General features: G+C 48.7%; 1 pseudogene and 1 gene segment (V, D, J or C); both read right to left on the reverse strand.

The window, feature by feature from the left end:
- Nucleotides 1–22,398: 22,398 nt before the first annotated feature.
- Nucleotides 22,399–52,626, reverse strand: LOC129523889 (rho GTPase-activating protein 23-like; annotated as a pseudogene).
- Nucleotides 52,627–53,671: 1,045 nt separating this feature from the next.
- LOC129523890 (immunoglobulin heavy variable 3-15-like) lies at nucleotides 53,672–54,251 on the reverse strand. The segment is given in 2 exon segments: nucleotides 53,672–54,072; nucleotides 54,176–54,251. Coding segments are annotated over 2 exon segments (447 nt in total).
- Between the last annotated feature and the right edge of the window lie 17,838 nt (nucleotides 54,252–72,089).

Raw genomic sequence — 72,089 nt, forward strand, 5'->3', positions numbered from 1 at the left:
GGGACTAGAATCAGTCCCCCACAGCAAGCACAGAAAGGAGGAGCTGCGCAGAAGAAAGAAGGCAGAGCCCCCCAGCCCCTGGGGCCTGGCTGGGGAAGGTCCGCACTTGGGGAGAGCTGGGAGCTGTTGAAGGTTTGGGGGGAGGGGAAACGGGTTGTGTTTCTTCATTTCTTTGTTTTTGCCTTTGTTGGTTCATCCTTGTTTTCTAGCTTTGGATCATTTTTGTACCAAGGCGAGCAAGCCTTTTTGAAGAATAACAAAAGAGGAAAAAAAATCCCTCCTGGAAAAAAAAAAAAAAAAAAACCCTGGAAAATAGAAAAAAAAATGGACCTCATAAATGATGCAATTACTTTTAATTGCAGGCAACTCTTTATATTTAAGTGAAGTGTCTTAACATTTTATATTGTTTTAAAAATATATTTACATATTATATATATAATATACGTAATATAAATATATATAAATATTTAAAAAAGAAAAAAAAGAAAACCACGGGACTCTCCCTGGCCGCTGTTTTGGCGGGGGAGGGGGGCTGGGGGGCGGGCACGTCGGCCTGGCTTCTGTGGTCCCAGTGAAATGGTCTGGTTTGATTTGGCAGTACAGAGACTCCCTGACTTGGGAGGGGATGGGGGAGTGGTGCCCCCTCCTCCCTCCACTCCATTACTCTCTGCTTGCTACTTTCCTTGCCCCCAGCTCCCACCCTCAGCCATGTGACAGGAATGTGTGCCCCACCGTCATTGTCCTGAGTTGAATGTCCCTTTGTGGGGGAGGTGGGGGGGCAGTGTCCATCCACGAAGGGGCAGAAGGAGGGAGCCACGTGCCCCGCCCCACCCGCTCGGGTGAAGCCCAGTGGGATTTGCATCTTTCTTTCCCTTTGGTTCCTGCACATTTATGAGCTGGGAGGCATCCATGTGGAATTGCGTGCAGCCTGTGTGTGTTCTGGCACAAGCCCATGCACTGTGTGTGCAGACGCATGGGGCCTGCACCCACAGGCATGGCCGAGCACATGTGTGGGAGAAGGCGTGTGCACATAGGTGCATGTAACCTGTTTGGGCATTGGCACGTGCCTACCTGCATGTTAGCATGAGAGGAGCTTTGTGTGTGAGAACATGTGTAATGTGTGTGCAGACATGCCGAGCGCCACAGACTTGTGTGTGGGCCACGTACATGTGGACAGAGACGCATACATGGAGGTGCATGTAATCTGTGTCTCCGAGTGTGTGTGTGCACGTATGTGTGCTGGTGCAGAGCCAGGTGTGTGGATGTGCCTCTGTGTGCGTGTGTTCCATCATCCCTGCACCACTGGCTCCAGATCCCTTCCTGAGCCCCTGTCCCCACTGGCCCTCTCACAGCCAGCAGCACATCAGTGCCCCCAGCTGCATGCGCCTCACTGCTCTGTCCATCAGTGTGTGCTTGATGAAGAGAAAACTAAGACTTCTTGGGGGACCCCTGTACCTGGTCCTCTCAGCCCCCGCCCACTGTGCTGTGTTACTCCAATGGGGGATTTCCTGCCCCTTCCACAATATGCTGTTTCCCCAGGAGCCTCAGGCCTGAGGCTCTGAGTGGGGTCCCCAGGGGGCCCCCCGGGGTGAGCCCCGGCTCCACAACCTGCCCCATCCACCCTGTAGGGCCCATGTTGGTGTAGCGGTGATGGCTTCTGTGGATATTCTGTGACCTCTGTCGGTGTAACTTGACAATTTCTAAATGGAAAAGTGTTGCTGTGTTTTCTCTGTCTCTCTTTTTTAATGTCCTCTTTTCTTCTCCCCACCTCCCTGCTCTCTTTCCTTTTCAGTTTTTCTAGCCAAGTGTTTGGGGCTTTAATAAAACTTGTTTCTTTTTCCTCTCCTGGATCTCCTTCCTATAGGCTGATGTCTCATTATTTCTCTGCTTCACTCTGGAGGATCTGGAAGGTGCTGGGATGGGTGGGGTGGCAGGTGGGGAATCCCTGGCAGCCACTGGTCTTCAGCTGGCAGAGCATGAGGGGGAGGATAGAACAGGGCCCCTGGGATTAGCCAGGTGAGGTTGTGTAACACCAGTAATCCCAGCTACTCGGGTGGCTGAGGCATGAGAATCGCTTGAACCCAGGAGGTGGAGGTTGCAGTGAGCCGAGATTGCACCACTGCGCTCCAGCCTGGGTGACAGAGCGAGACCCTGTCTCAAAAAACAAAAACAAAACAAAACAAAAAAACAGTTCTCGGCTTGGCATTCCAGGAGGTTTCCTGCCTAACCCTCACAACCATCAGTGAGGTAGCTACCAGCACTACCTACTCAGGCAAGTGACAAAGCTCAGAGATGTCGGGCATCTTACCCAGAGTCATACAATTGGTAGGTTGTAGACAAACCAGTAAGTTTGAATCCAGCTCTGCCTGACACCAAAGCCCATGGTTACCCTAAAACCAAGCAGGGCTGATGACCTCCAGCAGTCCCCTGAATTGGGTCTCAGCCTCCTGCCCTTTGAGTGAGATGACCCTTGGTGGGGGTCCACCCATCTTTTCTTTCTTTTCTTTTTTTTTCTTTTTTTTTTAGACGGGGTCTCCCTCTGTCACCCAGGCTGGAGTGCATGATTACAGCTCACTATAGCCTCAACTTCCCTGGGCTCAGGTAATCGTCCCATCTCAGCCTCCCAAGTAGCTGGGACTACAGGTGCCTGCCACCACACCTGGCTACATTTTTTGTATTTTTTGTAGAGACGAGGTTTCGCCATGTTGCCCAGGCTGGTCTTGAACTCCTGAGCTCAAGTGGTCTGCCCACCTCGGCCTTCCAAAGTGCTGGGATTACAGGCGTGAACCACCAAGCCCAGCCACACCCATCTTTTCTACATGCAGCAGCTTTCAAACCCGTAAACTGGTAACAATACAAAATGCATTTGACACCTCTATGCTTTAGGTATGTACACACATATGCACAAACAGCCACAGCAAAGCAGCACCTGCTACACAGAACACCATGGTGTATGCCACGGGTCCTGATTGGGTTTTACAGGCTTTCCTGGAATTCTGAAGGCTGTGCCACTGTTCCAGCATGTTCTAAGAGTCCCCGAGGCTGCCTTCCAGCTGTTCTGCATGACTGAGGGCTGGCATGTTACCGAATCTCTTCTCCCCCCTCAGCATCACTTCACTTCCATCCCTGAAGGTAGTGACTGTGTCCTGGAGCCACAGTCTTCCAGTCATCACAGGGGCCCCAGTTGTGCTTTCTTCTCCTAAAGACCTCTTTGGAGACGAGGGCAGCAACCTGCCTATTGTCTGCAGGGAATGCCCCTCCATGAGTCACCCACCCACCAAAGCCCAGCAACCCTTGAGACTCACAGAAAGCCAGTCCCCAGCCTGCCCATAGCCCATCCCTATGTCCTTTTTAGAATGTCAGCAGATCTTGCCTTCTCTCTGCCATCCTATTCCCCAAAAACTGGGAGAGGAGCCAAAAAAACCCCTCTCCCAGAATCACTGCACTCATGACAGTTCAAGATCAAGTAACAAACGGAACCATCCGCTGCACACCTGGAAGGAGGCCGGCACTCATTCACCTGCCAGATGCCTATCCAGGATGCACTCCCTGTAAGGCGCTGCTCGTCCACTCCTTGGGGCTGGGGCTCTGTCTGGCGGGGGAGCTTCCAGGACAGCCAGCGGACAGAACACAGACACCCGAGCTCAACCAAGGCAGGTGCTGGGAGCACACAGGAAAGAGGCCAGTGACAGGCGTGGCAGGGAGCAGCAGGGTTGGTCACATTTGAGAGGAGGCCTTGTGGGTGGGTGAGGAGTGGGCTTTGGTAGCGCTGGTGGCTGAAGGTCCCAGGCACAAGGCCCTGGGTGGGAAGTAACCAGTGGGTACTGGAAAATGAAGGAAATACAAGAAGAATGAGGAGGGGAAAGTGCAGCGTGGTGGGCAGAAGACCCCGCATGTGAGGCCTTATGGGCTGTGGTAAGGAAGGTGCCATGGAAAACAATAGGAGGGTTTAAAGCAAGAAAGTGTCATGAACTGACATGTTGTTTCAGAAGTCGTCTCAGAGTGGGCTGGGCGTGGTGGCTCACGCCTGTAATCCCAGCACTTAGGGAGGCCGAGATGGGCAGATCACAAGGTCAGGAGTTCGAGACCAGCCTGGCCAACATGGTGAAACCTGGTCTCTACTAAAAATACAAAAATTAGCTGGGCATGGTGGCAGGCATCTGTAATCTCAGCTACTGGGGAGGCTGAGGCAGGAGAATCACTTGAACCCAGGAGGCAGAGGTTGCAGTGAGCCAAGACCATGGCATTGCACTGCAGCCTGGGTGACAAGAATGAGACTCTGTCTCAAAAAAAAAAAAAAAAGAAGTTAATCAGAGTGACATGCACCTGCAGTTCCAGCTACTGGGAAGGCTGAGGTGGGAGGATTGCTTGAAGCCAGGAGTTTGAAGTTTCAGTGAGCTACGATGGCATCACTGCACTCCAGTGTGGGTGACCGAGGGACACCCTGTCTCAAATACAATACTGCCTACTGTCTGCAGGGAATGCCCCTCCATGAGTCACCCACCCACCAAAGCCCAGCAACCCTTGAGACTTACAGAAAGCCAGTTCCCAGCCCTGTCTCAAAAATGAAAAATAGGCCTGGCGCGGTGGCTCACGCCTGTAATCCCAGCACTTTGGAAGGCAGAGGTGGGTGGATCACGAGGTCAGGAGATTGAGACCATCCTGGCTAACACAGTGAAACCATGTCTCTACTGAAAATACAAAAAAATTAGCTTGGTGTGGTGGCGGGCGCCTGTAGTCCCAGCTACTTGGGAGGCTGAGGCAGGAGAACGGTGTGAACCCGGGAGGCGGAGCTTGCAGTGAGTCGAGATCGTGCCACTGCACTCCAGCCTGGGTGACAGAGACTCCGTCTCAAAAAAAAAAAAAAAGAAAAACCGGAACTTATCCCTCCCAATAGCCATGCTTTATTAATGTCTTATAATACTAATTGCTACCATTTATGAAGAGTCCATTAATCTTCTAACAACCCAGACAATAGATATTATTACCTCTGTGCTATCAGTGGGGAAGGCTGACTCTGGCCAAGATTTGAGCGCGATCTGACTGCCTTCAGAGCTCAGGTTCCTGATGGAGAGGAGGCAGGTGCTACTTGACGTGTAATGGTCGGGGAAGCCCTCGGCTTCTCTCCTTCACTGTCTGCACATCCTCTCTGGGCCCCCCTGGGCATTTTCTGACTGTTTGATCATTGAGTGGATTAGGTGGTCCCTGAGCTCAGAGTGACAGAGCACCACCCACAGGATGGGGACGTGGGGCTAGTGGCATCTGTGCCCCTTAACTGAGAACAGGCTTCCTCGAAGCTCACTGGTGCTGACTGGCTGATACCACTCATAATGGCACACCTGGCAGGGGGATCCCTCCATCCCCTCCCCTTTGTCATCGTTCCAGAAATCTTCACTCAAAATCTCAGCCTGTGCTTTAGTTCAGGGTGACAATCATGCTGCCTCTCCATGTCCATACTAGAAGGGCAGGAAAAAAATCTCTATTCCTTTCACCTAAGCCCTCATAGATTTGGAGTTTTCCCAAAGAAATGTTTCCTGCCGGGCGCAGTGGCTCACGCCTGTAATCCCAGCACTTTGGGAGGCCGAGGAGGGTGGATCACGAGGTCAGGGGTTCGAGACCAGCCTGACCAACATGGTGAAACCCCGTCTCTACTAATAATACAAAAATTAGCCGGGTGTGGTGCCGGGCGTCTGTAATCCCAGCTACTCAGGAACCTGAGGCAGGAGAATTGCTTGAACCCGGGAGGCGGAGGTTGCAGTGAGCCGAGATGGCACCACTGCACTCCAGCCTGGGTGACGGAGCAAGACTGTCTGAAAAAAAGAAATGTTTCCTATGAAATATATCAAACCCCACTGGAGGCCGGGTGCAGTGGCTCACGCCTGCAATCCCAGCACTTTGGGAGGCCAAGGCGGGTGGATCACGAGGTCAAGAGATCGAGACCATCCTGGCCGACATGGTGAAACCCTGTCTCTACTACAAATACAAAAAAATAGCTGGGTGTGGTGGTGCATGCCTGTAGTACCAGCTGCTTGGGAGGCTGAGGCAGGAGAATCGCTTGAAACTGGAAGGCGGAGGTTGCAGTGAGCTGAGATCGTGCCACTGCACTTCAGTCTGGGCAACAAAAGTGAAACTCCATCTCAAAAAAAAAAAACCCACTGGATAGGCAGAGCAAGTTTTACTGTATTTTATTTATCCTATTTTATTTGTTTGAGAGAAGGTCTTGCTCTGTCACCCACACTGGAGTGCAGTGGCGCCATAACTCACTGCAACCTCAAACTCCTGGGCACAAGCAATCCTGTGGCCTCAGCCTCTTGAGTAGCTGGGACTACAGGTGCAAGTCACAACCCCTGGCTAATTTTTCAATTTTAGCAGAGGCAGAGTTACCAAGGCTTATTTTGAACTCCTAGACTCAAGTGATCCTCCTGCCTTGGTCTCGCAGAGTGTTGGGATTACAGGTGTGAGCCAGCAAGCCTGGCCTGGAGCAAGTTTAGAGTATAGTTTGTTATTGTTTGTATGGCTGCTTTTTTTTCTTTTTTCTTTTACTTTTTTTTTTTTTTTTACAGAGTCTCACTCTGTTGCCCAGGCTGGAGTGCAGTGGCACAATCTCAGCTCACTGCAACCTCCACCTCCTGGATTCAAGCGATTTTCCCGCCTTAGCCTCCTGAGTAGCTGGCACTAGAGACATGTACCACCACGCCCAGCTAATTTTTGTATTTTTAGTAGAGACGAGGTTTCACCATGTGGGCCAGGCTGGTCTTGAACTTCTGACCTCAAGTGATCTGCCCACCTCAGCCTCCCAAAGTGCTGGGATTACAGGCATGAGCTACCACGACCAACCTGTTATGGCTTTTAAAAATTATTTATTTATTTATTTATTTATTTATTTATTTATTTATTTATTTATTTATTTTTTCAAGACAGGGTCTTGTTCTGTCACCAGGGTTAGAATGCAGTGGTACTATCTCAGCTCACTGCAGCCTCGACCTCCTGGATTCAAGCAGACCTCCCACTTCAGCCTCCAGAGTAGCTAGGACTACAGGTATGTGCAACCATGCCTGGTCAATTTTAGTTTTTTGTACAGCCAAGGTCTCAGTATATTGCCCAGGCTGGTCTCAAACTACTGGGCTCAAGTGATCCTCCCACTTCCACCTTCCAAAGTGCTGGGATTACAGACGTGAGTCACCATCCTTGGCCTGTTATGGCTTTATTGAGATTTATTTCACATACCACAAAATGCACCCTTTTAAAGTCTACAGTTCAATGATGTTTAGCATATTCACAGATATGTGTGACCATCATCACAATCTAGATTATTTCAACTCCCCGAACCCTGACCACTTGACAGTCATTCCCCATTCCTGCACCCTCCTCTCTGCCACCTACCTCCTCACCCCGACCCACAGCTCTAGGGAATTAGTAATTTACTTTCTATCTGTATGGATTTCCCATTGCAGACCCTTCCCACAAATGGAATTATACAACATGTCGTCTTTTGTGACAATCTTCTTTCTACATGTTTCCAAAATTCATCTATGTTGTAGCATGTATCAGTACTGATGCAGGGCAGGCAAGCCCCCAAATTGGGGTTTAGCAGAGGAGGATTCTTGGTTTTGTCTGGGAAATAATTCAAGGTTGATCCTGTGGTGTTAGACAGAGCTTTTATTGAAGCGACAGTGCACAGCAGCAGAGGTGCTGTTCCTTGTGGAGCGGGGCTACCCCACAGGCCGTGTGATCAGAGTAGCAGCTCAGAGGCGGGTCTGCACTCATACCCACTTTTAATTGTATGCAAATTAAGGGGTAGATTATGCAGAAATTTGTAGGAAAATTTTGGTAACTTTTGGGTCATTGGGTCGTTGCCATGGAAAGGGGTGGTAATTTCTGGCTGTTGCCATGGCAATGATAAACTGAAATGCTGCACTGGTAGGCATGTCTTATGGAGAACTGCTTCCACTCCATCTTTGTTTTAGCTAGTTCTCAATTTGGTGCAGTGTCCAAGAGCTGACTCTGGAGTCGAGTCTCACCTCCTACCTCAGTATTTCATTCTTTTTTTTTTTCTTATTTTATTTTATTTTTTTTTGAGACAAGAGTCTCTCTCTGTTGCCTAGGCTGGAGTGCAATGGCATGATCTCGGCTCACTGAAACCTCTGCCTCCCAGGCTCAAGCGAGTCTCCTATCTCACCCTCCCAAGTAGCTGGGACTATAAGTGTGTGCCAGCATGCCCAGCTAAGTTTTGTATTTTTAGTGGAGAAGGGGTTTCACCATGTTGGTCAGGCTGGTCTTGAACTTTTGACCTCAAGTGACCCACCCACTTTGGCCTTCCAAAGTGCTGGGATTGCAGGCGTGAGTCACCACGCCCAGACTGAATAATTTTTTCTTGTATGGATATATCATATTTTACTTATCCATTCATCGGTTGATGGATATTTAGGTTGTCAGTACATGAACATTTGTACAAGTTTTTTGTGTGTGTTGACATATGTTTCAGCTCTCTTGAGTATATCCTAAGGAATAGAATTGCTGGGTTTTACAATAACTCTAGGTTTAACATTTTGAGGAACTGCCAAACTGTTTTCCAAAGTGGCTGCCCCACCAGCCATGTAATAAACATTCTAATTTTTCCACATTCTTGTCAACACTTGTTATTGTCTGTCTTTTTACTGCAGCAACCCTAATGTGTATGAAGAGGTAGCTCATGGTTTTGATTTGTATTCCCATGATGACTACTGATGTTGAAAATCTTGGCCAGGAGCCGTGGCTTATGCCTGTAATCCCAGCACTTTGGGAGGCTGAGGTGGGTGGATCACGAGGTCAGGAGATCAAGACCATCCTGGCTAACGACAAAACCCCATCTCTACCAAAAATACAAAAAAATTAGCCGGGCATGGTGGCGGGTGCCTGTAGTCCCAGCTACTCAGGAGGCTGAGGCAGGAGAATGGCATGAACCCGGGAGGTGGAGCTTGCAGTGAACCGAGATCGCACCACTGCACTCTAGCCTGGGTGACAGAGCAAGACTCCATCTCAAAAAAAAAAAAAAAAAAAAAAAAAAAAAAATTCATGTATATAATAGCTATTGGCATATCTTCTTTGGATAAATGTCTTCAGATCCTTTGCTTATTTTTATTTAAAATGGGTTGTCTTTTTATTGTTGAATTTTTATTGTTCTTTATATATTCTAGATGAGTCCCTTGTCAAATGTATGATTTGCAAATGTTTTCTCCCACCAGGTGTGGTGGTGCATGCCTATAATCCCAGCTCAGGAGGATCACTTGAGCCCAGGAGGTCGAGGTTACAGTGAGCCATGATCATATCACTGCATTCCAACTGGAGTCACAGAGTGAGTTCCTTTCTCAGGAAACACACACACACACACACACACACACACACACACACACACACACACACACACACTTTTTTTCTTCCATCCAATGATTGGTTGTCTTTTCACTTTCCTAATAGTATCCTTTGACACACACAGTTTCTAATTTTTATGAAGTCCAATCTGTCAATTTTTTTCTTTTATAGCTTGTGCTTTTGGTGTTGCAGCTAGAAGATCCTCACACCTCAGCCTCCCAAGTAGCTGGCACTACAGGCATACACCACCATACCTCACTAATTAAATTTTTTTTTGTGCCTGTGCATGGTGGCTCATGCCTATAATCCTAGCACTTTGAGAGGCTGAGGTGGGTAGACCACTTGAGGTCAGGAGATTGAGACCAGCCTGGCCAATATGGTGAAACCCCATCTCTACTAAAAGTACAAAAATTAGCAAGGCGTGGTGGTGGGCACCTGTAATCCCAGCTACTCCGGAGGCTGGGGCAGGAGAATCACTCTAGCCCAGGAAGTGAAGGTTGCAAGGAACTGAGATCGTGCCACTGCACTCCAGCCTAGGCAACAGGGTGAGACTCCATCTCAAAAAAAAAAAAAAAGAGAAAAAAATTTTTTTGGTAGACAGGGGGTCCTGCTATATTTCCCAGGGTGGTCTTGAACTCGGCGTCCAAAAGTGCTGGGATTACAGGACCTGCCACCACACCCGGCTAATTTTTGTATTTTTAGTAGAGATGGGGTTTCACCATGTTGGCCAGGCTGGTCTCGAACTCCCGGGCTCAAGGGATCCGCCTACCTCAGCCTCCCAAAGTGCTGGGATTACAGGTGTAAGCCACTGGCCTGGTCTTTTCTCACATTCTTGATGATGTCTCATGACATACAGAAGTTTTAAATTTTTCTGTTTTTTCTTCCATTGTTCATGCTTTTGGTACCAAATCTAAGAATCCATTGTCACATTCAAGGCCATGAATATTTACCTTATGTTTTTTTCTAAGAGTTTTAGATTTTATTTTAGAGTCTATGATCTATTTTGAGTTAATTTTTGTAGACAGAGTGAGATAGTGGTCCAATTTCATTCCTGTGCATGTGGTTATCCAGTTGTCCCAGCACAATTTTTTTTTTTTTTTTGAGATGGAGTCTTGCTCTATCACCCAGGCTGGAGTGCAGTGGTGCAATCTCAGCTCACTAACCTCCGTCTCCCGGGTTCACACCACTCTCCTGCCTCAGCCTCCCGAGTAGCTGGGACTACAGGTGCCCACCACCACGCCTGGCTAATTTTTTGTATTTTTAGTAGAGATGGGGTTTCACCATGTTAGCCAGGATGGTCTCGATCTCCTGACCTTGTGATCCGCCCACCTCGGCCTCCCAGCATGCTGGGATTACAGGTGTGAGCCACTGCACCCAGCCTCCAACACCGTGATTTTAGAAAAGATTATCATTTGCCCCATCGAATGGTCTTGGTAACATTGTCAAATATCAAATTGACATCCAGTGTGTTTCATGGATGTAAAAAATGCATGTATCAGTTGACCATAAATGTTTGGGTTTATTTCTGGATTCTTAATTATTTTCCATAGGTCTATTTATCTAGCCTTATGCCAGTACCACACTGTTTAGATTACTGCAGCTTTGTAGTAAGTTTTGATATTGGGAAATGTAAGTACTGCTACTTTGTTTTAAATTTTGTTTTCACTATTTGAAGCCCCTTGGAGTTTCCTATTTAGTGGATTCCTTAGAATTTTCTACATACAATCTCACGTCATCTGCAAATAGAGACAGTTTTACATCTCTATTTGTGGATGGCTTTTATTTCTTTTTCTTGCCTAATTGCCTGGGCTAAAACTCCCAGCAGAATGTTGACTAGAAGTGGTAAGAGTGGACATCTTGTCTGTTTCCTGATCTTAGAGGGAAAGCTCTCAGTCTATTAATTTAATAGCATGAAATACAATATTAGCTGTAGTTTTTTTTTTTTTTTAAGACAGTGTCTCCCTCTGTCACCCTGGCTGGAGTGCAGTAGCTCAATAATGGCTCACTGCAGCCTTAATCTCCTGTGCTCAAGCAGTCCTCCTACTTCAGCCTCCCAAGTAGCTGGGACTACAGGTGTGAACCACCACGCCTGGCTAGTTTTTGTATTTTTTGTAGAGACGGGCTTTCACCATGTTGCCCAGGCTGGTCTTAAACTCCTGGGCTCAAGCAAGCCACCCACTTCAACCTCCAAAAGTGCCAGGATTATAAGCATGAGCCACCCTGCCTGGCCTAGCTACAGATTTTTCATAGGTATGTTTATCAGGTTGAGGAAGTTTCCTTCTATTCCTAGTTTATTGAATTTTATAATCATAAAAGGGTGTTGAAGTTTGTCTTGCTTTTTCCGCATCTATTGAGATGATCACGTAATTTTTATTCTTTATTCTCTCAATTTTGTGTGTTTCATCAATTGATTTTCAAATATTAAACCAACCTTGTATTCCTGGGATAAATCCCACTTGGTCATGGTGTATAATCCTTTGTATACGTTTCTTGATTTGCTTTGCTGGTATCTTTTTGTTGTTGTTGTTTTGAGACAGAATCTCACTCTCTCTTCCATACTGGAGTGCAGGGGCATGATCTCAGCTCACTGCAACCTCCGCCTCCTGGGTTCAGGCAATTCTTGTGCCTTAGCCACCAGAGTAGCTGGGATTACAGGTGTGTGCCACCACACCCAGCTAATTTTTGTATTTTTATTAATAGTAGAGATAGGGTTTTGCTATGTTGGCCAGGCTGCTCTCCAACTCCTGGCCACAAGTGATCCACCTGCCTCGGCCTCCCAAAGTGCTGTGATTACAGGTGTGAGTCATCACACACAACCGGTTTGCTGGTAGCTTGTGGAGGACTTTTGTTTCTATAGTCACAAGGGATATTAGTCTGAAGTTTTCTTGTGATATCTTTTTCTAGCTTTGGTATCAGGGTAATACTGGCCTCACGGTTCCTTCCTCTTCTTTTTTTGAAAGAGTTTGTGAGGGATTTGTATTAATTTTTCTTTAAATATTAGATAGAAATCACCAGTGAATCCATCTGGGTCTGGAATTTTCTTTATTGAAAGTTTTTAAATGACTAATTAAATCTTTTTCCATGTTGTAAGTCTGTTCAGATTATTTATGAGTTCTCCTTCTTATGTCAGTTTTGGTAATTTATGTCTTTCTAGGAATTTTTTCATCTCTTCTATTTATCTAACTTGCTGGCATGCAGTTGTTCACAGTGTTCCCTTATTATCCCTTTACTTTTGTGTGTGTTTGTGTGTGGAGATGGACTCTTGTTCTGTCTTCTAGGCAGAGGGCAGTTACACGATCCCGGCTCACTGCAACCTCTGCCTCCCAAGTTCAAGTGATTCTCCTGCCACAGCCTCCTGAGTAGGTGGGATTACAGGTGCCCGCCACCACGCCTGGCTAATTTTTGTATTTTTAGTAGAGACAGGGTTTCACATGTTGGCCAGGCTGGTCTTGAACTTTTGACATCAAATGATCCACCCACCTCGGCCTCCCACAGTGCTGGAATTACAGGCGAGAGCCACTGCACCCAGCCCCCCTTTACTTTTTATAAGTATTAATAGCTCCCTTTTCATGCCTGAGGTATTAATCTGAGTCTTCTCTTTTTTTTTTCTTGCTCAGTCTAGCTAAACAGTTGTCAATTTGTTGATCTTTTCCAAGAAAAAACTTTTGGTTTTACTGACTTTCTCTAATTTTTTCTATTTTCTATTTCATTTATTTTTACTCGTACCTATTATTTCCTTCCTTTGGCTTTCCTTTGGTTGAGTTTGCTCTTCTTTTTCTAGTTTCTTAAGGCAGAAGTTTAGGTTATTAATTAGAAATCTTTCTTCTTTTCTAATATTGACATAGTTACAAATGTCTCTCTAAGCACTGTTTTAGCTGTATCCAGTAAGTTATGTTATGTTGTGTGTTAGTTTCCATTCATCTCAAGATATTTTCTAATTTCCCTGTGATTTCATCTTTCACTCATTGATTATTTAGGAGTGTTTTTAAATTTCTACATATTTCTAGCCAGGCGTGGTGCCTCACGCCTGTAATCCCAGCACTTTAAGAGGCCAAGGCAGACAGATCACTGGAGGTCAGGAGTTCGAGACCAGCCTGGCCAACATGGTGAAACCCCGTCTCTATTAAAAATACAAAAATTAGCCGGGCGTGGTGATACACTCCTGTGGTCCCAGCTACTTGAAAGGCTGAGGCAGGAGAATCACTTGAACCCAGGAGGCGGAGGCTGCAGTGAGCCAAGATAGCACCACTGCACTCCAGCCTGGAGGACAGAGCAAGACCCGCCTTGGAAAAAAAAAAAAAATTCTATGTATTTGTTAATTTTCTCGGTTGTCATTTTCTAATTCAATTCCATTGCAGTTGGGGAACAGACTTTATATAATTTCAATCCTTTTCCATTTATTGAGGCTTATTTTAAGGCCTAGTATAAGTATATCCTGAAGAGCACATCATGCGTAGCTGAGAACAATGTGTGTTCTGCTGCTGTGTGGAGTGCTTCAATGTCTTTCAGGTCTTGGCTTACAGTGTTGTTCAAGGCTTCTACTTCCTTGTTGATCTTCTGCCTCGTTGTTTAATCTGTTATTGAAATTGGGGGCCGGGAGCAGTGGCTCATGCCTCTAATCCCAGCAGTTTGGGAGGCCAAGGTGGGTGGATCACGAGGTCAGGAGATCGAGACCATCCTGGCCAACACGGTGAAACCTCATCTCTACTAAAAATACAAAAAATTAGCCAGGCATGGTGGCAGGCGCCTGTAGTCCCAGCTACTCAGGCAGCTGAGGCAGAGAGTGGCGTGAACTTTGGAGGTGGAGCTTGCAGTGAGCGGAGATCGTGCCACTGCACTCCAGCCTGGGCAACAGAGTGAGACGCCGCCTCAAAAAAAAAAAAGAAAAAAAGGAAAAGAAAGTGGGGTATTGATGTCTCCAACTACCATATTGAATGGTCTAATTCAGTTCAGTTCCCTTCAGTTTTATTAGTTTTTGCTTCATATATTTTGGGCTCTGTTGTTAGGAGTATATATGTTTACAATCATTTTATCTTCCTCATAAACTGCCTCTTTTATCATTATAAAAGATATTGTATCTTTAGTAACAATTTTTTTTTTTTGAGACAGAGTCTTGTTCTGTTGCCTAGGCTGGAGTGCAGTGGTGCTATTGTGGCTCACTGCAACCTCCGCCTCCCAGGTTCAAGCAATTAGGAGCTCCTGTCTCAGCCTCCTGAGTAGCTGGGACTACAGTGCACGCCACCACGCCCAGCTAATTTTTGTAGTTTTAGTAGAGATGGGGTTTCACCATGTTGGTCAGGCTAGTCTTGAACTCCTGACATCAGGTGATCCACATATCTTAGCCTCTCAAAGTGCTGGGATTACAGGTGTGAGCCACCTCGCCCAGGCTTCAGTAAGAATTTTTGTCTTAAAGTCTAGTTTGTCTCACGCTTGTGTAGCCACCCTAGCTCTCTTTTAATAACTCCTCACATGGTTTCTTTTTGCATCCTTCTACTTTCAACTCTTGTGTCTTTGACTCTAAAGTAAATCTCTCACAGTTAGATCATTTTATTTTATTTTATCCATTCTGGGCTGGGCCTGGTGGCTCACACCTGTAATCCCAGCCCTTTGGGAGGCCCAGGTGGGAGCATCACTTGAGCCCAGGAGGTTGAGACCAACCTGGTTAAGATAGCATGACCTCGTCTCTACAAAAATTTTGTTTTTAAAATTAGCCAAGCATGGTGACGTGGCCCCATAGTCCCAGCTATTTGGGAGGCTGAGGTGGGAGGATTGCTTGAGCCCAGGATGTCGAGGCTGTAGTGATATAGGATCACACCACTGCACTCCAGCCTGGGCAATTGAGCAAGACCCAGTCTTATAAAAAGAAAAAAATAATAATCCATTCTGCCAATTTCTGCCTTTTGATTGTGGTGTTAAATTCATTTACATTCAATGTATCACTAATAAGCTAGGATTTATGTCTGCCATTTTGCTAATTGTTTTCATATGTCTTGCCTTTTTTGTTCCTCTATTCCTTGATTCTGCCTTCTTTCTTTCCTTCCTTCTTCCTTCCTTCCTTCCTTCCTCCCTCCCTCCCTCCCTCTCTCCCTCTCTCTTTGTTTTTTTTTTTTTTTTGGAGACACAGTTTTACTCTGTTGCCCAGGCTGGAGTGCAGTGGCGCCATCTTGGCTCACTGCAACCTCCGCCTCCCCAGTTCAAGCGATTCTCCTGCCTCAGCCACCCAAGTAGCTGGGATTACAGGCATGCACCACCACCCCCAGCTAATTTTGTATATTCAGTAGAGATGGGGTTTCGCCATATTGGCCAGACTGGTCTCAAATTCCTGGCCTCAAGTGATCTCCCCACCCTGGCCTCCCAAAGTGCTGGGATTACAGGTGTGAGCCACCATGCTTGGCCTCCTCTGATTCTTGAAGGGGCCTGAAGTAGATAGGGAATCCCTGCATTCCAATATCTGTTGTCAATGCAAAAATTGTCACGGCCAGTTCTCTGTCAGGGTCAGGGTCGTGGGGAGGTTTCTTATGGGGCAAGAGTTGGGGTCAAGGAATTTAAGGAACTTGAATAGGGCAGGGCCGGGAAAATCAGAGCCTGGTCAGGAGCTAGACTTCTCCCTGTACCAGTGAGGGTGCTCAGGGATTATTGCAGGCCGTAAAGAAAGCTAAGCAGTAGGCGAGGGACCACCAGAGAAGACAAAAGTGGTCCCCTTCCTCAAGAACTTGTAATTAAGATGATAAGGAGAGTGGGGTGCCGTGGCTCATGCCTCTAATCTCAGCACTTTGGGAGGCTAAGGCAGCAGGATCCACTGAAGCCAGGAATTCAAGAACAGCCTGTGCAAAGAAGCAAGACCCCATTTCTACAAAAAAATACAAAAACATTAGGCAGGAGTGGTGGTGTGTGCCTGTAGTCCAGCTAACTCAGGAGGTTGAAGCAGGAGGATCACTTGAGCACAGCAGTTAGAGGCTGCAGTGAGCTGTGTTCAGGCCACTGCACTCCAGCCTGGGTGACAGAGCGAGACCTGTCTCAAAAAAAAAAAAAAAAGATGATAAGGGAGCCTTCTGAGTAATGAACAGCTCCACTCCACCCGCCGTGGAGCTGAGAGACTGCCATGTGTGCCTGCCCACACTCCTACCCGGGACAGCCTAAACCATCCACACAGGGAAGCATGATCAGAATGTGGCTGTAACTTGGGGCACCGATGCCACCTGGGTGTCCTGGACACAGCCTGGAGAAAGTCTAGAGATGGGCTGTCACATCTAGAACAATGGACTCTGATGAGCTTGGGAGCACTCTGTCCAAATCAAATCCTCCCTAGAAACCCAGCAATGTGAGACAGAACCAAGAGTGGCTCAGATGGAGGCCATGGGAGCTTGGATCCCTGCACGCTTGGTCCTCTCATACACCTGTTGGTGGTCACAACCCCATGGTGGCTCCAGGGAACACAGTTTGACCATCACGGACCTGGGTTTTAGAGTCAGGCAAGAGAGACAGAGGCTGGCAGTCGTGAGTGTCCGGCACTTGCAGGATTTGTGCCCACCCTCAGAGCTCACAGCCTGGTGGGAGGCCAGGCCCTGGTGCCCAAGGCAGCCCCTTCCCTACAGCCGGGACAGGAGGCCACAGGCTCTCAGATGCCTGGTGCCTCCTGCTTCCCTGACTCTGGTTCCTGGTCTCCCCAGTAGATGAGACTGAGACCACTGCGGCACACACAACTCAACGTCCCTGTCCCTGCAACAGTTATTCCTATCGCTGTACTTAATAGACTGACAGCCTCGTCCGTGCCTCCGTTTCTTAGAGGCTTGGCCAGCTGGTTTCAGCTCAGGCTTAGGACAGAGCCAGTCCCTGTGCCAGAAAATCAAGAAACACTCAGAGCCTGAGAACAGAGGATCAGAACTCAGATACCAGAGCACCACCAAGGAAGGAGGCCACCTAATCAGCTCTCCTGCCTGAGGTCCAAGAATATGCCCAAACTTCTAGTTGCTTAAGTTCTCTGAGCCTTGGTTCCCCCATCTGTAAAATGGGGATGGTACAAAATTCAAGGGTCTTCCGTAAAAATGAAATGAAACCGATGTTTGTGAAAAGTTATCTGCATACTGGCTGGCACCTAGTAGGTGCTCAGTAAATGTGCATTCCCTCCTCTGTCATCTCATGCTAGTGATTGTGATGAACTCACTGGGTCACAGTGAAGTCTCTGAGTCAGTTTACAGTAAAGACGTACTCTCTGAAAAGCACGTTCTATTGTTCAAGGCCCTATGATTGAGAAGGCCTCCTGCAGGAGTTCCCAGGCTAATGCAGGAGTCAGGCAGGCCCAGACTGGGAAGCGGTAACTGCTAGCATCTCAGGAGGAAGGAATTTCAAGCCAGGAGGCTTCAAGGAGGCAGTGGCCTGTGAGCTCTGGGGACGTCAGTGTTGAGTCCACTGGAGACCCGGTGGGGTCACAGGAAGCAAATGAGGACATCTTCTGGCCAGAAGGGATTCAGAAGAGCCTCTCCAGAGAGTGTGGAGAAGCCAGGCCCAAAGGGGCGGGGCACGGCTGCTGGGCAGAGTGCTGGCTCTCGAGAAGGGGCCGCAGCCTTCGGAGGCCTCGGCCTGCCCATGATGCTCCTTGGCCCCTTCAGGAAATCTGCCTTGCTTCATGGGACCTATTTCAGACTTCGTTCACTCTGCTCAGACTTTCCCTGCCACCTTCACGCCCAGCAGAGGTCCTCACCTTCCACTTCGCTGAGGAAAGAGCCATCAGCTTGGAGCGACCCCAATGACCTGCTGCCAACACTGCCTGCTAGTGTGCCCCTGCCACCTCCCTCTCTTCCTACTACACCTGGGGATGCATCTGCTAGGAGCACAGGCTACTGCTGCTTCATGGGCTCTGGGCCCAGCTCTTCCTCTCTCTCTGTCTCTCACCTGGATCATTCCCATTGGCAAGTAAATATGTGCTTTTGTCTTTTTTTGTTTGTTTGTTTGTTTTTGAGATAGGGTCTTGCTCTGTTGCCCAGCCTAGAGTGCAGTGGCATGATCATGGCTCATCACTGCAGCCTCAACCTCCCAGGCTCAAATGATCTTCCTGCCTCAGCCTCCCAAGTAGCTGGGACTACAGGCATGCCCCACCATGCCTGGTTAATTTTTGCATTTTTTGTAGAGTTGAAGTCTCACTATGTTGTCCTGGCTGGTCTCGGACTCCTGGGCTCAAGGGATCCTCCTGCCTTGGCCTCCAAATGTGTTGGGATTACAGGCATGAGCCACCATGCCTGGCTGCTTTCATCTTTTAATGAAAGTTTCCCTCAAGCCACATATTTTCCCATTTTTGTTCTGTAAATATCTCTTCACAATCGGACTTCTCACAAGAGTGGTCTATGTATACTCTCTTCCCTCCCTCACTTTATTAGCTCATTCCATCTGGTTTCTACCTCCACTGTGCCTCCAAACCTGCCAGACAGATAGTCTGTTTCTTCATTAGCTTAATGTCTGTCTCTCATTAGAAGATAAGCTTTGTGAGGGCAGGAACCTATCTGTTTGGCTCATTATTTATATTTTCAGTACCCAGCACAGTACTGATATAAAGTAGACATTCAACAAGTATTTGTGGTATTATCAAATGAATTAGCCCTATCTTTTTCAAAAGCATTTTTAGGTTTTGGTATAAGGGTAATGCTGGCCTCATAAATGAGTTGGAAAGTGTTTCTCCCTCTTCTGTTTTCCTTTCTTTTTTTTGAGATGGAGTCTCGCTCTGTCACCCAGGCTGGAGTGCAGTGGCACAACCTCGGCTCACTGCAACCTCCTCTTCCCAGGTTCAAGCAATTATCCTGCCTCAGCCTCCTGAGTAGCTGGGATTACAGGCGCATGCCACCACACCCAGCTAAGTTTTTTGTATTTTTATTAGAGATGGGGTTTCACCATATTGGCCAGGCTGGTCTTTAACTCTTGATCTCAAGATCCAACCTCAGCCTCCCAAAGTGCTAGGATTACAGGCGTGAGCCATGGTGCCCAGCCACCCTCTTTTATCTTCCAAAAGAGATAGTGGAGAATTGGTATTACTTCTTAAATAACTATTTAAATAGCATTTAAATAATTCAAATATTTAAATAAACTATTTAAATATATCAATATTTAAAATTATACTATTTTCTATTTAGAATATTTTTAAATTAAGTAAATTGTTTAAAAATTTAAAAAATTCCTTAAATATTTGGTAGAATTTAACAGTGAAACCATCTGGTCCTGAAGTTTTCATTGTTGGGGGGTTTTAAATTACATATTCAATTTCCTTAGGCGGTATAGGACTATTCAGGTTATCTATTTTTTCTTAAGCAAGTTTTGGCAGTCTGAATCTTTCAAAGAATTGGTCTATTTCATCTAAGTTATTGAATGTATGGGCAACTTTATGCCCATACATTCAATAACTTATGGGTCTATAGCCAGGCGTAGTGACTCATGCCTGTAATCCCAGCACTTTGGGAGGCCAAGGAGGGCGGATCACAAGGTCAGGAGATCAAGACCATCCTGGCTAACCTGGTGAAACCCCGTCTCCACTAAAAATACAAAAAATTAGCTGGACGTGATGGTGGGTGTCTGTAGTCCCAGCTACTCAGGAGGCTGAGGCAGGAGAATGGTGTGAAACCAGGAGGCAGAGCTTGCAGTGAGCTGAGATGGTGCCACTGCACTCCCGCCTGGGTGACAGAGCAAGACTCCGTCTCAAAAAAAATAAATAAATAAAAAATAAAAAATAACTTAGGGGTCTGTAGTGATGTCCCTCTTTCATCCCTGATACTGATAATCTGTGCCATCTTTCTTTTTATTCTGTTAATCTGGCTAGAGGTTTAGCAATTTCATTGATTTTTTTTCAAAGAACCAGCTTTTGGTTTCATTGCTTTTTTCCAACTGTTTTCAATTTCATGGATTTCTGCTCATCTCTTTATTTCCTTCCGCTTGCTTTAGGCTCTCCAAAGACCTTAAAGGATATCTGTTTTATTTATTATAGCACCCCACAGATTTACTGATATTCCCATTTTATAGATGAGGAAGCTAAGGATCAGAAAGTGGTTAAGTAACTTGCCCAATGTCCGAAACTACTAAATGGCGGAGCCAGAACTCAAACCCAGGACTGTCTGACTCCAGAGTCTGTGCTTCTAACTACTGAGTGACATTGCCTCCTAGCCACATAACTCCCAGGCCAGGTCCTTCTACTACAGCAGATGACTCACCAAACACTGCCAAGGTAAGCAACTTCTCAGCTTACCTTGGACACTTGGTACCTCCTGCCTTCCCTCCCAGGGACCATCAACTTTCCCTATGGTCCAATTGCCATTCCCTCAATTCCCTTAAACAAAAACCAAAGTGGGCTGGCTTGTACAGGGATCAAGCGTTCAGAATTGCCTTCATACGTACCTTGGACTTGGCTGAACTACAGGTGGTAGAACCTGTTGGTGAAAGACAGAAAAAAAATGAAAGTTGCATCAGGGAAAAAGAAAGCTGAGTCTTATGCACACAATTCCCTCTCCTCAAAGGCTTCAGAAACCAGGGAATTCTGAAACATGAGATCTCCCCAGGCCCTAGGAGTATGATGGACCTCTGATGTCCATCTACAGGAGAGGGATGGAGCAGAAAATGATGTTAATTGCCACTTCCTCTAGAGGCAGGAAGTGACATCAGGCTGCCAGCCACTGGCCCCTCATTTACCGATGGCTAAGGGCAAGGGGGCATTGTCTTTGAGCCTGGTTCCTCTCCCCTTCCCCGCCCGTCCCTGTTACTCTGAAGCACTGGAGAGAAAATGCCAAATATCAGGTGCAGTCCATGGAAACCACCACAGTGAAACACAGCAAATCACAGATGCTCTGGAGAAATGGAGACCACACAGTGCACAGAGAGGTGGGTGCCCTACATCCACCCCCGAGCACACAACAAAGAAAAGGGACCACATGAACAATGGATAAAAGGGCAGAAATGAAGTGGGTGGGATGCAGGAGGTGGAGTGGGCTGGTGATTAGAGCCTTGACAGGTTCCACCTCCGGACCTGGGGTCACCCTGCCTCATGGGCAGGGTCCCCAGTTATCACCCAGTTATGAAGGAGACTAAAAGCATGATTTCTATGGGAATCGGGTCCCACTCCCTTAATATCACTGGGGTGGAAAAGGAACCAGAAACACGTCCTGGTGGGTCCTCTCCAAGGCTAGAAAGGCAGCAGGTTGGTCCAAGGGCCTTCTGGGGTCCCACAGGGTAGTGGGCAGGTGCAGTTAATCCACACTCTCTGGCAGGCAAGTTAGACGCCCCCCTCTCCGGACCCCTCCCCGTGCACAAGGTGAGAAAAGCAAGATGGGCGACCACACATGACACAAAGGGCGTGGGGGGCGGCGGGTGATTAGAAGAGACAGGGGGTCCCTCTCTGCCATCCCACCCCCATGTCTTCTGGCCCCTCCTGAGCCTGCCTCTGGTGACTAGGGAGCTCCTGTGTGGCTCTGTCAGAGACGAACAGAAATGCTAAAACTAAAGGGAGGGACAACCATGGCGGGGGGAGGAGTCAGTGGCTGCAGCCACAAAAGGAGTGGCCCTCATCTGTCTCTGAGCATGTAAATCATCTGTCCTCTGCCATGAGAGGGCCACAGGCCCTGCAAACAGGACTTAGGGCCCCAGTTTCTTAAGCAGGAAGAGGCGGCTCATTGGGGTGAGTGAGGCAGGAGTTAGATAAAGAGAAGCTTCTGGGCGTGGCATCCCTGGTCTCCAGAGAGTGTCGGTCCCCAGCCCGGATGACTAGCAGTGGTGAGACTCGGCAAAGAGAGGCCGCAGGGTCTGTGGCACTGCAGGAGGGCAGCAATTTGATGCCCAGGTGTCCAGGCAACGGGGCGGGCCCTGGGCCCAGTGAGTGCCTCCTTCCTCCTGAGAAGGGGCTTTAGGATGGGAGGGGCATGGACTGCTGGGGTAAGTGGATAACAAGCAGGGGTAACTGGCATGTCAGTGTGGGGTCCTCACAGTCCGGGACATTCTGCCTGCCTCTGTGCCCACCCAGCCTTCTTATCATCACCCGCCACTGTTAGTGACCGAGGCCGCGACACTGCACTGTACCCTTTAAATCTCCAACAGGTCTGCTGGAGGAGGGGAGGGGGAGGAGAAGAGAAGGGGGTGGGAGGAGAGCACGGGGAGAGGAGGAGGGAGAGGCGGGGTGCAAGGAGGAAAGGAAGAAAAATTAAAAAGAGGAACATGCCCAGAAGGACACAGCCAGCCCATGAGAAATTAAAGGCTGAGGAAAGAAACCAGTGAGAGAGAGGGAACAAAGCTCCGACCCTGCCCGGGGCAGGGCAGCTGCGCAGACAGGAGGTGGGCACGGGGCAAGCTGGACTTCCCCAGGGAGGGAGAAGGCCCCCAACAGCCCCATCTCCATGGTGGCTGGCAGGGGAGGGCCCCGCTGGGGTGGCACAGGGAAGCTGGGCATCTGGCCAGGCATCTGGGACCCTCAGGAATGCAGTGTCCACCCTCCCGCCTCCCCACTCCCAGGGCCCTGCGCTCACCTGACCCCAGGTCGCCAGGGGGCACTGTCCTGCCAATGTTGGGCACTGCCTGAGGCTCCTTGTCACCCACAGGGGCCTGCAAACAGGAGGCGGGGTCAGCTGGCATGCCCTCGGATGCTGGTCTGCCGACCCCCCAGAGGGGTGTGCCCTGATGACAGAGCCCGTGTCTCCTCCATCAGACCGGGCTCACTGGGGCAGGGACCGTCTCCCTCATCAGCCGGACGCTCTTGAGGATGATTCTTACATGTCCCCTGTTAGACAGTTTTGCACCTTCCTCAACATCTCGGAACTGCGAAGACCAGAGCGGCCCCTTCAGCTAGGGGCAGGAGCTGTGTCTCCTGCACCAGACTGGAACTTCTCCAACCTAAGTCCTTCTCAGTAGCCCAGAGGGCAGGAGCTGCCTTTACTCCTGAATTGGGTTCCCTCTGAGCAAGGCCTATATCTCCCCCATTTAGACTGGGGATTCCTGAAGGCAAGCTTTGTGCTTCTCTATCAGACTAGGGGCTCCTGAGGAGAGGGTCTGTGTTTCCTCCATCAGACTTGAGGCAAGCTTCAAGGACAGACACCTTCCCCAGCTTAAGTCCCGCTGCCTGCCCCACCCCCAAGGACTGGGGGTCACCCCAGACCAGTCCCCATGCCAACCCAGCCCGCGGCATCACTTACTCTCTCTGCCTTGTCCTCTTCGTCACTGAAGAACCAGTCTGACTGCAGAGAAGACAAAAGGAAGCAATGAAACCAGCATGGGAAAGAAGAGTCTCTTCCACCTGCTCATTCCAGAGGACCCACTCAGGCGGCAAGGGGGGCCTCTCTCTCAACAAACCCCAGGCTGGCGGGGCTGCAAAAGAGGGCTCAGAGGGAGCTTGACGGACCCTAAAACCTGACTCCACAGACTATGAAAAACCCTGGGGGAGAGAAAAGGTGGGACCCCAGTGTGGGAGGACACACGGCAGTGAATGGGAGCGGCCACCTCAGACGGGAGATAGGCTTAGGGAGAGCTTCACTTTTACTTGCTTTTCTCTAAACACTGTCCTGGGCACACCCCTATGGTATACTCCCCACAGCGAGCCGGGAGGCAGGGATGCACCAGTGCCGTTAGTGTTGGCCAGGTCCATGGCTGTGACAGCTGAGCGTGCCCCACGCCACCTGCCACCCATGGGTGCCACACTGACAACAGGGGTGTCACGTACTCAGCCCAGAAAAGGAAAATGACAGGAGAAAGGTGTTGGAGGTTTCCTGAGGGGCAGGAGGTGAGAGCTTTCTCATAAAGGCCAAACGAGAGAAAATAAAGACCCCGACAGTTTAATATATTTTGTAAAATTTGAGAATCTTTAAGATAAAATTCTAAGTTTTCTGAAAAAAAAAAATCCAGATTGCTTATAAATGAACACGTATCACAGGTACTTGGAACTTTCAGCAGCAAGACACAAGAAGACAGGACAAGAAAGTAAGTTTTGATGTGTTGAAGGAACCTAGAATTTTATACTCTGCTAAAATCTCATTTTAAAAAATGAGAATGTAAAATAGAACTATTTTTTTTTTTCCAACAGAATCTCACTCTGTCACCCAGGCTGGAGTGCAGTGGTGCAATCTTGGCTCACTGCAACCTCTGCCTCCTGTGATCAAGTGATTCTCTGGCTTCAACCCCCCCGAGTAGCTGGGATTACAGGTGCATGCCATCACGCCTGGATAATTTTTGTATTTTTAGTAGAGATGGGGTTTCGTCATGTTGGCCAGACTGGTCTCAACTCCTGACTTCAAGTGATCTGCCCACCTCCACCTCCCAAAGTGCTGGGATTACAGGCATACCACAGATTGTTTTAATCACCCCTTAAGTGAACCTCCTGCTCTCTGGAACCACCACACCTGGCCTTGAAATAAAGCTATCCTGAGACAGCAGAAAATTTACTACACAAAGACTCTCTTAACTGAATACTTGAGCAAGTAAAGAGATGAACTTCGGCAAGCTCCAAGAAATAACTAAGGCACTTTTGGCTTTTATTGTATTTATTTATTTGTTTTTGAGATAGGGTCTCTCGCTGTTATCCAGGTTGAAATGCTGTGGCATGATCTTAGCTCACTGTACCCTTGCACTCCTGGGCTCAAGAGATTCTCCCACCTCAGCCTCCTGAATAGCTGGGACTACAGGCATGTGCCACCTCGCTCAGCTAATTAAAAAAAAAAAAATTGTAGATTTTGCGATTACAAGCATGAGCCACTGCACCCCACCACTTTTGGCTTTTAGATGTGGTGGAAGGAAGACACAGAAACTGATAAGCATTAGAAATTGACAGTGACAGGCCGGGTGCAGTGACTCACACCTGTAATCCTAGCACTTTGGGAAGCTGAGGTGGGTGGATCACCTGAGGTCAGGAGTTTGAGACCAACCTGGCCAACATGGTGAAGCCCTATCTCTACTAAAAATATAAAAATTAGCTGGGCATGGTTGTGTGCACCTGTAATCCCAGTTACTCAGGAGGGTGAGGTGGGGGAATCACTTGAACCTGGGAGGCAGAGGTTGCAGTGAGCTGAGGTCGCACCACTGTACACCAGCCTGGACAAGAGTGAAACTCCATCTCAAAAAAAAAAAAAAAAAAGAATAAAAATTAAGGCAATTACCCTTTTCCCCCCTCAACACCTATGAAAGAACAGGAACAGGCAATTTATAATCTCATTATATAGACTTAAAACACACAAGGAATATTGTATATATTTAAGGATAGCCATGCATTTACAGTAAGTGGAAGGTGTCCTGGAAGGACACATATTAGCCTATTAAGAGTGGGCACCTAGGGGAATGAAGAGGGGAAACAAGGGGACTTGCCTGAGCATGCGCCATGAGCCTCAGTTATTATTGCTCATGATCTGACGTGTGATTAACTCAAACAGCACAGGAAGGCCAGAAGGGAAACAAAAAAGAGATAGAAGAGAAGAGAGCAAAGGAAGATAAGAAAAATGCAAGCTCTGGCCAGGCACAGTGGCTCACACCTGTAGCCCCAGCACTTTGGGAGGCTGAGGCAGGTGCATCAGCTGAGGTCAGGAGTTCAATACCAGCCTGGCCAACAGGGTGAAACCCCAGCTCTACTAAAAATACAAAAATTAGCCTAGCATGGTGGTGTGCGCCCATAATCCCAGCTACTTGGGGGTGCTGAGGTGAGAGGATCACTTGAGCCCAGGAGCCGGAGGCTGCAGTGAGTGGAGACCGCATCGTTGCACTCCAGCCTGGACGACAGAGTGAGACTCTGTCTCAAAAATAAAAAGAAAAGAAAAAGAATAATGGAAGCTCTGGAGTCAGTCATCTTGGTTCAAGTTCACCTTAGCCAAGTTACTTTCCCTCTGTAGGTCTATTTACTTATCTCTAAAATGGGCATGATGTGAATACCTCCTTCTAGGCCTGAGGAGGATTGAGATGAAATACTGTATGGAAAACATTGAGTGCAGCACATTGTTAATGTATAATAGATGTCAGCTACCGTTATTCAAAAGTGCGGCTTCCAGAGGCAGGCTGACCAGGGGGAGCCTGAGGATCGGCCCAAAGAAGCCAGCCATTAACTCAGGTTGGAAGGTGCCCAGAAGTACTCTGCAAGCCACAGCATCTACAGGAAGCGCCCGGGTGGCCACGGCTCTCAAGACGAATCCACACTAGTTCCTGCCACCCTGTTTCTGCACGTGCTGTTCTTTCCGCCTGGGATGCCCTTTCTCCCTGCTCTGCCTGGCTAAGTTCTCATCATGGTCCTCTAAGGCAGTTCAAGAACTCCATGACTACGACCCCAGCCCTGCACCCAGGGCCGGGGTGGGTCCTTCTGTGGGGCTTCCTTGGACATAGCCCAGAGCACAAAGAGACGCAGCTCTTACTTTGATAAACATTATTTCATCAAAGTAATAAAATAATAATGAGAAGCATCATTTTATGGATTTTGTGTGTGTGTGTGTGTGTGTGTGTGTGTGTGGCAGGGTCTCACTCTGTCACCCAGGCTGGAGTGCAGTGTCACAGTCTCGGCTCACTGCAGCCTCCCACCTCAGCCCCCAAGTAGTTGAGACCACAGACATGCACCACCACACCCGCTGGCAATATTCCTTCTGAGCAGGCTCCCATTCACCTCCGTGTTCCCAGCACGGGGATCTGTCTCTGGCGTGGAATAATGACCACGACAAAGAGGATGACAGTCAGTTCTCACACAACACTTAGGACCTGCCAGGCACCGCTGCGAGTGCTTTAGCAGACATTCACAACGATGTGCGGTAAACAGTATTGTCATGTCTACTTTACAGATGTGGAAACTGAGGCACAACAGGTAAGGAACTTGTCCAAGGCCACACAGCACATAGGAGCAGCCTGGACCCAGAGCCACTTCCATCAATCCCCCCACCCCAGGGGGCATTTGGCAATGTCTGGAGACTTTTTTGATTGTGACAACTAGAGTGATATTCCCAGCATCCAGCAGGTAGAAGCCAGTGATGTTGCTAAATGTCCTATAACACACAGACCAGCCTCCCACAATAAAGACTTATCTGGACCCCAGCGGTCACTAGTGCTGAGGCTGAGAAACATTAGGTATCACTGCCTTTGTTGAGTGAGTCCCTAAGCAAATGCCCTGGGTGATCTTTGTTTGGGTTCCATTTGACTTCGTAAACATAGGTAGGGGCTCCTGGCAACCTGCCCGCTGCAAGATCAGACATCGAGGTTTGCTCTCCTCTCTGCTCTGCCATTATCTTGCTGCGTGGCCCTGGGCAAGTCACTGTTCCTCTTTACCCCTCAGTTGCCACCCTCTTTCCAAGCTGAAGACTGGTCTGGGTGCCCCAAGTGACAGCAGCACTGCCCTGGCTATGGAGCCTCCGGGCTAGACAGAGCCGGCACGCTTGGGTAGGCAGGCTTTCAGGGCTTGCAGAGTGGGTGGCTCATTCCCTCGACAATCATCCAGGGCTGGTTATGTTCAATTGCCAAGGAGACAGAGAAGGGAAGGACACTAGCTCAGTTAGCTTTCGGGAATGAATCTCTGAGTAGAAAAGCCCAGCCTGGCCGGGCGTGATGGCTCACACCTGCAATCCCAGCACTTCGGAAGGCCGAGATGGGAGGATTGCTTGAGTCCAGGAGTTCAAGACTAGCCCTGGCAACATAGTAAGACCTCATCTCTACAAAAGAATACAAAAATTAGCCAGGTGGTGTGGTGGTGGCATCTCTAGTCCCAGCTACTCAGGAGGCTGAGATGGCAGGATCGCCTGAGCCTGGAAGTGGGCTGTATCTGCCCACTGCACTCCAGTGTGGGTGACAGACTGAGACTCTATCAAAAAAACAAACAAACAAAAAAAAAAAGCGAAAAGAAAGAGAGAGAAAGAGAAAGAAAAGCCCAGCCTGATGTAACCTCAATTAGCAATTTACTCATTCATTTATACTCCACAAACACTGAGTATCCACTGTGTGCCAGGTGCTAGTGTCAGTGCTAAATCAGACAAACTCCACCTTCTCCACCCTGCCCAGAGCAGGGACTCCCCATTGGGGCTTTGGCCTCCTTCCTCCCTGAAGGCTGCAGTTCCTGACACCTCAGCTGACCTCAGACCTTGGGCTTCCAGGGGCTTCTCCAGGAGCACAGAGCCAGACACCCACTCTTCCCTGCTGCTGCCCCCAAAACACACACTCATGGGAGGTTCCGGGGCTCCCTGGTGCCCTGGAGAGCTAAGCTTTCCCAAGGCCTCATCAGGATCCCCGACGCTGCAGGGCAGCCCTGGCCTCCCAGACAGCTCTGGAGTGGTGTTCCTAGTGTCCGGATGCAGCAGGCTGTGATGCTCCCTCCTGTGGCTCGGAGCCCTGAGCATGCAGTGAAGGAGGGAGATGGGCAACCAAGGCTGTTAACATGGCTCAGCTGCCCACCACCTCGCCTCCTTACCCTGGCCCTCTCCCTCCGTCCCAAGCCAGCTCAAGGAGGGACCTAGGAGTCTGGCCTTTGGATTGATAGCAGGAGGAAAGCACAGGCTTTGGTCAGTCAGGTCTGGCTTGAAATCGTGGGCTGCCACGTATTAGCTGTGTGACCATGAGCAAATTGCTTTGCATCTCTGAGCCTGTTTCCTCCTCTGTAAAATGGGGGTGATAGGGCCCAGCTTTCCTTCCGTGAAGTGTCTAAAGGGGGCTTGGGACTGAGGCTTCCCTTCCTCTGACCAACTGCCAGTCTTATTTCCCCTGGCAGGAGGGGCTCTGTTCTCATCCTTTGTGGGCTGTAACAAGAATTGGAAATGGAAAATCTATGATTCATAATGACATCCGTGTGTGCCCCAGAAGGCGGCAGTGCTGCCTTAGGGTTGGGCTCTGGAAGACCAAGGCCTCCTGCGCCCTCTGCTGGCCACTCTGGGTTCTCCTCCGCCCATGCACAGTAACAAGAACCTACAGGACAAGGGCTGTTGGCATCCAGGAAGCCATGAGAAGGGAGGTGGCCAGCCCAGTACATGCCAAGCACTGGTGCAGGATCCTGCCTCAGGCCAAGGCCCTGTGCCCTGCCCCATCCACCCCTTGTTACCATGGACATCACCACTACCTCCCCATAACCTCAGTGGGGCCAGCAGGGAAAGTCACTAGAGCCGGGGCCTTCTGATGTCAGGCCAGACCTTGGCCACCGTCTGCTCGTGTCTGCCAGGACACCTCTCCAGGGGCCACCTTCTGAAGCTTCCCCTTCCGCCCTCCACCAGTAGCACCTTCCCCACCCTTCCTCCTCTTCTGCCTTTCCCAGGCATCTTGGACGCTCGGGGGCCTCTCGACTCTCCTGCTGGGGACACAACATCCCAGGGCAGCAAGGATTCCAGGATCCATTCCTGCCTTGCCTTGAAATGCAGCCCATGGCTTTGGAGGAGTATATACCACCCTAGCAGCATGCTCTAAAGCTGCCGAGCCCTTCCTGGGGCACACCCCGCCAGGCTGAGCAAGAGCGAGGGGCTCAGAGGAACATGGCCTGGGCCACAGGGGCTGCCGGGCACCCCCCCAGAACAGGGGCTTACGTGCTGGATCAGTGTCTCCACGATCTTGTAGCTGTCAGGCATGTGGGTCACCATGTCTGTCATGTTGTCCTCAGATGTCCTCACCATTGTCGGCCCAAAGACCAGGGCCAGGTTCCGGGGTTCTATCTGGGCAGCAGGGAGAGCAGGTCACTGTCAACATCCTGAACTCAGTTCTCCCTCACTCTGGCCCCTAAGGCCTCTGTCCCCAACTACATCCTCACCAGTCCCCAGCTTAAAGGGTGGACACCCCCTTGTATGGGCATGGAGATGCTTGATGAGTAGAGCACAGGCCAGATTTCAACCCCTTTCATCCCCAGGCCCAGCAGCCATGAGCAGTGCCCAACCTGCACACCTATACAGGGCAGCCCTGAGTGGTCAGTGCCAGCAGTGGGAGACCCCGCAGTAGGAAATATGTTAGAGGTCCCAGGGGTTATTTTAGGCCTGGGAAAATATCTGATCACTTGCAGGTGCCTGTAATCCCAGCTACTCGGGAGGCTGAGGCAGGAGAATCGCTTGAACCCGGGAGGCGAAGGTTGCAGTGAGCTGAGATTGTGCCAAGGCACTGCAGCCTGAGCAGCAAGTGAGACTTCATCTCAAAAGAACAAACAAACAAAAAACACAAAAAATCCTATCACTCCCCTCATTTTCCCCACTGCAGAACCAGAAGGCATAAGGGGTTTGATGAGGAAAATGCAATGCGAGGGACTTGAGCTAAGTCGGAGGATGGCAATGCATCGGATATGGGGGGCCGGGGTTACCTGCCTCTGGAAAGCCCTCAGAAACTCAGGAGATGGCTCTCTGGGGGAAAGCACTGACCAGCATGTAGGAGTGGGATGGGGACGGAGCAGTCATAGAAGGAGGGCGTGCCTAGAGGGGCCTGAGTTACTGGACCTTCAGGAGCTCAGTGCGTGCTGAGGGCACCCACACAGTAAGTCCGTGCTTGCCTCCCCCAGACTCCATGCGGGACTCCCACCCACCTTGTTTTTCTCAGAGTGGTCAGCGATGGTCTTTAGATGGTCCACAAGGAATCTGAGCGTTTCATAGTAGTGTCCTGGGAGATCCCGGATCTGAGCAGGAGAGAGGAGGGGCATGGGGACAGGCTGTAAGGGCCTGCCCCTGTCCCCCGTCACCACCATGCCCCAAAGATCTCCCACTACCATGCCTCAGGGAGTCTGGAACCTATCCTCTGATCCCCCGTTCTCTTGTATGGATGGGGAAACTGAGGCCCTGAGTGGAGCAGGGCTTCTCCAAGGCCACAGGGGTCATGGGCAGCACCGGACTCCCTGCCTCCTGGGACAGAGGTGCTCAGGCAGCTGCCCCACCTCGTGCCTGGCAGCACCTCTCGCTCCTTACCAGCTTCCGCAGCGTCCTCATCCACTCCCACATGTCCTCAATGCGGTTGGCCTCGATGAAGTCGTTGTATTTGTCTAGAACACAGCAGAGACTCTTTAGAGAGGTGGGCGCAGCACCTTCCCCTGTTCTCCGGGCCGAGGGCCCTGCTGGGAGGGCTGTGTTTTGAACTCCTCCAGTTCGGGGGCTCCAGCGTGGGCGACAGCCTCTTGTGTATGTGAACACACCCACCACAGCTGCACTCACCACAGCTGCACTCACCACAGCTGCACTCACCACAGCTGCACTCACCACAGCTACACTCGGGTGTGCACCTGACCTGGGGTAGCCCAGCTGTGTTCATTTGGGAGGCAATATGGTCTGAGCTGCATGCTGATCCCAGAAAAGGGGTCCCTGCCCCCATCTCCAGGACAGGGACACCAAGGTTCAGCAGGTCAGAAGAGAAGGGCACCTGGAGAGGAGGAGGGGCTTCAGACAGCCTCGACCAAGGATTCCCCCAACTCCCTTCAGAACAAGTCCCTGGGGACCTTTAAAAAATGGAACATGATAAGCCTATTCTGAAATTCATCTGGATGAGCTAATGCACAAAGACAGCCAGGAATAGTTTTTAAAGAAAGAGTAACCTGGGAGGATCTGCCCTACCAGGGACTGAAACATCCTGAATGGATGGCACAGCTGAAGCCGGCTGGCACGGCAGAAAAGGCAGAGCAATGTTAAGGCTAGAAAGGGGGGAAGGGGGCCATGTGGATATTTATTATACGATAAAGGCAGCACTTCCAATCGGGGGGAGGGATGGGGGCCTCAACAGATGTCCCCGGGACAAATGGCTACCATCAGGGGCGGGGGGGATCATTTCTAGCTCACAATACACAAATGCAATTACACGGCAGAGCCAATTGTGAAAATTATAAAAGCACTGGGGAAAAAATAAGAAAATATTTTTATAATCCTAAGGCCATCCTAAACATGAGATGCAGAATCTATGAAGAAAAGATGAACAGCTTTGGTCACATTTTAAACAATTGTTTTCAGCCAGGCACGGTGGCTCACATCTGTCATCCCAGCACTTTGGAAGGCTGAGGTGCATCAGCTGATCACTTGAGGTCAGGAGTTCAAGACCAGCCTGGCCAATGTGGCAAAACCTCATCTTTACTAAAAATATAAAAATTAACTGGGCATGGTGGGAGGTGCCTGTAATCCCAGCTACTTGGGAGGCTGAGACAGGAGAATGGCTTGAACCCGGGAGGCGGAGGTTGCAGTGAGCCGAGATCATACCACTGCACTCCAGCCTGGGTGACAGAGTGAGACACTTTCTCAAAAAAATAAATAAAATTAAATAAAAATAAAATTAAAAATTGTTAGGCAGGGCGCGGTGGCTCACACGTGTAATCCCAGCACTTTGGGAGGCCAAGGAGGGTGGATCACCTGAGGTCAGGAGTTCGAGACCAGCCTGGCCAACATGGTGAAACCCCGTCTCTACCAAAAATACAAAAATTAGCTGGGCATGATGGTGGGCACCTGTAATCCCAGCTGTTCGGGAGACTGAGGCGGAAGAATCGCTTGAACCCAGGAGGCAGAAGTTCCAGCGAGCCGAGATCACACCATTGCACTCCAGCCTGGGTGACAAGAGTGAAACTCTTTCTCAAAAAACAAAACAAAACAACAACAACAACAAATTTGTTTTCAGTTTCTGTACTGCAAAGTGAAAAGGCAAATGGCAGGCCAAAGCAAATATTTGTGAAAACTAACAAAGTGTTAATATGTGTAAAACACAAAGAGCTTTTCTCCCACAAATCAACATAAGAAAAAAATAAACAACCCAACAGAAAAATGGGCACATGGTCTGATCAAGCAATTACAGAGAAAATAGAAACTGCCAATATGCTAATGAAAAAAGATTTAATCTCCCTAGTAATGAGGGCAATGAAAATAAAAACAATAATGAGATACCATTTCCCTTATCTGATTAGAAAAGTTTAAAATATTAATACTATTTAATGCTGTCTGGGTGAGGTGGCTCAAGCCTAAAATCCCAGCACTTTGAAAAGGTGAGGTGCGATGATCACTTTAGACCATGAGTTGAAGACCAGCCTGAGCGATGTAGTGAGACCCTGCCTCTACCAAAAAAAAAAAATATATTTTTTAATTAGCTGGGTATGGTGGCACAAACCTGTAGTCCCAGCTACTCAGGAGGCTGAGATGGGAGGATCACTTGAGCCCAGGAGTTTGAGGCTGCAGTGAGCCATGATTGCACCACTGCATTCCAGTCTGGGCAACAGAGCAAGATCCTGTGTCAAATAATAGTATTTTTATTTTTATTTTATTGTATTATTTATTCATTTATTTTGAGATGGAGTCTGGCTCTGTCACCCAGGCTGAAGTGCCGTGGTGCGATCTCGGCTCACTGCAACCTCTGCCTCCTGGGATCAAGCAATTCTCCTGTCTCAGCTTCCCTAGCAGCTGGGACTACAGGCACCCGCCACCACACCCAACTAATTTTTGTATTTTTAGTAGAGACGGGGTTTCACCACAGTCAGGCTGGTCTTGAACTCCTGACCTCAGGTGATCCACCTGCCTCAGCCTTCCAAAGTGCTGGGATCACAGGCATAAGCCACCATGCCTGGCCTTCAAATAACAATAATAGTTATAATATCCAATGCTGTTGGGGATGTGGAGAGACAGACTCCTACATCGTTAGTGGGAGTCTAAACCAGGGTCTCTTTCTCAGAGTGCAATTGACACTGGTCTCAGAAAGGTTCGCCGGGACTTTGACCCAGCAATTCTACATCTAAGAATCTCCTTAGAGGGCACAGATCCAGGTGTGCAAGGACTTATTCAAGGAAAGCCATTGCAACAGGTTGTGTGATAGCAAACATTTGAAGACAAGCTAAATATCCATCAATAGAGGAGTACTTAAAGAAATTATAGTCTATTCAAACCATGAAATTCTATGTGGCTGATTTAAAAGAAGAATGAGGTAGAGCTCTCTGCACTGACATGAATGAATCTCAGAATTACAACTCTGCTTTTGTTAAAAACAATTCAACCAGCGGTGTGCTGGAGCCCGCTCACACCAGCTCCTGAGAGCGACTGTGTGCCTCTCTTCCCAGTTCCATGTTGGTGACATCATGTTGGTGGCTTTAAATACACCATGGTAGGAGTATTTACACCATGGAAGCTGGAAAACGCTAGGCATTAGGGCTTTTTTCCCCCAGAGACAGATGTTAAACATCTGCCAGCACACCCCTGAACCCATCCAACTCCAAACCCCATGCAGGCACGTGTTTATCTCTGCCATGCATATAAGAGGGCCAGGAGAGAAACACAAAAGATTGTGAATCAGCAGTTCAGCAAACGGCCAAAGCCCGTCGGAGCCCGACGCCTGGGGTGGAATCCTGGCTCTGCCATTTACAACCTGTGTGACCTTGGGCAAGGCATTAAACCTCTCTGAGCCTTGGTTTCCTCATCCGTAGAGGGAAGACAATAGCATCTTCCTCATGGAGTTGCTGTAGGGAGTTGCGCTTGGCACACACTAATGCTCAGAAAGTGTTAGCCACAACCTCCCGTGAAAGGGAGCAGGAGAGTCACAGGGTCCTGTGCTGTTTTCTTTATTCACATCTGTACAATCTATGTTTTTTTAATAAGCTTTTGTGTTAAAAAAAAAAAAAAAAGCCAGCTTGGTGGCTCGTGCCTGTAATCCCAGCATTTTGTGGGGCTGGGGCAGGCAGGAGGATTGCTTGAGCTCAGGAGTGCAACACCAGTCTGAGCAACATAGTGAGAAACTCCCCCCATCTCTGAAAAAAACTTTTAAATTAGCTGGGTGTGGTGGTGTTCACCTGCTGTCTCAGCTACTCAGGAGGCTGAGGTGGGAGGATCGCTTGAGCCCAGTAGCTTGAGGCTGCAATGAGCCGTGATTGCACCACTGCACTTCAGCCTGGGTGACAGAGCGAGACTGTCTCCAGAAAAAAAAAAAAAAAAAGAGTAAAACCAACAAACCAAATGCAAAAGTAGTGGTCAGGGTGCGGCACAGACTGGTATCCCCTCCCCACTCCCACTTCCACCTACTACTCACCATCAGTGAAAAGAGGCTCGGGCAGCTTTCGGAAGAAGGACTTGAGCAGGCTGCTGATCACATTGAGGTCTTGCCAGCGCTGGGGGAGGAGTCAGATGTCAGGCCACAGGCAGGCCTAGCCCAATGCCCATGCCTCTACGATCATTCACCCCAGAGCCCAATCAAGCCCACCAGGCCCTCCCTGGGACCCACTTAGACTAAGCTCTCTACTCATCAGGATGGTGGCAGCAGACCTGAGTCCCCAGAGAGATCCTGTGTCCACACTCACACTTGGCCCCAGTACCTCCCTGCTCCTGCCAGCACGTGGGCTCCAACACCTCCCCATTCACAGAAAGTCCCAGGCACTGTGGGGACACAGTGAGTGGCAGCTGCTGCCTCCACTGGGCACAGTTTAAGCATCCGTGACACAGCAGTCATTCGTGCTGGCTCCTTCCTGTCTCAGGTCCTCTGCATCTGCTGGTTCCCTCAACCAGAACTTTCCTCCCCGCCTCCACACAACTGGCTCCTCATCCCCGCCTAAAAGTCACTCTTCAAAGAGGACTTCTCTGACCCTCATAGCTAAAGCAGCCACCTTCACCACTGCCCTGTCACCTGCACCCCAGCCCTGACTTTGTTTCCTTCATGGCGCTCAACGCAATTTGTCATTATTTTCTGCTTTTGTTTCTATGTTCATGACTGTCTCCCTGCAGGACTGTAAGCTCCAGGAGGAGCCAGGATCCCATCTGTCTCATTTCCCACTGTGCTCCTATCACCTAGGACAGTTAACCTGATACTTACATGGCCCTATATCAGTAGTTCTAACAGAAGGAGGCCATTTTGTCCCCCAAACTCCCACTCCACCCCCAGAGGACATTTGACAATGTCTGGAGTCATTTTGATTTTCCCAACTGGGAGATGCCACTTGCATCTAGTGGATCGAGGCCAGGGATGATGCCAAATTTCCTCCAATGCACAGGGCAACCCCACACAACAAATAATTGTTCTTCCCAAAATGTCCATTGAGGTTGAGAAACCCTACTCTAAAATAAATGGTTGTTGAGTACAAGAACTAACGGCCGGGTCGTTGTCCCTTCTGTCCTCCAGGGGGCACCATCACCTCACACTGCAACCAAGTCGGGCACAGCCGCCTCGCTGGGAATGGCTCAGAATAACTCAGGCCCAGAAAGCGACCTAATACCCCCAACAAAGAGACAGAGCACAGCAGTACACACACTCATTACAATGGATCCACAGCTTAATGCCAGACAATCCCATAAACAATACACTCCCCACAGGCTCACCAGGGGTTAGATTCATCCCCCACTACACTTACTCCCAGCACGACCCACAACAAATGACACAATGATATCCAAGACAAAACAACACACCCAGTATACCTTGTATGCCCCTGGCTGGCCCTGCCTTGGACCAGCTGCTTGCCAGCACGGCCCCCTCATCTCACACACACCCAGTGTGGCTCCTGCCCACCCGACTCCGTTACCTCCTGGCCCTCAGGTGTGAGCTCCTCTCATCTCCCAGTTGCCGAACCCAATGCCCTGGCCAGTGCTTTCTGGCTCCTCCAGAGTGAAGTGTCTGCCCTCACCCCAGCCTCACAAGCGGCCCTCTCCTTCTGTCCCACTCAGAGCATGGCCCCTGCTGTTCTGTGACCCACCCTTGGTCATCCCATGCCCCAGCTGTAGCAGGACCCATGCCATTCTCTAGTCCATGCTCAATCTAGTTCCTGTTTATGCCCTCGCCCCATGCAAGGGACTTTCCACACCCCAAATCCAATGGATCCACTCCCTGAGATGGTCCCTCCCTTCCACCTCTCCTCATGCTGCCCTACTCCCTGGTTTCTGCCAGGGGAAGATACCACCAGCCCCAGCTCAAACATGCAGCTCTTCCTCGCCCCTCCTTCCTCCCTCTCATGCAGCCAACTCTTAGGGTTGCTCCCATCCTCCCCCTTCCCCCGGGACCACCAAGTCCTCCCGACACTTAGCGCTTCCATAGATCAGTGACTTCTCCCCAGACCCCTGCCCTCCGCATTCGTATCCAATGGACATGAGCAGAAGCATTACTCTTTCTTTAACTTTGTTCTCACGATGCCTTCCCAGATTAAGAACCATCAAAAGCTCCGTACTGTCCATCAGATCAAGGTCAAAGTCTTCAGTGAACCCATCAAATGCCCTCTCTGTCCCCCTGGGGCCTCACCCTCCCCACCTCCAAGCCTAGGAGGTAGATCCACTCTCTGTGCTAACCCTCAAGCCCTCCCTGGCCCTTGCTGGGGTTTTGGAAAAATGCCATTATCTCACACCCCAAAAGGCTTCCTGTCCACCTGCCCCTCCTATTCATTCCTCCAATACTCAAATCCTCCAGCCACCACCTGCTCCAGCCTGAGCACCCTGTCCTTCCTCATCACAGTGTGGTCCCTGATGAGAGATCATCTTTTTCTCTTGTCCACAATTTCACACACACTTGTCTCAGCTCCTCACTCTCCAAGGACAGGAAGACTTGTGTATTCCATGAGCCTTCACTTGTGTGACTCATGGGACATCACTGCCCATATTCATGGTTTTCCAAAATATCTTTTTTATCAGAGCCCCTTTGGGCAAATAAAATTGTACGTGAAAACCCAGTACAACAGACAGGGCAAAGCAGGGTTGCTCTAGCAAGGACAGGGGGTCCTGACCTGCCCCTGGCCTCCCATGCCCCTCTGGGGAACCCTAGGACTCTGTGGAACACCCTTTGAGAATCGCCGGCCCTGCTGGAAACACTTAAGTGTGATTGCAGATCCTTTCACAGGCTGGTCTCATCTCGCCTGATCAGCCACTTCTCTTTCCATGTTGCAGCCACCCAAATTGCTGGCCATTCTAGAAAACATCATATATTCCCCTTTTTCTAAGCTGGCAGTTTGTAAAACATGGTCTGTAGGCAATATCTAGCCACAGCCTGCTTCTGGATGGCCCTTGAGCCAAGTATGGTTTTTACATTGTTAAAGGATTAGGAAGAGAAGGAGGAGGAAGAGAAGGGGGGAATGCAACAGAGCAAACTACAGCAGAAAATATTTACTTTCTGCCTTCTACAGAGAAAGCTGGTAGACTCCTGGCACACTTTCCACATCTACACCATTGTGCAGGCCATTCTGCTGCCTGGAATGCCCTCACCTGGCTTTCACCGGCCTTTGGTGAAATCTACTCATCCTAAACACTCGGACAAAACTGCCGTCTGTGAGCCTCTGCCTCAGAGCTCCCCAGGCCATGACTGCATTTACTTGGTCAGCTTCAGCCTGGGGTGATGCCCATCCCCAGGCTGGCCAGTGGGGGCAGGTCCCATCTTGCCCATCTTGGTGTTCTGGACCAATGCCGGGCATGTCATAGGGCACAATGCATGCAACACAATAGACCACAGAACTCTCCAAGCGGAGCACCTCCCACACACCATCTCAGCCCCCCTTCCACAGACCCCCCAGCTTCACCCACCTCATCCTGCAGGTTGATGTCACCAGGCCCGCGGTTGAGCTGCTCCTGTAGGCTGGACACCACTGCATTGTTGCCGGGCACTCGGTAAAAGCCTGTGGACTCCAGCCCTCATGCCTCCACAATGCGACAGCATGCAGCCACGATTAAGGGGGCATGCTGGGGACACAGGGGAGGGGTGTTAGGGGGGACAGGGGCCAGAGGAGCTGGGGAGGCCAAGAAGGGGACAATGCAAGGCCCAGAGCTGCTGCCAGGAACCCTTGGGGGGAACAAAAGGCCCTTGCTGCCTCCAGTCTGGGAGCTAAAAATGACACCAAGGCCTCTCCATGGTCTGAGAAGGAGCCGGGCTCAGCCTCAGCCCTGCTGCTCCCTCCCTGGGAGGCCCGGGGCAGGTGGGGGCCTTCCTCTCTCTGGGCTGTTTTCCCAGCTGTGCTTGTACAATGAGGTGAAGAGCTGGTTCCATGTCCCTTGCTGCTCTGACCCTCTGTGCCTCGGTCTCCCCCTGCCGGGCCTGCTCTGGCGTGTGGCAGAGATCCACCTGGTTCTCCGTAGCTGGCTGGCACTCCTCCAGCCTGACCCCAAACGCCCTTGGGGTGGCCTTCTTATTTTTCTTGATAATGTTGATGCCCCAGGGGGTTTTGGTGGCTGCAGCACTGTCATCTGAAGTGGGGGAGACAGAGCCAGAGTGAGCTGGAGTATCCAGTAGGGTCACACATATTCACTGCCACATTCACACATATGGAGTTATGGGGATTCCATCAGAGAAGAAACCAGATGCCCAGGGCTGATGGGACATTGTATGGCAAGAGAAAAGGCCTGAAGTGGAGGATGCTTACCCCAAAGGAGAGGCCCAGAGCAATGCAAGGACTTCCATGTGGCTCGTGGGCCAAAACTACAAGGCAGAAGCCATAGAACTTTGTTTCTTTAGAGACAGGGTCTCTGTCACTCAGGCTGTAGTGCAGTGGTATGATCATAGCTCAATGCAGCCTCAAATTCCTAGGCTCAAGCAATCTTCCCTGCCCAGCCTCCAGAGTGGCTGGGAATATAAGCTCATACCACCACACCTGGCTGATTAAAAAAAAAATTTTTTGCCAGGCGCAGTGGCTTATGCTTGTAATCCCAGCACTTTGGGAAGCTGAGGCCGGCAGGACCACATGAGGCCAGGAGTTCAAGACCAGCTGGCCAACATGGCAAAACCCTATCTCTACTAAACATACAAAAATTAGCCAGGTGTGGGCCGGGCGCGGTGGCTTATGCCTGTAATCCCAGCACTACAGGAGGCCGAGGCAGGCGGATCACAAGGTCAGGAGATCGAGACCATCCTGGCTAACATGGTGAAACCCTGTCTTTGCTAAAAATACAAAAAAAATTAGCCAGGCGTGGTGGCGGGTGCCTGTAGTCCCAGCTACTCAGGAGGCTGAGGCAGGAGAACGGCGTGAACCCCAGAGGCGGAGCTTTCAGTGAGCCGAGATCACGCCACTGCACTCCAGCCTGGGCAACAGAGCAAGACTCCGTCTCAAAAAAAAAAAAAAAATTAGCCGGGCGGGGTGGTGCATGCCTGTAATCCCAGTTACTAGGGGGACTGAGGCACAAGAATCGCTTGAACCCAAGAGGTGGAGGTTGCAATGAGCTGAGATCATGCCACTGCACCCTAGCCTGAGTGACAGAACACGACTCTGTCTCTAAATAAATAAATAATATATAAAAAAATATTTTGTAGGGATAGGACCTTGCTATGTTACCCAGGCTGGTCTCAAACTCCTGGCCTCAAGCAATCCTCCAGCCTCAGCCTCCCAAAATGATGCTGGGATTATAGGTGTCAGCCGTCATGCCTGCTGGCCCAAGGGAACAACTTTCTTTTTTTTTTTCTTTTTTTTTTTGAGACAGGGTCTCGCTCTGTCACCCAGGCTGGAGTGCAGTGGTGTGATCTCGGCTCACTGCAACCTCCACCTCCCAGGCTCAAGTGATTCTCGTGTCTCAGCCTCCCAAGTAGTTGGGATTACAGGCGCACACCACCACGCCCGGGTACTTTTATTGTATTTTTTTTTTTGAGACGGAGTCTCGCTCTGTCACCCAGGCTAGAGTGCAGTGGCGTGATCTTGGCTCAATGCAAACTCCGCCTCCCAGGTTCATGCCATTCTCCTGCCTCAGCCTCCTGAGTAGCTGGGACTACAGGTGCCTGCCACCACGCCCAGCTAATTTTTTGTGTTTTTTAGCAGAGACGGGGTTTCACCGTGTTAGCCAGGATGGGCTCGACCTCCTGACCTCGTGATCCACCTGCCTCTGCCTCCCAAAGTGCTGGGAGTACAGGCGTGAGCCACCGCGCCTGGCCTTTTGTATTTTTAGTAGAGTTGGGGTTTCCCCATGTTGGTCAGGCTGGTCTTGAACTCCTGACCTCAGGTGATCTGCCTGCCTTGGCCTCCCAAAGTGCTGGGATTACAGGTGTGAGCCACCTTGCCCAGCCAGGTAAGAACTTTCTAATAGCCAAAGTGAGGGAAATGGGAAAGGTTGCTCTTGGAAAGGGTGGGCCTCTCATCCCTGCAGAGACACCAGCAAAGATTAGAGCAGGGATGTCAGGGAGGGGAATCAGGCTCCAGGCCCTTCCACCCCGAGACCCTGAGAGCCCCGAGAACCTCACAGGCATGCACACGCAGACAGACATACCGGTAACCCTGGCACACAGTCAGACACACACGAGCAGACACAGCCCAACACACACACACATGCTCTCCCCTCCCAATGCCCTCTGCCCCAACACACCACCCTGTCTCAGTGGCCACCTTCCTACCCTTGCTCCCTGCGGGCAGGTCCTGAGTCCTGAGGCCACGTGCCACACTCTGCTTGAGGAACTCAGACTTGAGGCCCCCAGGCTGCGAGAGCCTTTGGGGGAGGAATCAGCTTTGGGCCCAGAGCTATGGCTGTGTAGGAAAAAGGGGGAGAGGAGAGGTCTTCACTTGGGGTGGCCAGGCAGGCCACCCACCCTGGCCTCCTGCCCCTCGGGACCTCCCCTCCACCCTGAGGCAATGCCTCCATGCCTAACCAGCCTGGAGACCCTGGATACCCTGGATACCCCTTCCCCCAGCAGAGGGCAGCCTTGGAGGTGGGCCAGGAAGACATCCTTTGCCTTCAGCCCCCTACCACCCCCACAGAGGAGACTGCTCCACGAGGGCTGGGCCTCACCTCACTTTGCAATAATCATTAAGCTTCTTGCTGATCAGAGCTTGGTTGGCACAGCCAGGGTCCTGAAGCAGGAGAGGAGAGAGTGAATCATGTGAGTGCCCACAGCCAGCCCACCCCAGGGCTCATCCCTAGTCCTCCTTCCCCTCTTGTCCACCTGCGAGGTAGACAGCCCAGACCCTGGAGTTAGAAAGACCAGGCCTGGACTCCCCAGCACCCTCTCACCAGCTGAGGCCTTGGGGAAGCCTCTTAGCCTCTCTGAGCCTCAGTCTCCTCGGTAATAAACATGGGGGCCTAACAGGGAAGGCTCAGGGCTGGGTGCAGAATCATGCAGCACTCGCCACCGTCCTGGCAGACGCTGAGCAGGCATGGAGGAGGTGCCCCAGGAGGGACTGCTAATGCCATAGTGATGGTGACTTGGGACCCCCCTGACTAAGCCTTGTTGGGGACAGCCAAGCCAGGCCCCCAGAGGAGGAGGCCCAAATTCCAGGTGCCTTCCTCCCTGCAGTGGGGAAAGCTGTTCCCGGGAGAGCAGAGCCTGGTCAGCAAGAGGATGTGTCCTCAGCAAGAGGCCATGCACTAGCACCCCCTCCCATGGCCAGAGCAGGCCCAGGCCCACTGCACTCTTGGCAGAGACCCCAGGCCCGGGACGCCCACATGACTTTTTGTGGGTGTCTCAAGGCACTTCTGTGCAGGTTCCTGGCCAAAGAAGTAAACAGGGAGGAATCCCTACCTAGGTCCCTGGAGTGTAGCTACGGCTGACCACAATGGGTGCCATTAAAAAAAATTTTTTCAGCTGGGCGCAGTGGCTCACACCTGTAATCCCAGCACTTTGGGAGGCTGAGGTGGGAGGATCACGAGGTCAGGAGATCAAGACCATCCTGGCTAACACAGTGAAACCCCGTCTCTACTAAAAAACAATTAGCCGGGCATGGTGGCATGTGCCTATAGTCCCAGCTACTCGGGAGGCTAAGGCGGGAGAATCACTTGAACCTGGGAGGCGGAGGTTACAGTGAGCTGAGATCATGCCACTGCACTCCAGCCTGGGCAACAGAGCGAGACTCTCTCTCAAAAAAAAGAAAATTCTCCCAAAATCCCTGCCGAGGCCCTTGGCTCCACCCCTGCCCACCTGTGGCCAAAGGCCAAGCCTCTCGGCCTCCTCACAAGGTCAATGTGTTCATCCCCCTGCAGACAGGCCCACCCAGTGCAGTTCTGTTGTGGGGACACTCATGCCCTAACACACTCCATAGGAGGACCCTGTCTTCCTCGCCTCCTGAGAAAAGCTGAGACTGGCCTGGAGCTGACCACTCCACACCAGAGCCTGCTCAAGGCGATCCTAACACAGTCACAATAATCCCTGTCATCATTAGGGTCAGGATGGTGACTGCCGGTCCCCGCATCCGAGGACGCCAGGTCCTCCGTGAGCCCTGCCCTTGCACCCTCCTCACCCCGAAACCTAGGGGGACACAATCACGAGGTGCACTCCTGTCAGTCCCCCTTTCTAGCAGAGGGAAGTGAGGCTCAGAGCGGACATCCCAGGTCCACAGCCGGTGAGAGGCCACCCCACCAGCCCTCTGTGGCCGCTGGGCTGGCTGGGCCCTCACCTCACCCTCGGCCCTGCTGTTCTCCCAGATCGCTCTGATCCAGCCCAGCATGTCATCCCAGTCCTCAGCCTGAAAGAGATATTCACAGAAGTCAGCCGTGATCAGCCGGAACACGTGCCTCCTCTTGGTCTCGCTGTAGATGTCCACGAGTCAGGAGCCGATGCAGACGGGCGCCGCCTCGTGTTCACCTGCACCGGCCGCTGCAGCCCCCGCCGCCGCCGGCCTGGGCTCCCGCTGCTCCTTGCTCAGCGAGAGCGAGTGCGCCCGCAGCGCGGCGTACACCCGCTTCCACTGGCGCAGGCCGCTGCCCGCTTTCTGCAGGGAGACACGGGGTTGGGGGAGACAGGAGTGGTGAGAGGCCAGTTCTTCCCACTGCTCTCAGAGTAGCAGACAGAGGACAGCCCAGGGATGGACCCCACGCTGCCTACCAGAAGCCCCCTGCTCCACCCGGCTAGACCTGGGCAGCCTCCTGCCCACAGCCCACCAATGCTTTCTCAGCCCCTGGCCTGCCTAGACACCCCTACCCATCACCCTAAAGCCCCCCAGCAGACCCCAACCCTCTCCCCTTCTAAACACCAGCATCAACACTCACCGAGCGGTGGCAATGCTCACACACCCAGCATGGCCCTCCGTACATGAAATCCTCGGGAAGCCATTTGCAGCCCACGCCCCTCCCCAGGCTGCCCCTCATCCCAGCAAACCTGCTCAGAAGCCGTCCGCACTCTTAGAGGGTTGTTCTCCCCACTTTCCTGCCGCCCACCCAAGACTCCGCTTGCCCAGAAGCTCCTCTTAGGGACATCCAGAACCGCCATGTGGCCAAAGCTAGTGGCTGCTTCTCCCCAACTTGCCTTAACCCCTCGGTGGCATCTGACACAGCCGGCCCCTCCTTCCCTCTCCAGACCCTGTCTCGGCACCTGAGACCCCATGTTCCCGGCTTTCTTCCTAATGCCACTGGCTCCTTCCTAGTCTTCTCTACTTCCCCTCCCCCACCCTCTACACCTGTAGTTAAACAGCCAGGAGACTCGTCCCCACGGGACATTTGTGTGGAGGGAGCTGGAGGGTGTGCTATGGCATCTGAGGGATGCGGCTAAACATTGCACAATGCACAGGACAGCCTCCCCCAACAAGGAATTATCTGGCCCAAAATGTCAGCAGAGGTGAAGGTAACAGACCCCGCCCTAAAGGAGGCGGAGCTCCAGAACTTTGTCCTGACTCTCCCCTTCTCTCCTCTCCCTGCACACCTCCCTCAAGGATGTCACCTGTGCCGTGCCTTTAAACCAGGTCCATCTGCTGATGGCCATTCCCCAGCCCAGCGTCTCCCCCAGCCACAGTCCGGCACCCCCACCCTGCTCAGTGTCTTCATTTGCAGGTCCCATGCGCACTTTGCACAATACTTGCCAGGCCATGTGATTTCTTACCATCAAACCTCTTCTCCACTCTCTACCCCCATCTTTTCCAGCCCAGTCAATCCATCCAGTTGCCCAGAAACCTGGGAGCTGCCCTTGACTCCTCCCTTTTCCTCGCCCTTGACATCCATCCATCAGGAAGTCACAACTGTCCTGCCTCCAAAACATCCCCTGTCTCTGTCTTTCCTGCCAGAGGAAAGACATCTTTCCACGTCATCAACGCCTCTTGCTTGGAGGATGCACAGACCTTCCCAGTCTCTACTCTCGCTCCTGCAACCATTCTCCAGCAGCAGCTGCAGAGATCATGTTAGAATGAAAAGGAGATCACATCTCTCCCCTGCTCAGCATCCTCTCAAGAGATCCCATTGCCCTCAGAATCAAATCTAAGGTCTCCTGTGGTCTGTCCGTGCCTTTCTCCAAATTCATCTTCACACCTTTCTCATTATGTCAAGCCAGGGGGCCCTTGCAGGTGAGCGAGCCAAGGCTTTCCTTTCTCAGGGCCTCTCCGCTTGCTGTTCCTTCTGCCTAAGCCCCCCTCTGTCACTTCTATATGTGGCTGCTTCCTTCTTCCCCTTCAGATCTGAGCTCCAGCATCACCAACGTCACCTCCTCAGTGAGGCCTTCTCTGGCCATATTTTTCCCTCAATGCAGCTCCCGCTTCTGATCAGCTTGATCCCTTCCAAGAACTTACTGCAGCCTCAGGCTGTCCTGGGGACAGGGAGCTTGTCCGTCCTCTCATTTCCATATCCCAGGGCCTACAGCAGCATGCAAGCGCTCATCAATATTTGCTGAATAAATGAATTAATGATCCTTGGAGCACCCTGAGGGCAGGAGCTCCATCTCCCATCAGACCAAGAGCTCCTCTCTGCTGGCTGGTGGCTCCACATGCAGCACAGGCCTCAGCTTTCTGAACAAACCAGACAAAGAGACCCCATGGCTGGCAGATGGGCACAGCCCACATCTGGCCTCCCATCATGTGGATCCTGAGCTGTGAGCCCTGCTCATCACAGAACTGCTGAAGGGGGACAGGGACATTCAGAGTAGGAGACAGCAGAGCCCTCCAGGGAGAATTTTAATGTCACAGTGAGGTGGTGACAAGGGCACCTCTCTGAGGCTAAACCAGTGGCACGACCTAGGACAAGTCAACCGCACTTCCAGGCCTCAGTGTCTCCGGCTGTTAAATGAGTGAGGGAGTTGGTCACCAAGGCTGCATGCAACTCCCATGCTGGGGCTGAGGCTGTGGGGACAAGCCACTGTCCCTTTCCCTCCTCTGCCTAACAGTCCGTGTCTCTGAAAGAGGCTGGGGCTGAGAGGGAGCACAGAGAGGGTGCCCACGGCCTGGGTGGACCAAGGGCCTGAGGCTGACTTGAAGACTCTCCTCTAATGTCCAGGCCACGGCACCAAGGGAACAAGTGACATCGGGTTTTGGCCAGCAAGGGAGTGGAGGCCTGGTCCTCCAGAACTGGCCAGTGAGCAGGAAGGGGACAGCTCCTGTCCCTGAACTGGGCTCAGGGCCCCCAGGAGCTGAGGGTCAGGCTCCCCAGCAGGGGGAGCCAGCCACCCTCACAAGGACCCTTCATGTGGCTCACACGTTAGACTGGAAGGGCTGGCCCACATGTGGCTCTCCTCGCACAGTGCATGTAGCTGGTCCCTCCTTGCCTCATGGCTCCCACCCCACGGGTCGCTGCCAACTTGCTGGCTCTTTTTGGACTCTGTCGGCCTCCCCGGCCCCCCCACTTCTCTCAAGGCTCAGCCAGGTCTCTTGCCTTCTTCCTTCAAGCACCTGCGCAGAGGCACAGGTAACTCGTCGGTGCTGACAGACAAAGGCCGTCCCCAGGTGGGCCTCCCTCTAGTACCACGCCCTCAGAGCCTCTGTCCCCAGGACATCTCCACTGGGGTCTGTCCCAGGGCCCTCAGACTCACATAGCCCCAGTGGAGCCACTTGGCTTCCTCTCCCCAAACCTGCTCCTCCAGTGTGCCATGGCCCAGGGAGGGTCCCACCACCCACCACCCTCCCTCAGCCCAAGCCAGGAATCCAGGAACCTTATCGCCTCCTCCTCCTTCCATACCTCCCAGCAGCCAGCAAGCCCTGGCTGTCCTTCCCATGGAATCTCTCTCTAAAGTGTCCGCTCCATCTGGCCCCACACCACCGCCTTGGGTCTGGGCCCCCAGGCTCACTCACCTGGACAAGGGCAATGGGATTGGCTCCTCCTGTCACAGACATAACCCCAGTCTCCTGCCAGCCCCAGCCCACATTTAAAACCCTGGACAGAACCGGGCACGGTGGCTCACGCCTACAATCCAAGCGCTTTGGGAGGCCAAGGCAGGCAGATCACTTGAGGTCAGGAGTTCGAGACCAGCCTGGCCAACATAGTGAAACCCAGTCTCTACTAAAACTACAAAAATTAGCTGGGTGGGTGCCTGTAGTCCTAGCTACCCAGGAGGCTAAGGCTCGAGAATTGCTTGAACCTGGGGGGCGGAGGTTGCAGTGAGCTGAGATCGTACCACTGAACTCCAGCCTGGGCAACAGAGTGAAACTCTGTCTCAAAAATAGATAAAATAAAATAAAATAAAATAAAATAAAATAAAATAAAATAAAATAAAATAAAATAAAATAAAATAAAATAAAATAAAATAAAATAAAATAAAATATAAAATAAAATAAAATAAAATAAAATAAAATAAAATAAAATAAACCCTGGACAGGCTCTTCCTGGGTGTCAAGGCCCCAGAGTCTGGGCAGGTGCCCAATTCCCCAGCTTATCTTCCACCTCTCGCCCTGGCTCCCAGCACACCTCTCCCCACCTCTCCCCGGGACCCTCTAAGGAGACATCTTCCCTGTCAGGCCCCTCCACTGTCTCCGTTTTGTGGCTTCTCATCCTTTCATGTCTCAGCCTCTGGATACCTCCCTACCCACGCCCACCCACCCCTGCACCCCGGTGTCACAGCAGTCTATGCACTTGGAACCATGATGCCACATGCATTCTCTCTGCTCGACAGGAGCCCCAGGAGGGCAGGGCTGCCCTGGCTCCCTCACCACTAACTCCCCAGAACCTCTACAGAGGCTCCCGAGCAGGGAGGCCTTAGTCATTCTCCACAGAGGAGCGCCAGTCCCGCCTCGACTTCACCCTCACTTAGTCCACAGCAGCCCTTGGGGTAGGATAACATTGTTCCCATCATACAGATCAGAAAGTGGCGCTCGGGGAAGGTAAGTGGGGTGCACAAAGCCATGTGCTTGATATGTGGCCAGATAGGAACTCAAAGTCTGTCTGCTTCAAAGCTTATGTTCTTTCCAGGGACCCCCAAGACCCCAGAAGGCAGGGTAGAAAATTCAAATAGCAGTAAGCGGGCTGGGCACGGTGGCTCATGCCTGTAATCCCAGAGCTTTGGGAGGCCAAGGCAGACAGATCATTTGAGGTCAGGAGTTCGAGACCAGCCTGACCAACATGGTGAAACTCTGTCTGTACTAAAAAAATACAAAAAAAAAAAAAAAAAATAGTTGGGTTTGGTGGTGAGTGCCTGTAGTCCCAGCTACCTAGGAGGCTAAGGCTGGAGAATTGCTTGAACCCAGGAGGTAGAGGTGGTAGTGAGCCGAGATTGCGCCACTGCCCTCCAGCCTGGGCAACAGAGTGAGACTCCATCTCAAAAAAAGAAAACGAATAGCAGTAAGCAGAAGTACAGCAGTTTCAAGTGCCGGGCACTGGGTAAACCCTTTACTTAGATCATCTCATTTAATCCTTAGCAACAGGCTTATGAGCTAGGGATTACTGTTAGCTCCATTTACAGATGAGGACACTGAGTCACGGCCAGTGACTCAGGCTCTCAGAGCAATGGGTGATGCAGTCAAGAGTCAAACCCGGGTTCATACTAATCACCGGGAGGGAAGGCAGTGGTCTCTCCTCCCAATTCTCCAGCCCACAGCACAGCCTGGGCCAGGATTTGCACCCCATGGATCCAGGGGCTCTGCTCTTCTCCTCTCAGGGTCCTGCTGGTTCCCTCCCAGGCCCTCCCCAACTACTCCCCGAAGCCCCCTTTGCCTCTCACCTGGATCTCCACGGTGGCTCTAACTGGTCTTCTTGCCTCCAGCGTGGCCCCTCCCTAACTCACTCCCAGGGAGCCAAATGGATATTTTAAAGCTGTAACTCCGTTGGCAAGAGCCCCCGAGAGCTTTTGGTTGCCCTTAGGATGAACACTAAGCCCTTTGCTGGCTTGCCTGCATCTTCTTGGGCCTTAACTCTCCTACGGAAATCACCCCGGCCTTGCTCCTTGTTTTCCATGAGCCCCAGCGGCCATCTTCAGGATGGCCTATCAAGCCAGGGCCACTGTGGGATGGTTTTGCCAGAATTCCAAGCACGACTCGATCAGATCCATCCCACAGCAAAATCCACCTCTCTTGTTAAGTTCTTTTACATAAGTTCTTTAAATCCCCCTGCCAGGAAGTTCTTCCTAGCATCTAACCTCCATCCTTCATGCAACAACCTACACTGGTTCTCTCTGGCTCCAGAGGCTGTCAGGGTAGGCCTAGGAGAGGCTGGAGGGTTCTGCTGGAGCCAGCTTCTGCCTCATTCCTCCACCCATCTTACCTTCCCCTTCTTGGTGAGAATCTGCTTATAATACAACCAGCCTTCTCTCCTGATATCGCTGAAGGTCGCATCTGAGAGGTCAGAGGTTGAGTGTCGCTTAGAAGGAGTGTCAGCATCTTCAGAGGTGCCCCAGCTATCCAAGGACTGCAGGGAGACAACAGAGGACAATTTAGGGTGGCACCCACAATGCCAGCATCTCAGGAACCCCATGGACCACTTGTGGCCACACAGTCCTGATATATGTCTGTGCTACACCCCAATGTGACGTGCGACCTAATGGGCATTGCTTGTCCTCTCTGGACCACTTGTGTTGAGGTCATGAGACATACATAAAGGAGAAGCCAGAAAGGAGGAAAGGCTATGACCTGTCAGCAGACCACACGCCTCACCACGCTAGAGGAGCCAATTCGGAGCCTCCCATAACTTTATAGACTTAGAAGAATTAAGGAAATGGAGGAAGTGATCGTGTCAATGAGGAGTTAAATAAACAGGGGAAGTGGGAACATCAACAAAGGCTGAGTGAGTGGAGCAGGTAGTCATGTCCACGAGGCATTAAACAGAGGAAGTGACAGTGTCAACAGGACTCCAGCCAGAGGGCGCAAGTCAAGGGAGAGTTAAGTAAGCAGAAGAACTGATAAGAAATAAGCTAGGTGCCACTATCACCGGGGTGTTCAACCAACCAATGAGACAGAGCGCTTGACATCAAGATGGCTTTTCCAGTCCATCTATAATCAAAAACAGCCAGGGAAAGGTGGGACGGGCACGGTGGCTCATGCCTGTAATCCCAGCACTTTGGGAGGCTGAGACAGGCAGATCACTTGAGGTCAGGAGTTCAAGATCAGCCTGCCAACATGGTGAAACCCCATCTCTACTAAAAACAAAATTAGCCAGGTGTGGTGGCGCATGCCTATAATCCTGGCTACTCGGGAGGATGAGGCATGAGAATCGGTTGAACCCAGGAGGCGGAGGTTGCAGTGAGCTGAGATCGTGCCACTGCACTCCAGCCTGGGCAATAGAGTGAGACTTCATCTCAAAAAAAGAAAAAAAAAGAAAGAAAAATCATGCATGAAAAATATATATATATGATTTTAAAAACAACAATATGTCCAGGTGTGATGGCTTATGCCTGTAATCCCAGCATTTTGGGAGGCCAAAGCAAGAAGATCACTTGAGGCCAGGTGCGGTGGCTCATGCCTGTAATCCCAGCACTTTGGGAGGCCAAGGTGGGTGGATCACCTGAGGTCAGGAGTTCAAGACCAGTCTGGCCAACATGGTGAAACCCAGTCTCTATTAAAAATACAAAAATTACCCAGGCGTGGTGGCACACGCCTGTAATCCCAGCTGCTCGGGAGGCTGAGGCAGGAGAATAGCTTGAAACCAGAAGGTGGAGGTTGCAGTGAGCCAAGATCATGCCACTGCACTCCAGACTGGGCAATAGAGTGAGACTCTGTCTCAAAACAAACAAACAGCCAGGGCTATCACAGGCCTGATCCTGCCTCCCCAGGTCCTGAGGCTGGGAACTCCACCTGTCCACCAATCTCAACCCTGTGTCCCGGCCACACCTTTCCAGTGTCCACCCCGACCCCATCCCATGAAGACAAGACGCGATGCAAATACTGACTGAAGGTAGTGAAGGAAACAAATGAAGCCCCAAGTATAAGCTCGGGGAGCTTCTATTCTAGCTGGGGAGCCAGGCAGGGAGGAAGGGAAACACCAATTGTGCATGAGGCGTGCTGAGGAGGAAAACAGAGTAGCGAAGGGAGGCGTGAAATGTCAGGAGCGGAGGCTGGAATTTCAGGTAAGACCTAAAAAGCCGCGAAGACAGTGGAGAAGTGAGTCGTGTGACTATGGGGGATGGGTCTGGAAAGAGGCAGTCCAGACGGGGGCCCCTGGGTGGGGCTGCATGGTGTCATTCAGGGATGTCGGGGCCCACAGCAGAGGGCGGGTCCCATGGTGGACACAAGGGTGAGGGGTGCAGGGAGGAGGGGGAAGGCAGGATCTGGAGCAGGAACCCCCATGCCGAGGCTGTGGCCCCACCTCCCTGACACACTCTCTCCCCACACCCTCGCTCCTGCGCACGCACACACACTTGCAGCTCACCCCGTCGGTGAAGAAGCTCCGGAGCAACCGCAGGCTGGGTATGTGGTTTGGCAGGCGCCTGGAAAGCGAGGGTCGAGGGTGAGGGATGTGGGCAGCAAAGCTGGGACGTCACTATCTCGTCAGCCACCAAACCCCAAGCCCAGAAGCCTTCCAGCGGGGGAAGCACACTGTCCCATGCATAGAGGACCCCCAGGGCCAAGAGCCCTGCCCCAGAGCAGCTGGCCAGGGTGGCTGTGGCTACCCCACCCCATGTCCAGACAGGGCCTCACCGCAGAACCCGGCCCTTGTCGCGGAAGGTGTTGAGTCCATCATCGCAGGATTTGGAGCGCTCCTTGGTGATGGCCAGCAGGTAGGAAGAGCGGCGGCCAACCTTGATGCTGCCTGCAAAGCCGCCCGCATCGGGCCTCAGGGTCAGCGGGGCAGCAGGTCAGGGGCTTCCCAGAGCCCTCCCCTTTGGGCAGGGGCAGGAGGTGACTCTCCCAAGGTGCCCCAGGAGAAGTGGAAACCAGAGGAAGAGGCCAGACATCAAGCAGCAGGCCCAACAGAGACCCCTGGGACTGGGCAGCGAGGGAGAGGGTGGGACTAGGGGTGTGGGGAGTGCTCACTGCAGTCCTGCGAGTAATGGCGTCCGAGGGTGAAGGTGAAGGTCGGGGAAGATGGGCTGGTGCCCAAGACAGGGACTGAGTTCATGGCACTGGAGACCACAGCAGAGGCAGGGACGTGCTTGGCTTGGAGGTCAGTGCTGAGGCTGGTGGGCTCATTTATGCATGTGGAAGGAGAAAGGTGTGAAGGCGGCAGACAGCAGAGCTGCCTGCCTCCACCCTAGCCTTGCCAGCCCCCGTGCCACTCACCTCCAGGCTCAGACACATCCCAAAGTGTCCTGCTGGCAACATGCCCACTGTCAAGCGTGACTGGCCCACTGTCCAGACTGTGGCCATGGAATCCTTACCCTCAGGAGTGGGGCTGAACCACCCTCCTTAGACCGGGCTCCTGAGGACAGAGCCAATATTCCCCCATTAGACTGGGAGCCTCCTGAGGGCAGGGACGGTGTCTCCCCCATCAGACTGAGGGCACTCAGAGAGAATGAATTATGTCTCCCCTCTCAGACCAAGAGCCTCCTGAGGGCAGGGGCAGTGTCTTCCCCATCAGACTGAGAGCTTCCTAAGGGCAAAAGCTCCCCCATCAGCTGGGGCTCCTCAAGGGCAGAGATGACATCTCCCCCTCAAACAGAGTGTGCTCTGGAAGAAGAGACTGCCTCTCCCGGCCACAGCCTAGAGCCTTCCATCAGGGGTCAGCGGTGTGGACGGGGCCCTTGAGACAATCCAGTGAGATCTGGAAGTGAAGAAAAAGGTTATAATCTGGGATAAATATAAAAAATTACAATAAAAATTTTATTGCAAATTTACAAATTATGGTTGTTTATATGTACAAGGTAAAGGACAATGTTATGATTTGTGAATACAATATGAAATAACTAAGATAATTAAGAAATAACTGATATAATTATCATTCATTGCTTCAAATTTTTATCTTTTATTGTGACAACATTTAACATTTACTCTTAGCTCTTTAAAATGACCGATGTACTATTTTAAATGAACCAATAGAAACCAATTTATGTAAACAATTGAAAATCCGGGAAATCAATTAAGAATTACTGTAATAATTTAATAATTAAAATTTAATAATGTAGTTAATTAAGTTTGATTTTTTTCAAACTTTTTTATCATTTCATTGTAATGTTTAATACGAATGCCTACATATACATGCATGGTCTGTGTATTTATACATCTTTCTCTGGGTATAAATTTAAGTCCCTATAGCTATGTAGTTGCTGATGTCAACAAATGTTAATAAAACTCTGGAAGAATCAGTGCAAACAATTAGGAATGTTTATTTCTTGAAAGTATATACTTAAAAATATAATAATTAGAATGTTAATAATTACTAAACTTTAAATATTAATGATAAAATTCATAATAAATATAAGTAACAAAATATCACAGCCTAGAAGACTCCAGAGTCCTGCGAAGATACACGTGAGTTTTCCAGCTGAGGAGAAAGGAAACCTCTCCCAGCACCTGCTCCTGGGACCTGTCCCGTCCTCAGTGGGTCCCGAGGGCCCCCTGGTTGCCCCACGCGCCCCTGCAGGGAGGTTTGTGTCTGGGCTTACACTGACCTCCCCTCACTGTGTCTGTGGTACAGTGATACACGGCCGTGTCCTCGGTTTTCAGGCTGTTCATTTGCAGATACAGCGTGTTTTTTGAATCATCTCTTGAGATGGTGAATCTGCCTTTCACAGGTGCAGTGTAGTCTGTTGTCCCACCATTAGCTTTGCTTTTAATACAGCCAACCCACTCCAGCCCCTTCCCCAGAGCCTGGCGGACCCAGCTCATCCAGATGTTACTGAAAGTGAATCCAGAGGCTGCACAGGAGAGTCTAAGGGACCCCCCAGGCTGTACCAAGCCTCCCCCAGACTCCACCAGCTGCACCTCACACTGGACACCTGCAAACACAGAGACACTAAGGTCAGAAACTGCCACACATATCCACTGTTTCTCTCACTCATGTCCACTCACACTCAATCTCTCTAGCTCTCCATAAATTACCTTTTAAAATAGCAGCAAGGAAAACCCAGCTCAGCACAAACTCCATGGTGATTCCTGTGTGTTCAGTCCTGATCACTGAATGAAAACACTTGGGAATCCCAAGGCTGGGGCTCGTCTCCCAGAGCTGCAGGGTCAGGACTGGGCTGGTTTTCATCAGGAGAGGGAGGGCCCTATTTTCATGTCACCTACTATATAGCAAGCTCTGGGGTGGGATGCCTGAGCAGAGGGCAGTGCCCAGATAAGGTAATGATGCCCTGCAAGAATCTGATGACAATGATGGTGTTTGGAAAACTTGCTGTCTTATTAGGAAATCGTGCTGTGATAAACACTTTGCACTAATCACTCTCTTACATTTTTACATATTTGTGTAAATCATATTTTTAGGGGTCAATGGTTTCTCGATTTACAGATGGTGAAGTAAACCCATACGTGGAGGGGCTTTGTATGTATCTAAGAGCTCATACTTGAGGTTAGTGAGCCCCAGTATCTGGGCCTGTGCTCCTCATCCACTGGCACTATATTACTTCCTAACCCAACTCCAGGACAGAGCTGGGCATGCCTAGTGTGGTTTGTGAAATCCACTTTCTGTATTGAGAACATGTGTAATTTTGCTGCATTCTAGCATTCACCTAATAATATGGTGAGAACTAGGGTTCACGAAGATAAATTATTAGGTGTTTCTGAAATTTAATATTTTTTCTATCTTTATATCACTTATTTCTTGTGCAAGTTTTCATTAGTTTGCTGGTAATAAATTTTATAAATTTCAGTTTACTGATAATAAACTTCACATATTTAAAGTGTACAATTGATAAACCTGATGTAACCATCCTAGTTATCAAGGTGAACCAGAAAATTCTCAAAATTTCCCTCTCATTCTTCCATATTCCTCCTCCTTTCCTCTTCCCTTCTTCTACCATTTCCCCATATGGTAAATTCTGATCTTCTTTATATTGCTGTAGATTCAATTTAATTTATCAGAATTTATTAAAATGGAATAACATAGTACATATTCTTATTTGTTTGCTTTATTTTCCTGAACATCAATACTTAGATATTTTACCTTGTTGTTATATTGCTTAAGTTCAGTTTTTATTTTCCAGAATTTATATAAATGAAATTATATGGTAAATCTTCTCATTTGTATGGTTTATTTTACTCAGCAAAAATACTTAGATATTTTACCTTCTTGTTGCATGTATCAGACAATTATTTATTACAAATGTTCTGTAGTATTCCATTGAACAAATTTACCATAATTTGATTTTCTGTTAAGCAGCTTAACAATGTTCAAATTATTGTATTACTCTGGTAGTACTAAAAATCTGCTACTCAACTTGAAAATGTACATAAATGAGGAATATATTTTCTTTATTTCTTACAACTACATCAACAATAACAGATAAACAGTCAAGATGAAATTTTACAAATTTCTGAATGCTTAGGATAACTGAAGTTAAAAAAAATCTTAAATTTAACAAGAAGCAAGTTCTTGTAGAGAGTAACAAAGCCAGCATATGGGATTACCTAAGGCAGAGTCTGGCATACAAAATATAGGCTGTTAAAGATAAAAATACAAATATATATGGGATTGCTTGAAATTGAATATGGTTAGCTTGTTGTAGTTTGAAATTCTAAGGGACCACATACTGAAGAGCTTTTCTATCCTCTTGAATCCCTTTCCCCAAAAAAGTGGCAGTCACAAAATCTTCCTTTCCCAAAGTGTCTGTCTGGGAGAGAAAAAGAGCCCCCATTTTTGAAAGGCATTCAGACTCGACTCCCTTATATCCACTACAGATCTAAAAATTACTTTGCAGGGGAACCACCAAAACCAGTACACTAGGGGCACAGGTGCAACCCCTCAGGAATTGAGATGGGAACAGAGGTCACTGCCACGAAGTTCTGTTGAGACATAACTCTCTTTCTTATGGAATCAGAGCTTTAGTCTGCAGGGCAGGCAGCAGATCTGGGAGGTGATGACACTGATGGGGAAGACTGGAGCTGTGGGAGGAAACACCTGGGGGAAACAGGGGGGCTGTATCCCAGTGGAAGGGACAAGAACACACAGATGAGCATCTCATCTGGAGGAGGGTCAGGAACACTCAGAAGGTCACACCCAGACTTATGGGCACAATGCCTTTCTAGGAATATGGACCGAGATGAGGTCAGAGACTCTTCATTCAGTGTAAGGGCTTCCACTAATTTATCAATTGTCAGTTACATATAACAGAGGAATGCACCTGTGGGAGCTGAAAGAGATTCTCTGGAGGATGGAACAAGGAGAAGAGACACAGTCACGCAGCAAAGAAAAACAAGATATCACTGGAGCATCTGTAGTCTCTGGTGGACATAGAAGAACAGACTTCAATTAGTTGTTGAAATCTTTATATCAGTCTCTACTAATTTATATGCTGTAATAGTCGGCCTCATCAATGGAGTCTTATTATCCCCATCAGGGATGAGTGTCCATGTGGGCACGTGGTGCAGTTCTAGTCATGGGGGCAGGGGAGGTGGTCTGTTCAGGTGTTCCAGGTCCTTCAGAGAATTGCAGAACTGTCTCTGCCCCTTTTCCAGCCAATATATAAAATATGTATGTGACCATGGGAATATTGTCACCATGTAACTGCATGATGGGAGTCACCTGGGGGTGAAGCTGACTTTCTGGATGCATCAGTGTGGAAAATTGAGAAAAGAAACTTCCTGGGCACATGAGCTGTCAAATTATTCAATCCTGGAGCCACTCACTTCCAGAGGCTTCCTGTTTCATCAGGTTGTGATTTTCCTCATTGTGTAATCAGCCTAGGTTGTCTTTCTTCACTCTCTGCTAAAATAGTCACACATAATATCTAGAAGCATTAAGATTAATAAGTAATTAATTTGAAAATTAGAACAAGTCCCAAGTGAAGTCGAAGTTACTGTGTGGTTGACAGGAAACCTGGCTGGATACTAAGAGTGTGTTCACATCTGTTTTATGTAGATTAGCAACATATTTTGTATATCCCTTAAGTAATACTTTCATTGAGACTCCTGATTTAACACTATTTCTTGATGAATAACACCTAAATCATAAAGGTGGAGGTTATTACCTAATAATTCATATTACTGGTACAAACTTTCACCTAGGATATATTCCTATACCTGATGTAAAATCAGCCCAGAATGGAGGAGTTACTTCTCTTATTAGAGCTTGTCAATTAACTAAAAACCAGGATTAAATACAGATGTTCTACATTAGTGTGTAATTTTAAAATGTGTTGCAAGCAGAGGAGGTTCTTACGTCTCCTGGAAGCCCCATCAAAATGGACAAAAAAAAGACACTTTTAAATAAATTCCTGCATTCTAGAGACCTGACATATGAATTCGAAACCAAATGCCAACAAAGGAGAAAACAAACAAATGAAACAACTAGTATGGAAGCTAGAATAATGTGATGCACCATTACACCAAATATTCAGTCTTAACGTGGTTTTTAATATTATGTAAACATGGAAGGTATTGCCATTGTTCATATGATACAGAATCAACGGCACTCACAATCATCTGAATATGTTGAAAAATGGCATCTTCAAATAAAAGTTATGAAAACTTCAATAAAATATTGAACTCTCTTCACCAAGTGTTATACCATTAGCACTGTGGCATGATGGTTTCCTCCCTCAGCACACATCAGTTATTACCCTATGACTTGGTAGCTGGAAGATTCACACTTTCAAGATTTTACCCGCATCACATACCTTTGTCCTATTGCATGCATGTGTTACAAAATATGGAAAATGATTTTTGTGTTATTCGCACTCCAACGACTAAAAATTTAAAGTTGCCTTTTTACCACATCTTTTAACAGTATTTTGTGATATCCGACCGTGAAGTTATGTCTATTGTGTGTCTTTTATCACACAATGTAAATCTAGTTAGGAATCGCAGGAGCTTCCTCCTTTGACACCAGTGGGTGTTTCGCACTGTACAATCCCCTTCCTGTGAGTGGGAAGCCTCACTCTGACCCACCACGAAACCATCACAAAAACCCTGAGCCAGTCTGCTTTCTGGCTCTATCGAGCCATTTTGGGTGTTCCTGAGAGACCAGCACTAATCTCAACAGACGCCTCAAGAGGTAATTAACTTTTCCATATTCACATCGAGGGAGTATGCAGCACCCACAGATGTGACATCCACCTGACATTTTAGTTGAGATACCTTCGCCTTTTTGAGGTGTCAACTAGAACTGATGCTGTGAGCTTGTTGTCATGGCTGCTAAACACACGACCCACCTGTTCCCTGAACCAACTCCAGGACAGAGCTGGACATGCGTGGTGTGGTTTGATAAACCCCCATTTTTAATAAAATCATGACATTGTTTTGCTGTATTCTAGTGTTTCCCTAAAAATATAGGTAGACCCAGCGTGTATTCATGTGTATATTCAGGAGTCTCTGATTTCTCATATATATTTAATGGAATATGTAATCCTTTCTTTAAATTATACTTTACGTTCTGGGGTACCTGTGCAGAATGTGCAGTTTTGTTACATAGGTATACACACGCCATGGTTGTTTGCTGCACCCATCAGCCTGCCATCTACCTTAGGTATTTCTCCTAATGCTATTCCTCCCCTAGCCTTTTACCTCCCGACAGGCCTCAGTGTGTGATATTCCCCTCCCCGTGTCCATGTGGTCTCATGGTTCAACTACCACTTACAAGTGAGAACAGCAGTGTCTGGTTTTCTGTTCTTCTGTTAGTTTGCTGAGAATGATGGTTTTCAGCTTCATCCATGTCCCTGCAAAGGACATGAACTCATCCTTTTTTATGGCTGCGTAGTATTTCATGGTGTATATGTGCCACATTTTCTTTATCCAGTCTATTATTGATGGACATTTGGGTTGGTTTCATGTCTTTGCTATTGGGAATAGTGCCACAATAAACACACGGGTGCATGTGTCTTTGTAGTAGAATGACTTATAATCCTTGGGGTACATACCAAGTAATGGGATTGCTGGGTCAAATGGTATTTCTACTTCTAGATCCTTGAGGAATCGCCACACTGTCTTCCACAATGGATGAACTTATTTACGCTCCCACCAACAGTGTAAAAATATTACTATTTCTCCACATCCTCTCCAGCATCTGTTGTTTCCTGCCTATTTAATGGTCACCATTCTAACTGGTGTGAGATGGTATCTCATTGTGGTTTTGATTTGCATTTCTCTAATGACCAGTGATGAGGAGGATTTTTTCATGTTTTTTTTGGCTGCATAAATGTCTTCTTTCGAGAAATGTCTGTTCGTATCCTTCACCTACTTTTTGATGGTTTTTTTTTTCTTGTAAATTTGTTGTAGATTCTGGATATTAGCCCTTTGTCAGATGGATAGATTGCAAAAATTTTCTCCCATTCTGTAGGTTGCCTGTTCACTCTGATAGTTTCCTTTGCTGTGCAGAAGCACTTTACTTTAATTATATCTCATTTGTCAGTGTTAGCTTTTGTTGCCATTGCTTTTGGTGTTTTAGACTTGAAGTCTTTGCCCATGCCTGTGTCCTGAATGGTATTGCCTAGATTTTCTTCTAGGATTTTTATGGTTTCAGGTCTTGATAAGTCTTTCATCCATCTTGAGTTAATTTTTGTATAAGCTGTAAGGAAGGGGGTCCAGTTTCAGTTTTCTGTATATGGCTTATCAGTTTTCCCAGCATCACTTATTAAATAGTTCCGGAATTCTTTCCCCATTGTTTGTTTGTGTCAAGATTGTCAAAGATCAGATGGTTTTAGACGTGTGGTGTTATTTGGGAGGCCTCTGCTCTGTTCCATTGGTCTATATATCTGTTTTGGTACCAGTACCATGGTGTTTCAGTTACTGTAGCATTGTAGTATAGTTTGAAGTCAGGTAGCATGATGCCTCCAGCTTTTTTTTTTTTTTTTTTTTTTTGCTTAGGATTGTCATGGCTATGCAGGATTTTTTTGGTTCCATATGAACTTTAAAATAGTTTTTTCCAATTCTGTGAAGAGAGTCATTGGTAGTTTGATGGGGATAGCATTCAATCTATAAATTGCTCTTGGCAGTATGGCCATTTTCATGATATTTATTCTTCCTATTCATGAGCATGGAATGTTTTTCCGTTTGTTTGGGACTTCTCTTATTTCTTTGAGCAGTGGTTTGTAGTTCTCCCTGAAGAGATCCTTCACATTCCTTGTAAGTTGTATTCCTAGGCATTTTATTTTCTTTGTAGCAATTTTGAGTGGGAGTTCACTCATGATTTGGCTCTCTGTGTTTCTGTTATTGGGCTATAGAAATGCTTGTGATTTTTGCACATTGATTTTGTATCCTGAGACTTTGCTGAAGTTGCTTATCAGCTTAAGGAGATTTTGGGCTGAGACGATGGGGTTTTCTAAATATACGATCCTGTCATCTGCACACAGAGACAATCTGACTTCCTCTTTTCCTATTTTTATACAATTTATTTCTTTCTCTTGCCTGATTACCCTGGCCAGATCTCTCAATACTATGTTGAATTGGAGTGGTGAGAGAGGAATCGTTGTCTTGTGCTGGTTTTCAAAGTAAATGCTTCCAGTTTTTACCCATTCTATACGATATTGGCTGTGGGTTTGCCATAAATAGCTTTTATTATTTTGAGATACATTCCATGGATACCTAGAGTATTGAGTTTTTAGCATGAAGGGGTGTTGAATTTTGTTGAAGTCCTTTTCTGCATCTATTGAGATAATCATGTGGTTTCTGTCATTGGTTCTGTTTATGTGATGGATTACATTTATTGATGTGCATGTGTTGAACCAGCCTTGCATCCCAGGGATGAAGCCGACTTGATCATGGTGGATAAGCTTTTTGATGTGCTGCTGGATTCGTTTTGCCAGTATTTTATTGAGAATTGGTGCATTGATGTTCATCAGGGATATCGGCCTGAACTTTTTTTTTTTGTTATGTCTCTGCCAGGTTTTGGTATCGGGATGACGCTGGCTTCATAAAAAGAGTTAGGGAGGAGTCCCTCTTTTTCTTTTTTCTTTTTTTTTTTTTTTGGAGACAGAGTCTCGCTCTGTCCCCCAGGCTGGAGTGCAGTGGCGCCATCTCGGCTCACTGCAAGCTCCGCCTCCCGGGTTCACGCTATTCTCCTGCTTCAGCCTCCTGAGTAGCTGGGACTACAGGCACCCGCCACCACACCCGGCTAAGTTTTTTTTGTATTTTTTAGTAGAGATGGGGTTTCACCATGTTAGCCAGGATGGTCTCGATCTCCTGACCTCGTGATCCACCCGCCTCGGCCTCCCAAAGTGCTGGGATTACAGGCTTGAGCCACCGCGCCTGGCCACCTCTTTTTCTATTGTTTGAAATAGTTTCAGAAGGAATGGTAACAGTTCCTCTTTGTACCTCTGATAGAATTTGGCTGTGAATCCATCTGGTCCTGGACTTTTTTTGGTTGGTACGCTATTAATTACTGCCTCAATTTCAGAATTTGTTATTGTTCTATTCAGGGATTCGACTTCTTCCTGATTTAGACTTGGGACGGTGTATGTGTCCAGGCATTTATCCATTTCTTCTAGATTTTCTACTGTATTCGCATAGAGGTTTTTATAGTATTCTGTGATGGTAGTTTGTATTTCGGTGGGATCAGTAGTGATATCCCCTATATTACTTTTTATTGCATCTATTTGATTCTTCTCTCTTTTCTTCTTTATTAATATGGCTAACTGTGTATCTATTTTGTTGATGTGCTGTATTCAGGAGACCCATCTCATATGCAAAGACACACATAGGCTCAAAATAAAGGGATGGAGGAATATTTACCAAGCAAATGGAAAGCAAAAAAAAAAACAAAAAACAAAAAACAACAAAAAACAAAAGCAGGAGTTGCAATCCTAATCTCTGATAAAACATTTTAAGCCAAAAAAGATCAAAAGAGACAAAGAAAGGCACTGCACAATGGTAAAGGGATCAATGCAACAAGAAGAGCTAAATACCCTAAATATATATGCACCAAATACAGGAGCACCCAGATTCATAAAGGAAGTCCTTAGAGACCTACAAAGAGACTTAGACTCCCACACAACAAGAGTGGGAGACTTTAACTCCCCACTGTCAATATTAGACAGATCAACAAGACAAAATTAACAAGGATATTCAGGACTTGAAGTCAGCTCTGGACCAAGCAGACCTAATAGATATCTACAGAACTCTCCACCCCAAGTCAACAGAATATACATTCTTCTCAGCAACTCATCGCACATATTCTAAAACTGACCACATAATTGGAAGTAATACACTCCTTGCCAAATGCAAAAGAACAGAAATCATAACAAACAGTCTCTCAGACCACAGTGCAATAATCAAATTAGAACTCAGGATGAAGAAATTCACTCAAAACTGCACAACTACATGGAAACTGAAAAACCTGTAACTGAATGTCTACTGGGTAAATAAATGAAGGCAGAAATAAAGATGATCTTTGAAACCAATGAGAACAAAGACACAACATATGAGAATCTCCGGGACACATTTAAAGCAGTGTGTAGAGGGAAATTTATAGCACTAGATGCCTACAAGAGAAAGCAGGAAAGATCTAAAACTGACACCCTAACATCAAAATTAAAAGAACTAGAGAAGCAAGAGCAAATTCAAAAGCTAGCAGAAGAGAAGAAATAACTAAGATCAGAACAGAACTGAAGGAGATAAGGACATGAAAATCAATTCCAAAAAATCAATGATCCAGGAGCTGGTTTTATGAATCTTTAATTCTATGTTGAGATATTTAAAATTTCTTTAGTTTGATGATTGAAGTCCTTATGCCATCGTTCTGACATTTTCTTTTTTATTTCTCATATATTTTATCCATCTCTAAATTCTTTTCTACCAAATTATATATGTTTAAATTTGTAGTATTTTAATAAGTTGAAATTAGAAAGTAACAATCTTCCCTTAATGTGTACAATTTAACAAATAATGACATAACCATAACTTTTCTCAATACAGAAAAAATTATCCTCAAAATTTCCTCTTGTTGTCCTGTAATTTCCACTTCCTACACCTTCCCTTCTCATAGCCAACTACTGGTTTTCATTATGTAACTTTAGATTAGTTTTCATTTTATAGAATTTATAAAAGTGGAACTGTATGTATGTACTTGTATTTTTTGGTTTATGTTACTCGTCATAAGTACTTGTGAATTTAGCCTTGTTGCGCATTTCCAGCAGTACTTGCTTGAACAGTGGGTATTATTCAAGTGAACGAATTTAGAACCAAGTGTTTACTGCTTAACCTGCTGATCAATATTTGGATTGCTTTCAGTATCTGGGTATTATAAAGAAAGGTGCTACTCAGCTTAGAGAACTACACAGTTGAGAAAGACAATGTTCTTATTCCTACATCAACGTGAACAGCAGTTAAACTGAAAAAGCTGCAATTCAATAAATTTTCTTCAACACATCAGGTAATTAAAGTTGTAGAACTCTTTGTGTGTGTCAGTTTGTGTGTGAGAGAGAAGGGAGGAAGGGACACAGAACAAGTGAGAGATCCTACATAATTGACCATAATTTATGAGGTGCTCAAATATATACAAGGACTTAGTCCTAAAGGACAAGGTCCACATTAGATGGAGAGGACAACTTGGTGCACCTACATATGGCTATATATTTATATAAATATCATTGTCTAATAATACAATAGTATACATTAGAATAAATATGGTGGAGAGTAAAATATGTCAGTGATGAAAAACCCCACCTCCAGCACCTTTTTTCCCCTCTTGCACCTGCCTTGATATGTCCTGAGCGCCCCTTGGTGACCTGAGCACCCCCTGGTGTCCTGAGCTTCCCTGCAGGGAAGTTTGTGTCTGGCCTCACAATGACTTCCCCCTCTGTGTCTTTTGTATAAAAATCCATGGTGGTGTACTCATTGCACAGGTAGCTCAGCTGTAGGAAAAACTGCTTTCTGAATGTGGATCTGGAGGTGGTGACTGGACTCTTGAGAAGCGGGTTGTACTGTGTGCTTCCTCATGACCTACACACCTGACCCACTTCAGCTCCTTCCCTGGGCGCTGGCAGATCCAGCTCCAGGAGGAAGTACTGGTTATGATCGGAAATCCAGAGGCAGCACAGGTGAAGGAGAGGGTCTCTGAGAGCTTTACTAGAACATGAGTGCACTGAAAAACACAATTTTTGTCATACACAGCATCTGAATGACATTTTGATGAGAACGATCACAGGCCAGAAGCATCAATAACAAGATTGACATCAGTGTAAGGTTGGACAGGCAGTTGCTGTGCAGATATTTTCACAGAAGTAATTCTTTTATTGTTGTGGTTGCCTTGTGCAAGATTGTGGCCTTTCCGAGTGTTACAAAGCTAGCTCTTGTTGTTAGGGATATAAATAATTATTTTGTTGTTGTGGTTGCCTTTGTGCACAGTTGTGGTTATTCTGAGTGTTATAAAGCTAGCTCTTGTTCTTAGGGATATAAGTAATTCTTTTACTGTTGTGGTTGCCTTTGTTCAATTTGTGGTTTTTTGGTGTGTTATAAAGCTAGGTCTTGTTCTCAGGGGTATGTGCATGAGAAGCTTCCATAAATGGCCTTCCCCAGCTCCATTTGTCAGGGTTTGAACACAAGGGACTCCAGTTGGATTCCGACAACTTTTACAGGCTCTTCTAACACTACAGGTGAAGAAGGTGACTCTGTGACAGTTTACACAGCACAGGATCAATTCCACATCCTCACCCCATTTTGACCAAAGAAGCTTATGCCCTCATTCCTAATGGCCACATGCATTCTCAGATGTGTCTCCAGAAAGCAGAGTGGAGTGTCCTGAACAATGAGAGAGAAGAAAGTCTCAGCAGCCTCTCCCAAGGGCTGCAGGAGTCACAGCCTGAGCCCCACCTAAGCTCCAGGGAAAGGGCTTGAGCCCCAGGATTTAGACCACAGGGACAACATCCTTTTTTCCAGAAAGCAGGAAAAGCAAATGGAAAAGCGAGAACCACTAAAAATGAAAGTCAGGAAGCACCAGATCAGTGCTGATACTCATTTGAATACTTTATTTTCAGGAGAAATGTCATACATAAAACCTGTGAGGTCCTACATGACACTGAACCTACTCCAGCCTCTCTCTTGGCTGTAATCAAAATCCCTAAAAGCCATTCTAGTCAGGGAATCCCACTGAGGTTCCTGTCCTGAGTCTGACTGGAGAAGACTCACCAGGCACCCCTGAGCTTTCTCACGACTCTGATGCTGGTGCCCATGGTTGAGGAGTTCTCATTCCTGTAGGTGGCAATGTACATATTGTGCATGTGAGAATGAGTCCTCATATTACAATGATTAAAAAAATATATGTAGAGATGACATTGGTGGGCACAGAAATCTAAAATTAAAGAGTTCCCTAGAGAAACTGTCAGAAGCAGAGGAAGTCCCAAATCCTGACAGGAAACAAACCCCAGCCTCCATGTGAACCTGCTCTGGGGTTGACTCTGACGAGTGGGTCCTGATCGCCCCCTGCAGCTGATTTCCTCCAACGTTCCTGCAGGAGGTTTGTGTCTGGGCTCACACTTGTGTCCCCTCACAGGATTTCTCACACAGTAATACACGGCCATGTCCTCGGCTCTCTGTCTGTTCTTTTGCAGATACAGGGATTTCCTGGAATTGTCTCTGGAGATGGTAAATTGGCCCTTCACGGAGTCCACATAGTGCATCCTACCGCCATTCCAACTAATACCCGAGACCCACTCCAGCCCCTTTCCTGGAGCCTAGAGGACCCAGTTCATGTCACTGTTACTGAAGGTGAATCCAGAGGCTGCACAGGAGAGTCTCAGGGACCCCCCCAAGGCTGGACCAAGCCTCCCCCAGACTCCACCAGCTGCACCTCACACTGCACACCTGCAAACACAGAGACATCCTGGTCAGAAACTGCCACACATAGCCACTGTTCTGTCACTCATGTCCCCTCACACTCAATATCCTTAGTTCTCCATGAATTACCTTTTAAAATAGCAGCAAGAAAAACCCAGCTTAGCCCAAATTCCATGGTAATTTGTTTATTGCTGCTGACCCAATAGAAACACCTGAGAATCCCAGGGCTGGGGCTTCTCTCCCAGGGCTGCAGGTTCAAGGCTGGGCTGCTTTTCATCAGAAAAGGGAGGGTCCTATTTGCATGTCCTCTATTACATAGCAAGCTCTGAAGTGGGACACCCGAGGAGAGGACTGAGCCCAGAGTAATGAGAGTGAAAGAGCAAACCTGAACAACTACAGATAAAAGAAAAAAAAAATCCTCAGCATATCAGAGTTGATATCATGGAGCAAACATGAACTGAAAATTTGAGGACAAGGGTTGATAGGGAGACCCAGGATGCATATATGAGTGTACCTGGGGCAGGTGTCACTCCATGGCATTTAAGCTAACCTGGAAACATTTAGAGTTCCTTGAGGATGTGCGTATTAACAGTGTTGGAGTGTGAAGCTTCTAGAGCCACATATTGTTGCAGGCTTTCCTTACAAAGTTTGAAATATCCCACATGACCTCACACTCACACAGTGTGACCTTGCACATCCCCAAGTTCACCTCACATGTGCTCTGAGTCACCTCACACATCCCCAATGTCACTTTACACATCCCGCAGGTCACCTCACACATTTCCCAGGTAACCTCACACAAGTCCCAATTCACCTCACACATCCTCCCGCAGGTCACCTCGTCAATCTACTAGGTCACCACACACATGCACCAGGTCACCTCATGCATTCCTCAGGCAACTTCACACCTGCCCCTGTTCACCTCACACATCCACCAGGTAACCTAACACATGCACCAGGTCACTGCACACATGCCCTTTGTCACCTCACACATTCCCCCATGTCACCTCACACACCAGGCAGGTCACCTCACATATACCCCTTGTCACCTCACACACACTCCTGCTAAGCTCACACATCCCCCACGTCACCTCAAAAGCTCCCAGGTCACCTCACACATTCCCCAGGTCACCTCACACATGCCTTAGGTGATCTCACATGTGCCCAGGTCACCTCACACATGCCTTAGGTGATCTCACATGTGCCCAGGTCAACTCACACATCTCCCAGGTCACCTCACACATTCCTCATGTCACCTCAGATGCGCCTTAGGTGACCTCATACATCCCCCAGGTCACCTCACACGTCCCACAGGTCACCTCACACAGCAGGCAGGTCACCTCATATATTCCCCATGTCACCTCACACACACTCCTGCTAAGCTCACACATCCCCCACGTCACCTCACACATCCCCCAGGTTACCTCACACATCCCCCAGGTCACCTCACACGTTCCCCAGGTCACCTCACACATTCCCCAGGTCACCTCACATGTCCCCCACGTCACCTCACACATTCCCCAGGTCACCTCACATGTCCCCCACGTCACCTCACACATCCCTCAGGTCACCTCACACATCCCCCAGGTCACCTCACACGTTCCCCAGGTCACCTCACACATTCCCCAGGTCACCTCACATGTCCCCCACGTCACCTCACACATCCCCCAGGTCACCTCACACATCCCCCAGGTCACCTCACACATCCCCCAGGTCACCTCACAGGTTCCCCAGGTCACCTCACACATTCCCCACATCACCTCACATGTCCCACAGGTCACCTCACACATTCTCCAGGTCACCTCACACATTCCCCACGTCACCTCACACATTCCCCACGTCACCTCACACGTCCCACAGGTCACCTCACACATGCCTTAGGTCACCTCACACATTCCCAATGTCTCCTCACACATCCCCCAGGTCACCTCACACATTCCCCAGGTCACCTCACATGTCCCACAGGTCACCTCACACATTCCCCAGGTCACCTCACACATCCCCCAGGTCACCTCACACGTCCCACAGGTCACCTCACACATCCCCCAGGTCACCTCACACATTCCCCAGGTCACCTCACACGTCCCACAGGTCACCTCACACATCCCCCAGGTCACCTCACACATTCCCCAGGTCACCTCAGACATTCCCCAGGTCACCTCACACATTCCCCAGGTCACCTCACACATGCCTTAGGTCACATCATACATGCCCAAGTCACCTCATGAGTTCCCCGTGTCACCTCATGCATGTCCAGGTAACCTCACATGCACCCAGGCCACCACACATGCACCCTGGGTCACCTCACATGAGCCCATGTTCACCTCACACATACCCCCAGGTAACCTTACACATCCCCCAGGTCACCTCACTGTCATGTGACCAGGTCACCTCACCTTCATACAGGTAGGTCCCTTCACACATGCTATGATACATGTATACATTATGGAATTGTTAATCAAGCTATTTAACATATCCATCACCTCACAAATGTGTGATTTCTGGTTTTTTTTTTTTTTGAGACTGAGTCTCACTCTGTCGCCCAGGCTGCAGTGCAGCAGTGCGATCTCGGTCACTGCTGCCTTTGCTTCCCAGGTTCAAACAATTCTCCTGCCTCAGCCTCCCGAGTAGCTGGATTACAGGTGCCCAACACCACGCCTGGCTAACTTTTGTGTTTTTAGTGGAGACACGGTTTCACCATCTTGGCCAGTCCGGTCTTGAACTCCTGACCTTGTGATCCACCCACCTCGGCCTCCAAAAGTGCTGGGATTACAGGTGTGAGCCCCCGCTCCTGACCTGTATAATTTCTTAGTGGGAAAAATTTTAACTTTACATTTTTAGCCATTTTGAAATATATAATGCATTCACAGCCATATTTTCCATCTTGTGCATTATAACACTGCAACTTACTCCTTCTGTCTGACTGGAACATTTTACACTTTGACCAAAATCTCCCTTTTTCCAGTCCAACCCTCCAGCCCCTGGTAACCAACATTCTGTTCTACTTCTGTGAGTCTACCATTTTAATGCACTGCAGTGAAATCACCAATTACTTGTCTTCTGTGCCTGCTTGTTGCACTTCACGTGTGGTCCTCTAGAGTCATGATTGCTGTCGCATTTCAAAACCAATCATGCCTGTTCAAGAGTGTGCCAAAGTCTTAACTCATTTGAGTCTTAACTCAAAAGTCCACAGTCCAAGGTCTCATTTGAGATGAGGCAAGTCTCTTCCATGTGAGCCTGTAAAATAAAAACCAAGTCAGTTACTTCCTAGAAAGAATGGGAGTTCAGGCATTGTGTAAATACAGCCATTCCAAATGGAGAAATTGGTCCAAACTACAGGCCCCATGCAAGTCTGAAATCCAGCTGGGCAGTCAAATTTTCATGTTCCAAAATAATCTTCTTTGACTCCATGTCTCAAATCCAGGTTACCTGATGTAACAGGTGGGTTCCCATGGTCTTGGGCAATTCTGCCCCTGTGGCAGAACTTTTTTAAAACTTTTCAAATGAAAAGTTTTAAAAAACTTTTGCAGGGCACAGTCTCCCTCCTGGATGCTTTCGCGAGCTGGCATTGAGTGTATGTGGTTTTTCCAGAAACATGGTGCAAGCTGTCAGTGGATCTACCATTCTGGGTTCTGGAGGGCAGTGGCTTTCTTCTTACAGCTGCATGAGGTTGTACACCAGTAGAAACTCTGTGTGGGATTTCTGACCCCACATTTCCCTGTCACACTGGGACTAAAGGCATGTGCCACAATACCTGGCTATTTTTTGTATTTTTAGTAGAGACGGGGTTTTACCATGTTGGCCAGGCTGGTCTTGAACCCTTGACCTCAGGTGCTCTACCTGCCTAAGACTCCCAAAGTGCTGAGATTACAGGCCTGAGCCACCGTGCCTGGCCAAGATTAATATGTCATTTAATGATGTATTTGAAAACTTCATGGTTCTACAAAGACACATACATACACAACAGCCCAGCAAAGACACCTACATATGCCCCTGAAAAGTGAATATATATCTAAACACCAAAATAGCACACCCATTTGTTTCATATTTTTTAATTACTTAATTGAATTTAAATTGTGTTTGCAGTTTGAGGTTGTAGTAGAAAATAATGCTCTTCTATGTGTATGTCTGCCTATTCCAATACTAAAAAGACAAATATATTTACATACATGTTTTGTTAAAGCTGAATGTAAATGCTGTTCTTGCCAAATATGTCACTCATATGTGCAATGGTATTAACTTTAAATATCAGTCTGTTTTTAATAAATTGAATAACTAATAAGACAAACATTGTACTACACTATTTGTTAAATTTAGATTGTAGTTTTCAAACCAGGAAAGATAAAATTGTTTCATTTGAAAAATTTAAAAAAAACTTTTCTGGCATGAATATTCAATACAAACTCTAGTATTTATTTGTCAATATTCCTTTATGATAGAGAACATCCAGGAATATGAAACTGAATACAGCCCATGATTTTCAGGGCTCACTCACAATGGCATCTTCCTACAGGGTGGTCTCTGAGGGTCCAAGCACATGGGGATTTGGACTTCATCATCAAAACACTAGCGAGCCCCAGGGCTGAACACACAGAGGGCAGCAGGAGCTGCAGAGCCCACTCTCGGGTACTTAGGGAAATGAGGGGATGGTCTGCAGGACCCTGGAAAAGGGTGAGTAGGGCAAAGAGTCTGCAGGTAGATGAGCATATTCCAAGGAGAACCATTATCCTCTAAACTTGGTTGGCTTCAGTGATTATGAAGACAAGGGAACTGATTCACCAGACATGGAGGTCAGAAAGTAGAGTGACTTTCTTTTTCCTTCATGGAGACTGAGGAAGGTAAAATACTTTCAAAGAAAAAGGGAAGATGGAGAAACAGTCTGAAAAACAGGACACCTGAAGCCAACCAAAATGGAGAACAAGAGCATTTAAAGTCGTGTTTAATTTCCAAAAACAGCAGATGAAAGAAAAAGAAACAAAATACCATGTATATGCTGAGTTAATGTTAAAAAACATGTACAATTGTTTGACTATTACAGCACAAAAATACAAAACTCTAATCATTGAAACAGTTTGTATTGAGGATATACATTTTCTTTAAACAGGGTCTCACTCTGTCAACGAGACTGGAGTGCAGTGGCACAATCACAGCTCACTGCAGCATTAACCTCCCAGGCTTAAGGGATCCTCCCACCTCAGCCTTTCAAGTAGCTGCTACCACAGGTGGAACCATACCCAGGTATTTATTATTATTATTTTTGTATAGAAAAGACCTCACTGTGCTGCCAGGCTGTTCTAAAAGTCCTGAGCTCAAGTGATCTGCCTGCCTTAGCCTCCCAAAATTCTGGGATTACAGGTGTGATTTTTATAATTTTACTATTTTAATAATAGTATTATTTTTAATCAAGAGAATATATGAATAACCTATTTTAAAAATTGTCCTGAGAGATCATTGCTAGTATTACTTGGAAAATATGCAGCATTAAAAGTTGAATTAAATCTTGTTCTAAGTTAATGTTTTGTAGGTAAAAGTAATCATGGATTTACAAGGAAGAAATGGTGAGAGATCCTGGGGAAGACTTTTGCTTGACCAGGTCGGGAATCACCAAGGTTTAAAAGAAAACCACAGCTTCTCGGGCTCCTGATTTGGAGTTGCTTCCTGAGAAGCCCCGTGTACTGAGCGCCCCCTGGTGGTTCTGAGTGCCCCTGGTGTCATGAGCGCCCCCTCGTGGAGTACCACGAGGGCAGTACACGAGGGCAGTGTGATATCCTGAGCACCCCTGATACTTCTGAGCGCCCCCAGGTGTCCTGAGCGCCCCCTGGTGGTTCTGAGTGCCCCGTCGTGTCCTGAGTGCCCCCGGTGGTTCTGAGCACGCCCAGGTGTCCTGAGCGCCCCCTGGTAGTTTGAGCGCCCCCTTGGTGTCCTGAGCGCCCTCTGGTGGTTCTGAGCGCCCCCTGGTGGTCCTGAACACCCCCTGGTGACCTGAGTGCCTGCTGGTGGTCCTGGGCAAACCCTCGTGTCCTGAGTGCCCCCTTGTGATTCTGAGTGTCCCTTGGTGTCATGGGCACCCCCTCGTGATCCTGAGCACCCC

This window comes from Gorilla gorilla, chromosome 6, assembly GCF_029281585.2.
Source record: "Gorilla gorilla gorilla isolate KB3781 chromosome 6, NHGRI_mGorGor1-v2.1_pri, whole genome shotgun sequence".
NCBI classification, from domain to species: domain Eukaryota; kingdom Metazoa; phylum Chordata; class Mammalia; order Primates; family Hominidae; genus Gorilla; species Gorilla gorilla.